Raw genomic sequence first — 72089 nt, 5'->3', positions numbered from 1 at the left:
AACGTTCGATATCCTTTTCACAGCACTTCTTCGTGACTAGCACCACATACCAGGGCCATGCCAGTTACAGCTCAGTGGCAGAATGAGACTACAACGGCTCAATATCCTTTCCACTACACTTCTTCGTGATGTTAGGAGAGGAAGGTACAAAATCTATCATTACCGTATATCTAGTTCTTCCTGTAAAAAATAGGAACGGGCAGTACAAAATTTATCACTGTATTTAGTTCTTCCTGTAAAAAATAGGAAAGAACAAAATTTATCTTTGTATTTAGTTCTTCCTGTAAAAAATAGGAACGGGCAGTACAAAAATTTATCTTTGCATCTAGTTCTTCCTCCCCCCCCAAAAAAAAGAAAAGTACAAAATTTTCCTTTGCATCTAGTTCTTCTTAAAAAAAAAAAAAAGAAAAAAAAAAAGAAGAGGGCACAAAATTTCTCTGTATCTACTTCTTCCTAAAAAAAAAAAAAAAAAAAAAGTATATATAAAGTTTTCCCTTGTACCTATAGTCCATTCACTTTAACTTGGCGGAGCTTTTAGTCATTCTGAAGCCTATTTCCCGTCGATCTATAAGACAACACTAGCTGGCCATCATCCCCATAGCACTTCTTCGTGACTAGCACCATATTCTAGTGATAATCTAGTGTTGCAGTACAGAAAGGACGATGGTGAGACGTCAACTATACGCCTATGCCCTCCTCACCTTAACTTGGCCCAGATTTTCGTCCTTTTGCGGCTTATTTCACGTAGCTCAGTGGCACGAAAAGACAATGCTATGGCTCTACATCCCTTCAATCGCGCTTCTTCGTGACTAGCATCCAAATCTAGTGTTAATCTAGTGTTATACCTCAACAATGAAAGAAGAGACGGTAATTTTTGGCCAAGATTGTTAGTTTAGGTCAAGTATTGTTTGTGAATCCCTCTATAATTCCAGTTTCTCTCTCTCTCTCTCTCTCTCTCTCTCTCTCTCTCTCTCTCTCTCTCTCTCTCTCTCTCTCTCTCTCTCTCTCTAAGTGATACCGAAACTGCTTAAACGAACTAATGACGGCAACTTTTCCTCGTAAGATATGAAGTGAATCTATCGTAAGTCTTAGCTGGGATTTCCTCGTAGGGTAAAACATATTCCACACACAAACAGAGAGGAAGAAGAAGAAGAAGAAGAAGAAGAAGAAGATGATGATGATGATGATGATGATGATGATGATGATGATGATGATGACGATGATGAAGAAGAAGAAGAAGAAGAAGAAGAAGAAGAAGAAGAAGAAGAAGATGATGATGATGATGATGATGATGATGATGATGATGACGATGATTGATGGATGATGATGATGACGATGATGAAGAAGAAGAAGAAGAAGAAGAAGAAGAAGAAGAAGAAGATGATGATGATGATGATGATGATGATGATGATGATGATGATGATGATGATGATGATGATGATGACGATGATGAAGAAGAAGAAGAAGAAGAAGAAGATGATGATGATGATGATGATGATGATGATGATGAAGAAGAAGAAGAAGAAGAAGAAGAAGATGATGATGATGATGATGAAAAAGAAGATGAGGAAGAAGACGAAAAAGAAGAAGGAGAAGAAGAAAAAGAAGAAGAAGATGATGATGATGATGATGATGAAAAAAAGAAGAGGAAGGAGACGAAAGAGAAGAAGAACAAGAAGATGATGATGATGATGATGAAAAGAAAGAAAAACAAAACGAAGAGGTGACATCACACTGAGTTATCCTGTTCTTTTAACGGTTTTAACGGACTCGATGGACAGTTAAGCGAATCAAATTTAAATGGCCGGTACAGTTGCGACTTTAACGATCTCAACGGACACACACACACACACACACACACACACACACACACACACACACACACTAAACGGTACTCCACACAAAATTTTGGATACGAATCTTGACGAATTACAACAGTCTGATACAAAAAGGCGAAGTACAGTCATTTCAAGAACAGTGTTTCGTGGCTTATATACGCAGTGCATGAGCCTCTGCTGCGCCAAGTGAAAGGGAAAGTTGGGAATAATTTTTAACATGGAGTAAATATAAGAGAAAGTTGCAAATTATTAAACCTAATTATCAGAGTAGGTTGCATTGTGTTTAGCTTAATTATGGGAAAGTTGCAAATTACTTGAGAAAGTTGCAAATTAATTATGAGAAAGTTGCAAATTACTTAACTGCGAGAAAGTTGCAAATTACTTAACTGTGAGAAAGTTGCATATTATTCAATCATGAGAAAGTTGCAAATTATTTAACCTGATGTAAATATAAGACAAAGTTGCAAATTATTCAACGTAATTATAAGACAAAGTTCTAAATCATTTCACCTTTAGTAAATATTGGCGAAAGATCCAAATTATTTCACCTGAAGCAAATGTAAGAGAAAGATACAAATTATTTCCCCTGCAACACCCCGAACTCCATTTATTTATTACACCAGTCACTGCATCAAAAAGGAGAGTCTGTAGTGAGGTGGGTGGAAGTAGTGAAGGTGACAGTGTGGTGTGTGTGAGGGGGGTGTAGTGAAAAAGTGAGGTGTGTGTGTGGGGAGGATGTAGTGATAGTGTGAGATGTGTGAGGGGTGGGGTGAAGTGAAAGTGTGTGGTGTGTGTGTATGTGGGGGGGGGGGTGTAGTGAAAGTGTGAGGTGTGTGTGTGGAGGGGATGTAGTGAAAAAGTGAGATGTGTGCGGAGGGATGTGGTAAAAGAGTGAGGTGTGTATGTGGGGGGAGGATAATGAAAATGTGAGGTGTGTGTGGGGGATGTAGTGAAAAAGTGAGGTGTGTGTGTGGGGAGGTGTAGTGAAAGTGTGAGGTGTGTGTGGGGGGTGTAGTGAAAGTGTGAGGTGTGCGTGTGGGGGTGGGTGTAATGAAAGAGTGAGGTGTGTTTTTGTGGGGGGGATGTAATGAAAGTGTAAGGTGTGTAGGGGGGGTGTAGTGAAGGTGAAAGTGTGTGGGGGAGTGTAGTGAAAGTGTGAGGTGTGTATGTGGGAGGAGGATAGTGAAAGTGTGAGGTGTGTGTATGTGGGGGCGTAGTGAAGGTGTAAGTGTGAGGTATGAGGGAGGCGTGTACACAAGGCACCATATAAGGCCTGGCACTGTTCCCACCGACACCTGATACCAGTGCCCGTGCCAGGGTGCCAGAGGGGGGGGGAGGTTAAAGGGGGAGGGGGAAAAGGAGGGGGAAACAGAGGGGGCGGGGAAGGGAGGGGGGTGGAGGAATGGAAGAATTGGGGGAGAGGTTGGGGAGCGACTGAGGGGACCGGAAGAGAGGGAGGGACGAGGGAGGGAGGACGAAGGGGCCGGGAAGAAGGTGAAGGTGCCGAGGGTGGGGAGTAGAGGGGACGAGGGGATGGAGGGAAGGGGTATAGGGGGAGCTGGAAGGAGGGGGGTGAGTGGAGGAGGTTGCCAAAACCGTCCCTGACACACCAAGTTTTAAAAATGGTCTCGTTTGTATATCTTCGTTTTATATTCACTGGCTAACGAGCGCAACCTAGATATATGCTAGAGGAAAATATTACTAAAAATAATCACACACGTAATATCTTGGAATCGTAACAAGGAAGTCTACGGCTGAGTTTTTCATTCACTGGCTATATTAATGCCACCTAAACCGACGGGTGTATTAGAGAGAGAGAGAGAGAGAGAGAGAGAGAGTCTACGGTTGCGTATATTAATTCACTAGTTAATTAAGGCAACCTACATTAATTAAAACACACACACACACACACACACACACACACACACACACACACACACACACACACACACACACACACACACACACACAAAGAACAAAACCACAAAAGTCTACGGTAAAATATCTTCACTGTTCAACTAGTCAAATGTCGGCTGCCTAGATTTATAACTTCAGAAAACACAGTACTCAGGAAGGCGAACCACAAAGACGACACTTCAGTATCTTTTCCTTCTTTGTTTACAGCTGGCTTTGTGGATCCGAACGAAGCTTAAATGAACAACGGGTACTAAAGAGAATTTCACTTCTAATTCGCTGGTTATAATGAAATCTGTCAAAAATATATGCATAAATAATTTCAGAATATATATACCCTAAAAAGCAAATCATGAAATTCGTTTGTATGTCTTCGCTTAACTGATGATTATATGGAGGGGAATCAGACTCAGGCCACAGACAAATAATAATAATAATAATAATAATAATAATAGTAGTAGTAGTAGTAGTAATAATAATAATAATAATAATAATAATAATAATAATAATAATAGTAGTAGTAGCAGCAATAATAGTAATAATAATAATAATAATAATAATAATAGTAGTAGTAGTAGTAGTAATAGTAGTAGTAGCAATAGTAGTAATAGTATAAATAATAATAATAATAGTAATAATAATAATAATAATCAATAATAATAATAATAACAATAATAATAATAATAATAACGCAAATGAATAAAAACTAACATGAAAACTTGACTGCAGGATTATACCTAACAAAAACAGCTACAGTATGTGGAAAAAGCCAAGATATACCAAAAATAAATAAAATAATTGATATTCACGTAAAAAAAAAAAAAACTTGCGAATATCATACCGTTATACCCTAAATATGCTGTTATTATATTATTATTATTATACTGAGAGAGAGAGAGAGAGGGAGGAAAATCTTATATAATCTCTTACCTAAGAAAACCAGCAGTTGTCCCGAGGTATCTCACTCCATACCTGAAAAATAAACAACAGGAGGTTATTATATCTTACCACACACACACACACACACACACAAAACCAAACGCCATGTGTGAAATGATTGTCGTAAATGCAGTAAATGAACAGCAGCTAATTCTTAACCTCTTCAGCCCGATGACGTCCATGTTATTGGCCCTGTAACAGATGAGAGCCGGACCCATGATGGCATAGTATTAATCATCAGAATCAACCCAGATATAACCTTATGAAATTTCCCTACAAAAAGATGATGATGATGATGATGATGATGACAACATTAATAATTGATAATAATAATAATAATAAAAATAATAATAATAATAAAGATGATACCAATACCCCAAGTGCCCAAAGCGAATAATCTTGTCTTCTTTAGGGACGAAAATCATATTAAGACTTCGAGAGCAATGGCACCATGAATGCCAAATCATCATCATCATTTTGTTCTTCTTCTTCAACATTATCATAACAACCTATCCCCATCATCATCAACATCATTTTGTTCTTCTTCTTCAACATTATCATAACAACCTATCCCCATCATCATCAACATCATTTTGTTCTTCTTCAACATTATCATAACAACCTATCACCATCATCATCATCATCATTTTGTTCTTCTTCAACATTATCATAACAACCTATCCCCATCATCATCAACATCATCATCATTTTGTTCTTCTTCATCATTATCATAACAACCTATCTCCATCATCATCAACATCATCATCATTTTGTTCTTCTTCAACATTATCATAACAACCTATCCCCATCAACATCAACATCATTATGTTCTTCTTCATCATTATCATAACAACCTATCGCCATCAACACTAATCCTCTCCTTTTTTCCTTCAGGGGTGAAATTCGCCTTCTCCATCTATGACTTCGAGGGCAATGGCACCATGGATGCCTTCTACATTGGCGACTGCCTCCGCGCCCTCAACCTGAACCCCACCCTGGCCGTCATAGAGAAGGTCGGAGGCAAGGAGAAGAAGAAGGAGAAGATGATCAAGCTCGACGATTTCATGCCTATCTTCGCTCAGGTCAAGAAGGACAAGGACGCCGGTTCATACGAGGACTTCATGGAGGTTCTGAAGCTGTATGACAAGTCTGAGAACGGTACCATGATGTATGCTGAGCTGGAACACATTCTCTTGTCCCTGGGTAAGATAGCACTTGGGCTCTACTCTCTCATTCTCTCTCTCTCTCTCTCTCTCTCTCTCTCTCAGGCAGTCGTTTTACCTTACTTCATGATATCGATAGCCAATAATAATCTCTTTCCTCGGGGTATCTTCGCAGCTTTATTCATACTGGTAAATAAATGAAGACACAACGCCCTCTGCTAGCAATAACCCTCAGAACTAACCTGTGCGTGCCTCTTCTCTAAATCTCGAGGTGTTCCCTAATGTTTATCTCACCCCTAAACTCGTCCCTCATCCTTCTTGTCTCTCTCCCTTAAGCTTTGTGTTTCCTTCCTTATTTTGGTCTCCCCTAAACTGTCAAGTCCCTAATTTTTGTCTCGTCCCTAATCTCCGTCGCTTTTATAATCTCTTTCGCTCCAAATATCAGTGTGTTGTCTAACAGGTCCCTGTTTTCTGCCTCGTACCTAATCTCCGTCTCTCCTAATCTGTCTCGCTCCGCATTTCAGTGTCCTGTCCTTAACCTCTCTGTCTCGCTCCGCATTTCAGTGTCTTGTCCTTAATCTCTCTGTCTCGCTCCGCATTTCAGTGTCTTGTCCATAATCTCTCTGTCTCGCTCCGCATTTCAGTGTCTTGTCCATAATCTCTCTGTCTCGCTCCTTCTGCAGGTGAGCGTCTCGAGAAGACCGAATTGGAACCCGTCCTGAAGGAGTGCTGTGACGAGGAGGATGAGGATGGCTTCATTCCCTACGAGCGTAAGTTTGCCCCTCTTACACCCTCCTACCCCCACCACCCCCTCCCCTACACCACTGCAAGTTGAGGGCTTCTGATTGAGCGTTCATATCCCCCTCTGCAACCCCCAACCCCCACCCCTATGATTGGGCGTTTGTCCCCCTCCCCTGCAACCCCAACCCCCACCCCTATGATTGGGCGTTTGTCCCCCTCCCCTGCAACCCCAACTCCCTCCCCTATGATTGGGCGTTTGTTCCCCCTCCCCTGCAACCCCAACCCCCTCCCCTATGATTGGGCGTTTGTCCCCCCTCCTCTGCAACCCCAACCCCCACCCCTATGATTGGGCGTTTGTTCCCCCTCCCCTGCAACCCCAACACCCTCCCCTATGAGTGGACGTTTGTCCCCCCTCCCCTGCAACCCCAACCCCCTCCCCTATGATTGGGCGTTTGTCCCCCCTCCTCTGCAACCCCAACCCCTCCCCTATGATTGGGCGTTTGTCCCCCCTCCCCTGCAACCCCAACCCCCTCCCCTATGATTGGGCATTTGTCCCCCCTCCTCTGCAACCCCAACCCCTCCCCTATGATTGGGCGTTTGTCCCCCCTCCTCTGCAACCCCAACCCCTCCCCTATGATTGGGCGTTTGTCCCCCCTCCCCTATGATTGGACATTTACACCCCTCCTGCAACCCCCAGCCCCTCCTCTACAAGTTGGATTTCTCTTATTTGACTTTGGTATCCCCCTCTCTTCCCTCTCCCTCTCAAGATGCAACTCCCCCCCACCCCATCTCCCCTGATATGCAAATCCCACCGCCCCCCCCACCCCCAACTGATGCTAATCTTAATAACAAACCTCCTGGAATGGTTACGGTACAGTCGGTGAAAGAAATATCGACACACACCTACACTTCACTCGAAACATACTGGAACTCAATCGAAGCTTCATGACACACCAACTAAACTAATTCTCTGCGTTCACTTAACTGGATGTCCTCACTCAGAGATGGCATTTATGAAGTCTAAGCCGGTTGTAACTCCCTGTATTTATTTGGTAACCCCCCTTACACATTTTCAGTGCCCCCCCCCTTCTCTCTTTCCAAATCACCCCCACTCAAAAAACGGGTGATAAAAAAAATAGTAACAATAAGCATCTTGGCCAGTCTCTCCCTTCCCTCCAAGCTCTCTCTCTTCCTCCTCCATTTCCCCTATCTTATATCCGTATTTTTAGATGACATAGGAAGTTTCATAGCATCTCTTCCCTATTTTGCCCGTTACACCTTGCCATTCTCTTGTATAACTACTATTTATATCGCTTTAATATCGATATAATTTGCATCATACCATACAACGAGACACTGAGGCATAACGCGCAGGGTAAATCGTTATGGAAGAGGTGTTACGAATGATCCGAAGTCAGTTAGAATACCGTCCCTATTGGATCTCTATTTACCAGCTTTGTTAATATGTTCACTCTTGCATCTTGGACCGGCCCTACGTAGAGCACCTTTACCTGTGTCAACATTGTAAGGTTGTGTGATGAACTATGATGATCTGAACCCCATCTTTGAAATCCCAGCACTCCCCTCCCTCCCCACCACCCCCAACCCCTACACTTTACACTCATGGCACAAGGTACACAATAATAATCTCTCTCTCTCTCTCTCTCTCTCTCTCTCTCTCTCTCTCTCTCTCAAACCACACACACACACACACACACACACACACACACACACCAGTTCCCGGTACAACTTCCACCATCACTACCAGTACTGTCACTAAAACGGCCATTTCCACCAGTACAACCACAACCACTACTACAACCACTTCTACTCCTGCCTCAGCTACTGCTATCATTACCACTCAGAACTAAAACCAACACTACAACGACTATCACCAATACCACTACTGTTATTTCACTGACCATTACCACCGCCTCAACCCCAGCCACTTATACAACTACTACCACTACTGCTACTACTCTACTACCACCACAACCCCTGCCGCTTATGCAATTACCACCACCACTGCTACTTCTCTACTACCACCGCAGCCCCTACCATTTATACTACTACTACCGCTCTACTAACACCACAACCCCACTACCGTTTATACTACTACCATTCTTCTACCACCACAACCCCTATCATTTCTAATACCGCAGCTACCACCACTACTACTACTGCTCTGCTACCACCACTGACTGCAACATCTGCCCCTTCACCACCACCACCACCACCGCATTTTTGGTACCCCCTTGGTAATGCCCTGGAATGACTCTTTCTTTTCCAGCCTTCCTTGCGAAACTCTGCAAAGACATGAAGTAATCAAGAGGCCGCCTGCGTAAGTAAAGGTTGCTCGGAGCCCGCAACATGGAACCAGTGTGTATTGAACCCCTCCCGAGCATCTGAACCCTCCCCCCTTTTTAAAACCCCCACCTCCCCCCAACCAAGTGTTCCTAAGGCAAAGGACCAGACCGCCTAAACCCTTGGACTGCCTGGATTCTCTCAGCTGACCTAAAATTGTTTGTTACCATCCTTAATTAAACACCTTCAGTGCGTTCATAGCAGGCAAAGCTGAACACAAACGACTAATATAATTTCTGTACCAAATAAAGCCTACCTGAACAATACTGTCAGATGTTACCCTGAATAAAACACTGTGCCTGGACAACATCGTCTAGCACTGATATGAAAATAATACCTATACAAAATCCTTTGGTGTTACGCTAAAAAAAATGCCTGTAATAATATCGTCTGGCACTGGTCTGAATATAATACCTGAACAAAATCGTTGGCATGAGCCTGCATCAATACCTGAGTGGGTCCCGAGCAGAGAAAGGGTTTTAAAACGTGGTGACAGCCTGAGCAAATCAAATGCTGACTTTGTGATGTAGTACTGCAGCCTGCCATCACAGCCCCTCTACCACCCCCAACCCTCCCTGTGTAGTCATTAGCTCAAACCACCCCACCCACACGCCCTCTGCGGGAAGGGTGGACCATAGTGCACCATTTTACTCCAATCACTGTGCAGAACCAAAGACATTCTCACGCAGAATCAGATTTTTTTTAACAGATCGCCTTTTAATCATTATTTTAGGTCTCCTTCTAGCGTAGATCAACACCAGGTAGCCCTCACATCTTTTTCAGAATGAGATTATTTTTACATATATCACTTACCATTAATTTTGTTTTATTTATTTCTCATCTCTAGCTTAGAATCAGCCTCAGATAAACTCTAGATGCTGGTTCACATTTTACCTATTTTTTTAAAATACAAATCAGTTTATATACACATCATTTTTGTCATGGTATAATTTCCCTCTCCCTAGCATGGACTCAGCCTCTTATATACCCCCGTGGCTGGCCCTACACTCCCTGTAGCTCCTTCCTTTGCACTGGTTAAGAATCAACTCTGCACGAACACACTGCGAGAGAGAATGACATTTATCAGTTATCCGGGATTTTTTTGAGAGGAACGATATTTTTTCAAAGAATTTTTGAGAAACCAGCTTCTCATAGGAATTGATAAGCTATATATTTTCCTCCTATGTAAACTCATTTCTCAGCAGCATGATGTATGATTGCTCTTTCAGTTTTTCGCTGAACTGGTTACTTCTGCTTCACCATATTTTGATGCTACATTATCGCTGCCATGATAAAACTTCCTTATAAATATTCAGCATCTCCTATCTAAAAGTTGTATAAATTAATACATAAGGCGATAGAGCATCCTGAATAGACTAAACTACAACATGTTATTGTTTTTACAGCCTTCCTTAAAAAACTCTTGGCCTTCAAAGTCTAGAGGATACATCTCGTAAGTTGGTGTGAGCCGGGATACTACTAACCACTTTTCTGTGTAACTCGTAATCCGACTCCTAGATGGCGCTGACTTTAACTCGTAACTCGACTCATAGATGGAGCTAACAGCAGCCCCGTCCGTTGCCTCGCTTTTGTCGTTATCAGACTTCACAATCGGCAGCAAAGTCCTGTTACCTCTCCTACTTTACTTCCCCCACAGACTTAGAAAATCAGTCTGGTGAATCTGCTGCGACCAGCAATTAAGACTTTTTGTTCACAGATCGGTGTTGGTTTCTGTAATTTCAACAAACTGATTTTCAAAGTCCATGGGCAGAACAGCAGGAAAGGCGACTCGACTTTTCCTGACGATTGTACCTTTTGAGTTGTATTCTTGTTGGCACACGTGAATCTGTAGCACATCTTCCTTAGCAATTTATTTTGCACTTTTGTACCTAAATGCTGTCTTGTATGTTACTGGTGCTTTTTTTTCTTTAATATCAACACATTTTGCATCAGTAACATACAGGAGGATATTAAGATGTATTTAGCGAAATAGATCGCTTAGTAAGAGGTTTTACGAAACCACCTAAGCCAACGAGAATATGGCCCCATTACGACACCCTCTTAACCTCCTTCCCTACGATGAAGTAATTTTTATATGCTCTTGTTATCTGCAGACTGTTTGATTTACGTTCAGTGAAACTTTTCGAGTTGGGGGGGGGGTTAGCTACAGCCTTCATTTACCTCTTCATCACGACAAATCTTTCCTAACGTGAATAAAATCGTCTGGAGGTAGCAAGAATCAACTCACGTCATCATCGCTGAGCAGGGGTTAAAAGACTCACTTCTCTACGCTCAAACTATCAGAATACTTTATGTGTACTTGTCATTAATGTCGAAATACTTACCATACTGCTTCGTAACGTCTTTCTATGCTTTTGAAATTTTCGTAACTTGTCTTTATATTTCCATCATATTATTTACAAACCGCCTTCACTTCTCTCTTTTATTTCTGTATCGCTTTTGTTTTTTGTTTACTACCGTATCCACCGTGTGTACTGTTTCTGTGTATCCGTCAGCGTTTACTTACGTCCAAAGATCTGACTTTAAGATCTAACATGTGTGTATTTGCGCCTGGAGGCCGTCTGATTTTTTTTTTTTTCTATCGACTTTTACCTTCGTTTCGTTCGGCTATTCTTTCATTACGTTATTTGTCCTTTTATGTTGCTGGATTATTTCTGTTCCTTAATTTTCTTCACAACATTTTTATTTACCAACTTCGTCTGAGAGTTAAGTTGCAGAGCTGATTGTGCGTAGTTAGAATAATAGCTAAACCGTATTCTAGATGTAGGAGATTTACCAGCACTTCTTTGCCGATGAGTATTGCACATGTTAATATTCTCTTGCATGTTAATGATGACAATATCAGTAACAATAAACAAACAAGAGCATATTAACGTGCCATAAGTAAAAATATACTAGTAAGGATGAAGTGCTCTCCTAAACCAACTAGAATACTGTCCTAGTTCGCTGTCGCTTCTAGTAGATTTAGAACGCTGTGACATAGCTTTTAGAGAATATCCATGTCCTCTAGAAAACAGCATTATGATGTTCTAGAGAATTTGATGTATGAATTAAGGCAGTAACCAAAAAGTAAATAATTAGTCTAGAGTTACAGTTTCGAAGTATAGTTGATTTGGAATTACAGTGAGGTCAAAAGAAAACATAACTGGTTAGACATTGAAATGAATGGTTAAATCCACGAGCTAATACTGAGTTGAAAATTAAATCTGAACTCATGATTGGATCTTGAAGCTAGTTATGAGGTGCAGCAACAATAGTCTTCAGTATGGCTAACTTTATGCTTGTCAGTCTGTACAATTGCGGCTAATAATTCCATGACATGTCTGGGTATTAGAAAAAATAAACAAGATTCCAAGTCATTTAATTACATGTGATTACCTTTACACATTCTCCTGATTCTGACAGTGCATAAGATCTGAGTTTCAAAACGGTTCATTAGATTCTGAAACTTTTTTCGAGACGGTCTATAAGGTACTGTTATTGCTTCAAAACAGTATTATGGTTTGACACTGTTTTGAAACGGCACATAAGATTTTGACTGTCTTGAATTGGCGCATAAGATTTTGTTGACACTGTTTTGAGATGGTGTATAATATTTTGACACTGTTTTGAGACAGCATAAAATTTTTACTTTTTTGAGATGGTGCATAAAATTTTGACAGTTTTGAAACGGTGCATTAGTTTCTGGCACTGTTTTGGGATGATGTGTAAAATTCTGACTGATTCAGGAGAGACCCAAAGGAATTGCTGTCCGCCATTGTATTTAATTCCAGTGCCAAATAATACCCTAGAATTAGCACTCAATATACGGTTCTTGCCAGTGCCATAGTTATAAGTCTTTTCTCTTCATTATGGCTGTCAGTGTCTAATATTACGCCTCCTCCACAGCTTTCCTCAAGAAGATCACCGCCCTGCTCTAAACACGTCCACCATCTTCTTCTGACGTCATCAAATGGGGAGTGCGCATGCGTGCAACACCACCGCCATTCGGAGTGTCATTGCAGTGTACAATCATTCTGTGGGCACACCTAAACCACAGACATTTTAATTACCATATACATATATATATAAAGTTTATCCAGTAACAAAGTGGGAAGAAAAAATCGAAATATAAATTCTCCATATTTCAAAATGTGAAGCCACCCGTCACATGCTCATCTTTTGTCCTTCTGTCTGTATGTGTGTGTCCGTGTAAGTTTAGCGTTGAGGGTCCCATGGATCTCTGAAAGCGTCTCCTGATTCATCCAAGTGCGGCCCAGGAGAGGTCAGGGCAGCTGCGGACCCGTGCTGCTGACCTGTAGTAGACCTGAAGCGACCACTGAGCGATCCGCAGATAGTTTACCTGCCCATCACCACCTGGCGGCAGGAAAACTATAACGACATGCCATTTTAACTGATTCAAATTCCCCGCCGCCTGGACCCAACCCACCACCTGTGACATCTAGGGACCGCGCGGGGAAACTTGAGGGCTCGACAGCACGACCGTCCAGCTGCCTCTCCTTGACTTCTCCTGCCCGCCTACAAGTGCCTCTGACCGCGCCCGGCGAGGTGACCAGGGGGAGTGTCACAGTCAGCCAGTCACACAAAGTTAGACCAGTCAGTCAGTCAGTCAGTCAGTCCGCTCTGAACGACAACATGATATTATTTTACCAACAAACAAACAACTGCTGTCTGTAGGCACATCGGTTAAGTTCTCTATCGTCTCAATAAAAGGAAAACATCTTAATGGATCTTTTTTTATCCTTCCTATCGTAACCTTTTTGCATTCTTTGGACACAGCAACCATTTCAGTCCAATAATGTATTTTATAAATCTTGCTAACCCAGACGATTCTATTCTGCTCAAGGGGTTTTTCGACTAGGAGGGGCTTAGATACAGCCATCATCAACTCCATCTATACGAGTGGCCGAAGATTATTATTATTATTGTTGTGTGTGTGTGTGTGTGTGTGTGTGTGTGTGTGTGTGTGTGTGTGTGTGTGTGTGTGTGTGTGTGTGTGTGTGTGTGTGTGTGTGTGTGTGTGTGTGTCCGACTCTAAAGATAGGCTTCACATCCTGCTGTCGAGGCCCAGTAGTATTCGTACGTACAATACACCTCTACATGTCACCATGTCTTGAATCACAAATGAAATCGTCTGGAGGTAGAAAAAAAAAAAAAATCTTGGTAAAAGGCGTCACCTAATTCAAGGATACATCGTTTAAGCCACCACGAGACGGTGTTCTGCAGCAGGGGGTTGAAATCAAGCAGTCATGAGGGGTCGAAATCTAGCAGTCAGGGGGCTGAAATCTAGCAGTCAGGGGGCTGAAATCTAGCAGTCAGGGGGCTGAAATCTAGCAGTCAGGGGGCTGAAATCTAGCAGTCAGGGGGCTGATATCTAGCAGTCAGAGGACTGAAATCGAGCAGTCAGGGGGCTGAAATCTAGCAGTTAGGGGGCTGAAAACTAGCAGTAAGGGGGCTGGAATCCAGCAGTCAGGGGGCTGAAATCCAGCAGTCAGGGGGCTGAAATCCAGCAGTCAGGGGGCTGAAATCCAGCAGTCAGGGGGCTGAAATCCAGCAGTCAGGGGGCTGAAATCCAGCAGTCAGGGGGCTGAAATCCAGCAGTCAGGGGGCTGAAATCCAGCAGTCAGGGGGCTGAAATCCAGCAGTCAGGGGGCTGAAATCCAGCAGTCAGGGGGCTGAAATCCAGCAGTCAGGGGGCTGAAATCCAGCAGTCAGGGGGCTGAAATCCAGCAGTCAGGGGGCTGAAATCTAGCAGTCAGGGGGCTGAAATCTAGCAGTCAGGGGGCTGAAAATTACCTGCTAACCTTCGGACTCCTGGATCTGAAGAAAATGACCTGGATACTATCTATCTATCTATAGCCCGACGCCCTAATCCCGCAAAGGGTGGCCGCAGACAAAACGCCTCCAAGTCTCTCTGTCACCCACCATTTGACTGCCCTCCCCCCAACTCACTCCCCCCTCCCTCATATACCTCTCAACTCCATCCCTCCACCTCATCCTCGGTCTTCCCCTCCCACTCCCTTCCTCCACCTCACCTACTGTACATACACCCTCTTAGTCAGTCTTTCATTCTCCATTCTCTCCACATGTCCAAATCACCTCAGTCTATTTCTCCTAATCTCAACCACATCCACATCCACCCCACAACGTTCTTTCACTTCTTCATTCGTCAACCTGTCCCTCCATGTCACTCCACATGCTCCTTTCAAGTAACTCATTTTCATTGCTCTCACTCTTGACTTGTTCCCCTCTTACAAGGACCATGCCTCACTTCCATACGTCAGGGTAGGGATCACAATACAATCATGGAGTGACTTCTTAACTTCCATACTCACCTCCCTATTTCTCATCATTGCTTTCAGTGAACCAACAACCTTCCTTCCCTGCTGTACCCTTTCACGCACTTCATCCCCCAAAGTTCCATCCTTGCTCATCACACTACCCAAGTATTTGAATACACTCACATTCTCCATATCCTCACCATCCAATCTCTCTGTGCATTCTGTTACTTCATTCCTCTCAAACACCATAACTTTAGTTTACATTAACTTTCAGATTTCTCTTCCTACGCACTCTCTCAAATTCATTCACCAAACCTTGCAACTCCCATTCATCTTCACTCAGCAATACTGTATCATCAGCAAACAGCAACACCGGAATCTTCCAAATCTCACCCTCGTTCATTAGAGCCAGCCCCACATCCACTGCCCTACCTTGCACCTCCTTTACAACCCCATCCATGTATATATTAAACAGCCATGGAGACATCGCACAACCCTGTTTCAGTCCCACACTGAGATCACGGAACTCTCACTCAGCTCACCATCCACTCGCATCGTAGCCCTAGCTCCTTCGTACATACTCTTCACAGCACTCAACAATTTCCCCTCCACTCCATAATATTCTTAATACTTTCCACATTCCTTGTCTATCTACTCTGTCATAAGCTTTCTCCAAGTCCATGAAGGCAGCATACACTTTCTTTCCCTTCTCTAGATACTTCTTCACTAAACATCTTAGAACAAATATATGATCTACACACCCTTTTCCCTTCCTAAATCCCCCTTGTTCTTCTCCAACCAGCTCCTCTGTTATATGCCTAACCCTATCAATGAGTATTCTACCATATATTTTTCCAGTCACACTAAGAAGGCAAATGCCCCAGTGGTTACCACATACATCTCTCTCCCCTTTTGCTTTGTATACAGGAACAATTATACCTGATTTCCAGTCCTCCGGAACCCTTCTCTCTTCCCACGCCAATCTACATAACTTCCATATCCACTCCACTACAATCTCACCCCCATACCTCAGCATTTCACCACACACTCCATCAGTTCCTGGGGCCTTTCCCATCTTGATCTTCTTCATTGCTTCCACTACTTCCGCCCTACTGATCTCTTCCTCCCTCCTCTCATCTCTTCTTCTCCTAGTCATTCCCCAACCAGTTATACTTGCACTGCTCTCACTCTCTATTTTCAACAAATCCTCAAAGTGCTCCTTCCATCTCCTTAATTTCTCTCTCTTCTCCACGAACAATCTATTATTCCTATCTTTCACTCTCCTACTATTACCCCTTTTGCACTGCTTTACTTTCTTTACCTCCTTCCAAAACAATTTCTTACTCTCCCTCCATTTCACACTCAGATTCCTCCCAAACTCTTCATCCACTTTCTTCTTACTCTCCTTCACCAGTCTCTTAACCTCCCTTCTCCTGCTCACATGTATACCTCTCTTTTCTCTCTCATCTTCTCCTCTACCTCTACTCGCTAGCCATTCACTATATGCCTTCTTTTGTTCCACAGCTCGTTTCACCTCATCATTCCACCATTCTGTCCCCTGCAAACCCCTGGATACAACCTGAGCAAAAATAATTACGTCCACGGCAGGAAAAGGGTTAACTACACCAAGGCATTCCCTATGGCTCGGACACTGAATTATACCCGGTTTTCATTAAAATATAAATGGTTTTCATACGGTATTTTTATTTTATCACATTGCTCATATGCAAAACAAATGAGAATATTGGGCCATTAAAAAAAAAAAAAAAATACCTAACCAAAACAGAAAATCAACCTTAGCAAAAAAAAAAAAAAAACTAATATATAAGACGTAACCTTCTCAGCGTCGGGACAACTCTAGTAGCGATTCTCTCCCAGCTGACGCCAAACGATGTTATGCAGATGAGTGAAACCTGGGAATTTGAGAGTTTTATTGGCACCATTAACCCATTCATGATCGGAACAAATGAGAGAGAGAGAGAGAGAGAGAGAGAGAGAGAGAGAGAGACAGACAGACAGACAGAACCCACACAAATGACCCTTACCCAGCTAACGGCCTTGAGAAAATCCTCCCTACCACCAGACGATTTTATTCAGCTCAGTAAAGCCCTCCAGTAGTGATGCTATTAATGAAGGCTGTATCTAACCACCACTTCTAAAAATCTTCCAGGAGATTAATAAACAAGTTAAAAATAACCCGATTATAAGTATGGCGCAGGTGGGTTCAAGGGGTTAAAAATTGCATGCAGAAAAACAAAAAAAATAAAGTAAAAAAAAGTCCAAAACTGGCTATTATTCTTTCACGTGTCATCTACTACTACTACTACTACTAACGGTACTACTACCACTACTACTAATGCTACCACCACTACTAGTACTACTACCGCCTCAGCCTCCTCCTCCTCCTACTATTACTACAATTGCTGCTGCTACTACCACTACCTGCATGAGCACCACCATCACCCGGTACACAAAACTGCTGTATGCCATTAAGCATGGGTACTACCCACAGAATAAATGTAATTTAGCACATACCGCAATATATACAGTACTATCGCAGGATCGATCAGTACTAACATTTCAGACTTCTTGCATAGCACTTCCGCCACTAATACTAGCTATTTAAAGAAGGGACGGTAGCTCGAGGAAGTTGGTATACAATACACAGGTATATACGGTACAGGGTATATACGTAAAATACATGCTTTATACCGTAAATTACTTGCTTTTGTCCTTTCCCCACCCTAAACCCTGACTTCCCCACACTTTCCCTTCATCAGTTCGGGTGGGGATGGGGAATAACTCCCAAACAATATAAAGTTTCAGCCCATAATCTTGTACGATGTGTGTGTGTGTGTGTGTGTGTGTGTGTGTGTGTGTGTGTGTGTGTGTGAGAGAGAGAGAGAGAGAGAGAGAGAGAGAGAGAGAGAGAGAGAACACAGCTCCTGCCTTAGCTCCATTCTTTGTCGCATCTACACTGAAATGAGCTGCGCTAAAATAAACTAAACTTACGTAACCTACTCTTAACGTACAGTATAGTACAGCCTATGTTGGGATAATGTAGGTTTGAGTGAGACCCATAGAAAAGAAGAAAAAGTAATTCAGCTCCAAGACAGCAACCACCTATTTTACTACAGAGGAAGGCAAAACCGTGGTGTAGTTCTAATTAACTAAAACCTTGCAGACAACATTGTTAAATTCAGCAGTGTATCTGACATAGCAGCATTGGCTGTAATTAGGCTATGCAAAAAATATACTTCGAAAGTAATACAAGTATATGCGCCAACTTCTCAAAGCTCAGATGAAGCAATAGAAACATTCTGTGACGACATCTCCCAGATCATGGCCGAGGAAAAGACCACATATACTACACTCATGGGAGACCAGTGCAAAAGTTGGGATATCAAAAAATGGAGAAGAATGTATGGGAAATTTGGAGTGGGAGAAAAACAGGGAGAAAGTGGACCTGGAGAAGCCCAAATGGTGAAACAAAGAATGAAATGACTTCTACATACAGTAGCAGACAAGAATAACACGATCACAAGTGTCACTGTTATCAACAAAGAATGGGAAGTGATCTTAGAATGGTGGGTTGCACAGTCAGATTCAATATCAGAAGTGAAAGAAAGATGATTAAGGATAAAAAGATATGCCCAATAGAAGTAAACAAAAACAAAGCAGCCCTTCAGTTGGAACTATGGAACAGATTTCAGGCTCTTACGTAATGCTGAACGTGACAATGATGAGCTGAATGACAAACAAAAGTGCTAAGAGAATCAGCAGAGGTAGTAGGAAAACCAAATACAACCCAAGCCAAGAAGTATTCATAAAAGACACTCGAGCTTATATATTTAAAAAAAAAATGAAATGAAAGTAAAAACAAAGATGAAACAGAACGAGCGGAATTAAATAAGCTTATCAACAAGAGACAAAGAGAAGAAAAAGAAAGAGGAACATGGATCAGATCAAAGAAACCATCAAAAAATGAAAAAGTCTGAAACAGGTGCGAAGTAAAATGGCACTAGGAAAGCAACAAATTACATCACTGAAAGACAAAAACGGTGACGACATTAAATGCAGAGATAAGACGGTGATGAGAGTTGAAGAATTTTACAAAGAAATGTATGCATCAAAGACAGCAGTGCCAATACCTAACTTTTCAGCTGACACAAGTGAAATATGGTACCTGAGTAACACCAGACGAAGTAAATATTTCGCTTAAAAATATGAAAAGAGGGAAGGCTCCGGGAGAAAATGGAATAGTAGCAGAGTTACTGTTGGATGTAGAAGTACAAAACAGGCTTGCTCACTAATGTACGTTATAAAAAAGAAGAAAATTCCCAAAACATGGCGTAATGCAATAGTCATTTTACTTTACAAAAAATGTGACTCAAAAGATCTTAGTACTGGTAACTATCGACCCATTAGCTTATTATCAGTCATTTACAAACTCTTCACGAAAGTCCTTACGAACAAAACAAATTTGGAGGAAAAAAAACTCGTGAACAGGCAGGATTTCGAAGCGGGTATTCGACTACTGATCATCTACACACAGTGAATTAGCTAATTGAGAAAACTATAGAATGAACCACTGGGCTTAGGTTTTGTTGACTACGAAAAGGCTTTCGACTCAGTGGAGCACATAGCAATTATAAATTCATTGCGAGAACAAGGAGTGAATGAGAACACTGTAAAACTGCTCGAAAACGTATATAAATAGGGAACTGCTACAGTTAAATTACATAAGGACTCGGAAAAACTTTAGACTGAAAAGGGCGTGCGTCAAGCGATACCGGGACAATTTCACCAATATTATTTACAGCATGCCTAGAAAGTATTTTCAGAAAGGTAGACTGGGAAAACAAAGGAGTGAACATAGACAGAAAAAAACTAAACCATTTAAGATATGCAGATGACATTGTCCTAATCTCAGAAACTGCCGAGACATTGCAAGAAATGTTAAATGACCTAAACAGAGAAAGTCTTAATGTAGGGCTAAAGATGAACCGGAGTAAAACTAATGTTTAATCGACAAACACCAGTGTCATCAGAATTAGCGAAAAAAATCTTGAAGAAGTCGAGGAGTACAATTAGCCTCCGTGGGACAAATACTAAAATTAACGAAAGATCATGATAGCGAAATAAAAAGACGCATTGCAATTGGATGGAAAGCTTTCGGTAAACATAGAGACATTATGAAAAGTAGCTTGCCAGTTTGTATGAAGAGTATATAACGAATATATAATTCCAGTTATGACGTACATTTGAGACCTGGAAATTGACAAAATCTATGGAAAATAAATTAATCCGTTCTCAGAGAGCAATGGGAAGGTCAATGTTGGGAATATCTTTGAGACAGGAAAAGATCAACTTGAGTGAGAGAGCAGACCAAAGTCAAAGATATTAAAGAAGTTATGAGAGGACAGAAATGGAGGTGGATAGGCAATGTAACAAGAATAAGGGATAACCCATAGAGCAAGAGGCTGACTGACTGGACACCAAGAGATTGTAAGCGTAGCAGAAAAAGGCCAGACAGGAGGTGGTGAGACGAGATAGAAAAATTTGCAAAGAAAACATGGCAAAGATTGCCTCAGTCAAGGAATTCGTGGAGAAGGTTGGAGGAGGCTTTTGTTCAGCAGTGAACTTGTAATGGCTGATGATGATGATGATGATAGTATATGCAACAGCGGTCGGTGATAGTAGCTTGTCTCCCCCCCCCCCCACCACCACCACCATTTACTAAGTACAGTATATACTAGGCCTGAACAAACGATGTGAGACGAGTCAGACATGACCCCCTATACATAGGCATGGCAGTATCAGAGAACACATCTAAATATCGTACCTGATTATGGACTTGCACTAAAACAGCACGCTCAAAAGGAGTCGTTTGCGACTAAACGCGAGTCAATTTCAAGCGAAATCGTTTTTATCAAGGATTGTCTAATCGGCTACAAATGCAAATATGCGTTTTGTTGTCAACAGGTAATCTAACAACACTTTGCAAGACATGTATATATTTAAATATCAAGTTCATTATTTACATATAATCTAATTAGCATTTTTGCGATAAGTTGATGGATTTGGGCGCTTATGAGTAATTGCTTCCTGAAGGGTAAGTCTATCTACAGCTAGACGCCAGATCTCGTAAAGGGTGGCCGTTTGTCGGAATTAGTTGTTTTACCGGTAGGGGCACTAACCCTCCACCAACCCATACATAAGAAACACGTATGGGTTGGTTACATAGTTATCACCCAGCGTTATAAATAGCTTCCTGGCTTACTGGAAACCATTTGGCCTGTCACTCTATGTAACATAAAGTCACCTGGAAAGGAAAGAAGTGTACTAAAAAGTGATAGGAAAGATGGGAGATACAGGAAGAGAGGAGGGCAAACACAGAAAAAGAATGATAAAAGTGAAGGAAGAAGTAGCAGCACTACATCATGTGAGTGGATGATGGTCGCCACCACCTACCACTGAAGGTTTAGTACTATGTAATAATACTACAAATATTCCTGTGGGTTTCAAGGAAAACGGTCGTAAACATCACAGATCACTGGGAATCAATGACAATCCTTCAAAATGCTATCTATACTTTTTTTTTTTTTTTTTTTTTTTTTTTTGAGGCGAAGATGCACTTGACAGGTAGGTGATGATTGGCTGAATGCAACATGTACGAATAACATCGTTGTATTTCAAGTAATTACCGGTAATGTGAATCGAAACTAATTGACTTACTCAAAAAAAAAAAAAAAAAAAAAAAAAGATACTAGTCACCCCAGCCTACTCTAACAAACCTAACCTGGCCATATTATTTTAACCAAACCTACCCTACCGAAAGCTAATCTAAACAACCTTTCCTATCCATACCAAACTGCAGGATAACGGAAAACATTGTCAAAGGCACACCTCATGGCCGTCCCTCTGTATTACTACAAACATGTGTAAAGAAACGCCAAATGAATCTGTAGAGACAATTCTGTGGAAGGAAGGAATAATAAAGAACTAGCACCAAGCCATAGTATGATTATATGGCACTACGGCACGAGGGAGAGGTGGAAATAATTATATTAAACGCCTGATGTAGAGAACAGTAAGAAAAGTGATATTAGAAACAGAAGCAGTAGGAAAGTCACTTAGGAAATCTGTAAGCTGTGAGGGCCGATTAGTGAGGAAAGGAAGGGGAAAGCTTAAAATTACCGTCAATTTAGCAATTTCCAATCAAATAACGCCATGCTTCCTCATAATTATGAATCCCTGTACCTGTATTGGCAGTTGGCCAAAGTATGCTTGGCTAATATTTTGTATGAAATGGAAACTAAACCAAATGCCAGTACCTGCATATTACTTCTCAAAAGTTAGGGGAAAATACTGGGAAAAGGGAAACCTCTGAATAACAGGATTTGAAATAATGTCCGCTTGGACTTTGTTTACCTGTGGCCGAGTTTCCTGCAAGAGTGATGACCGTTGATTTGGCTAATTATTAAGCTTGTAGCTTTATTTAACTCTCATGTCAGTAAGCAACTTGCCAGGGTCCATGATAGCCAACTGTCTACTAAGTTTCCTTAACATATACCTAGTATAAAAATTTATGTAACTTCTGAAAGCAGACTATTCGAGTTACGGTACCTGTGGTCGACGAGGTGTACAAATGTCACTTCTCCACATTTCGGCTATCCAAAGATTGAACGATTGGGTTATTTTTGCACTCAAGGTAGTTGTGATGCCTGTGTACAACAACCTTTGCACAGATGTCGTTTTGACCACAGAATAATAAAAAATGTCGCTGGACCACCGGTTTCTTCAAACTTTTCCTCGAGGTACTGGGCCAGCGTTACCAAACCCTACTTCACAAATTTAGCTAAACGCTCAAAAATTGCTAGAAACCTCAGTATATACGAAAAATCGCTAGAAAACTCCTGATTTCTAGAAAATTGATGAAACTATTTAAAATTTTCCTACAGCAGCGACTGATTTTATATCGCTTACGTTAAAGTTGTCGCTATTTACAAAAAAAAAAAAAAAATCGTTTAGCGAAACATGCTAACTTGGCACCCCTGACTATCAACTACAATATTCCCGCCAGTTTCAAAATCAGTGAAGCACTCATATTTCCAAAAATAGGTGAATATACAGCAATAGATGTATCTTTAGGTGTGAAAATCAGTCTGTTGATGATTTTACTATGAAATAAACGCGTTGAATACCCTACATGAGTGGATGAACTGTCAAATAAATACATTCATACCTTCAGAATCCTGGCTCCACCTCACAAGTAAAAACTTTTTTTTTTTTCTGCAAATGTTATTCATTTTCTCACTCTCATTTACAATATTCATTCACATCCTCTTCTTGGTCTAGCATGCCTCCCACACCTGGTTCATTCACATACCTTTTCACTACCATATCTATATCCTATCCATTCTTTCTATAAGAACATAACTTCTAAGCAAACTCCTCACCCTTGTAATAAACTTTCCAGTTCCATATCTTCCCTGAATCAACACAACACAGCACACAGAAACATTCCTTAACCCTTTATGTACACAAGAACATACCTAGAATTAAAAAAAAAAAAAAAATGGGGTAGCCTAAGTCTAATTATGGAACAGCCTATGAAGAACTCTAGGGGCTGCAGGTGGCATGGTACTCCCCTACATACTTGGGGTATAGTATCATTAACAAAGGATCCAACAAGCTTGCATGCATCAGCCTTGGTCACCTAATGGCAGCTCTCCATGTTGCTCGATCTTTGGCAGCCTCTCTATTCAGTCCCATATCCCTGAGGTCATATGCTATGATCTTGTCCCAAGTTTTGGGGGGTCTGCTTCTTGAAACCCTACACCTGACGTTCACACTTCTTATTTTCTGTATCCAATTGTCATCCTCCATCCTCTTCACATGCCCCAAAAATCTCAATATACCCTTCACCACAACACCAATACGCTTCAGTCCCATCCCTCCTCTCAACTCCTCAGTGGTAAACCTAGCCCTCATAGGCCTCACATTTAAGGACACACTACATACCCATCTAATCATTGTCAGTCCTGTACATCTGAGCCTACGAATGTCCTCTTCCTTTACTGCGGTTTTCATTACCACTGCTAAATAAAAATCTGCATTCCCGCCATTATCGAGCATTTTTTGGCTAATAAACTTCATCATCGGGCACCTGAGCTGGTTTCTACCAACAATGATGATGGAACGTCTGTGGTTTCTGATGGCTTTGAGGGATTCAAAGATGAAGTTCTACTCAGGGAGTTTATTCCAAGTGGTGGAGGCTATTAACTCACCACCCTCTAGCCTAAGAACCCCTTAACTCAAATCCATCTCAGGTCTCTATGGTACATGTTTCTTCCGTACTGTGACCTTTTCATTACTTTCTATTAACCTAACCATGCCTGTGTGCTGCTGATACCGTAACAGTGCAGTCCATTCTTTTAATACACGAGTTTCTACGACGTGAAATGCCTAGAATGCAACAGGGGGTGGGGGGATTAAATAATCGGTAGTGCCTGGGTTCGTTTTGAAAACGCAAAATCAGGGTAGCAGTGAGCAGAATCTAGTGTTGCACAGCAGAACATAATCTACCCTTGCAGAGCGCATGACACCTGTACACCGTAACAAGTCATGGCCATGGACAGCGAAGATCTACCGATCCGAAATGTAAGCAAAATCCTGGCAGCCTTTGATGAGTTTAAAGATCAAGTGACAATGAACAAAAATCATAAAGTGAGAGCTCAAGTGCTCCTGGATGTCATCGGAAACAGCCTCCATTATTACCAAAGCAGGCATGTCAAGGAAGTGAACTGAAGGCATCAGACTCTGATCACCATCTTCTTTACTCCACCACAAGAAGATCCAGTGCCCTCAACATCAGCTGAGTATGATGACGATGGTGTAACTGTTGTGTCTGCCTTGGACTTTGAGGAGTTCGTGACTGATGTGCAGTGTGTTGGTGGTGGTGGTGTGATGGAGTCGGGAGGTCTGGAGGGTGCTGGGGCAGGGACACCATAACTATCTCGCCCTTCCCTGGAACCCCATCTCTTCAAGTCAACTAAGCCTTTCATGCATAGATTTGATGGTAAAGGGCTATTGTATGGGTTATACTTAGTGTGTACATGTTTAATGTCCCATAATATATAGGCATACTGACAGACTAGAGACTAAAGAAGTGACTTCTGAGGCTGCCACCCCACCAATTAGAACTTTCCCCATAAAGTATGTTATTTGTAAAGCACAAAATTTCCAGACAGCAAAGTCTTCTACTACCCAAATTCTCAAGTATTCAGCGACTGGACTGTATGTATATTTTCAGTGGGTCTAAACTGTCATAAAAGGGAAAACTTGGGCTTGCACTTGGGATGCCTGGCACCAATTAGGATAAATCCCATAAGTTCTGTGCTTTTGTTATCGTGCAATTCCGTTATCATGCACCATGTTTGCTATCAATTATGCTCGATAGCAAAGGGAACACTGTCATGGAATATTAATGTAATGCCATTGTATCACAACAAAGATCTTAACTAAAAGTCAGTATAATGCTTGCATCTTCATTTACATCACTGATACTGTACACTGATGGAAAAAAATTTACATTTAAATATTCTAGAAGTAACCGCAGATCAATCTCACACAATACAGAAAAAATAACACGGCAAAGTAATTTTGAAAAAACAATAATCATCTTCATATGACAAGCAGTTCTTGTTATCACTCATGAATGTGTTGCAAAAATACAGGGTGGGCCTCTTCCACTGGGAGATTTCTTGTGTATTGCACAGACAGTTCAGTCAGCATTACCAGTGTCTACCCTGTATCATTTACTCATTTCTTACTCCAAATACCACACCCACAACAGCAGACTAAGCCATCCCCACAATAAATACTTCATTGCCAGATGAGTTTCTAGTGTGCTGTATTACTGTATTTTTGGACTACCATACAACACATTCCAAACAACTGGTACTAAAACCTAGAACTTGGCAAAAATCAGCTTTAAAGGTACAATGGAATTAGACAATTTTTCTTCAACCCTTCAGTCCAATGATATATCTTTTCTCGTTTTTGTCACCTCATGATTTATTTCAGCTCTGGAGCGACATTTCAAATTGGAGGAATTACCGTACATATGTCCTCAGTAAATGCTTCATTACTACATGTCCGTCCTGAGTTAAATAATTGTGAGGTAGCAAGAATTAGAAAAAAGTGTCACTGGACTGAAGGGGTTAATCATTACAACCTGGTGATGTATAATCTTAGTTTTTTCTTTGTATTGACAAGGTTTGAAAAGTCTCTCCCATGCTGAATACAGCTAAAAAAAAAAAAAAAAAAAAAAAAAAAAAAAAAAAAAAAAACATGATAACATTGGAGCTGAGTCACTACGAAAAAAAAAAAAAAAAAAAAAAAAAAAAAAACATAACAAGGACTTTCTGTACCGGAATTTCCTGTCCACAATGCAGCAGGAACGATGCCCAAAGATCATATTGTAATCTAGTCAGCTTATGGGACTTTCCATCACTTCCAGGCCATATGTTTTGTATTAATCATTAAGGAAGAGGTGATAGAGTCTCCTTGGTAAACAGGAATGTGATGCCAAAGTAACATGGCAGTAGTGTGGAGGGCTCGGGATTATATTCTTGAGATTTAGTACAATTTCTAATGACTTCTTCCTTTAGTGATTTATTTTGTCTCTTACACCTTTTGCTTGTTACTTGCATCTTTCTGATAATAAAAATATTGCACAAATAAAATAAATGTGATTATTAGAATGTCATACACATATAAACTGCTTAAGGAAGAGTTGCCAAGAAGCCTCTAAACTAACAACAATATGGCACAAGTACTGTACCATATTCTCCCTGATTAAGGAGGTCCCCTTGCATCTCTTCCTTACTCCATTACAGTGTTTAATTTCTGTACTGTATATGGCATGTTAACATTCTTGTGTATGTTGTTCATAGTGGCCATCCCCTCTGCAGTTGGGGAACCTGATTATAGACATTAAGCCATCTATGTCAACATCAAAAAGACAAATGACATACCGATACAAGAGAGAGTAATGGTATGGTCAAAAAGCAGTCATGAAGGAACAGGTGCTAGAAAGCCTTCAGAGCTGGCAAAATACTTGCCTTTATGCTGAACCATTTTGCTCCTGGGACTTGTAACTTCTTTTATATATACTGGTACAGTACAAAAACATTAAAACACACATGATCAAAATACAACTCTGCTTTCAAATCCATAAATTTGTGAATATTACTGACAGAAGAAAAATAAAAAATTACAGATTTCATTACAAATTCAATAACATAACTACACATACTACATTGTGTAATGTCCAAGAAACAGGTACCTAATCACTGGGGTGCATTATCATCTTGCAAATAACTAAACAAAAATAAGCCTTACTCAATAACAGGGACATTTGACAAAATGGTTATTGATACAATGAAACGGTTTTGTCTTGACTTTCTTTGTCTTTCTAGCTGCAGTTATATTTAGCCAAGTGATGACGATGACAATGATGATGATGATGATGATGATGATGACAGAAGCAGTTTTCAGTGTTACAAGGTTTCCCACTTGACAGATTACTTAATATTTATGCATGCATCAATGATCAGACTCAAAACTATTTTTCATAATATTGCTCCTCATGGGACAACGTAGGATTGGATGATGGATGATGATGTATCCTTGTTGCATTAAGTGTCTGGAGCATTGTTAACAGAAATTTTTCACATATAAGAACTGTTACTGTGCATCTGTATGACTGACATCACAGGCTTCATCACATCATGCACTTTCCCATCAGCTGAACACAAATAAACCACGGTAACAAACCAAATTATACTGAAACCCAAAATTAGTATACTGTATATTCTATACTTTCTAGATCAGAATTCTTTTTTAAAATAAAATGACTCTAAACCACCAATCTCATATTACGATACTCCTTTTTGGGTGTAGGGGGCTTGAGGTCTGGGCACCTAGCTGAGATCTTTTAAGGACAGGAGCCCAATACACTTCCCTGGCAATATTTTACTTGGTAAAAAACATTCAATCAGCTCCTGAGGGTTCAAATCATTGCACATAATGCAAGGCCCTCACCCCCTAATTCAGGATATTTCATATAGCTCTGTGGCGGAGAAGGCAATACGACAACTTTAAATATTTTTCATTCCACTTCTTCATGACTAGTACACAGTCTAGTGTTAATCCACCCTTACAGTTTGGCATTCTACTGTATACTAAAGACAACAGTTTTAAACCAAGTTTGAGTCAAATGGGTAGAGTATCTAACTGTACAGCTTGAAAAGTTTCTCTATCTATCTATCTATCTATGCCAGACGCCTCAATCCCGTTTGGGGTGGCCACAAACAAATCGCCTCCAAGTCGCCCTGTCCCCCACCATTTCACTCCCCTGCTCCCAACTCACACCCCCCTCTCTCATATACCTCTCCACCCCATCCCTCCATCTCATCCTCGGCCTCCCCCTCCGTCTTTCCCCCTCCACCTCACTCACATACACTCTCTTTGTCAGTCTTTCACCCTCCATCCTCTCCACATGGCCAAACCACCTCAGTGTGTTCCTCATAACGCTTCCTATCACATCCACATCAACACCACAACGCTCCTTTATATCCTCATTCGTCAGCCTGTCTCTCCATGTGACTCCACAGGCTCCTCTTAAATAACTCATTTCCACGGCTCTCACTCTTGACTTGTGTCCTTCCAACAACGTCCAAGCTTCACTTTCGTACGTTAGAGTTGGTATCACAATACTGTCATGTACTAACTTTTTCACTTCCATGCTCACTTCCCTGTTTCTTATCACTGCTTTCAAAGAACCAGCAACCTTTCTTCCCTGCTGTACCCTTTCAAGCACTTCACCCTCCAAACCTCCATCCTTACTCATCACGCTACCCAAGTACTTAAACGTACTCACATTTTCCAATTCCTCACCATCCAACCTCGCTGTACATTCACTGACTTCACCTCTCTCAAAGACCATCACTTTACCCTTCCCTACATTCACCTTTAGATTCCATTTCTTACACACTCTCTCAAACTCATCCACCAAGCCTTGCAACTCCCCTTCGTCTTCACTCAACAACACAGTATCATCTGCAAACAACAGTACAGGGAGTTTCCAAACACTATCCTCTCTCACCAGGGCCACTCCAACATCCACTACCCTACCTTGTACCTCTTTTATTACCCCATCCATGTACAGATTGAACAACCATGGAGACATGACACATCCCTGTTTCAACCCAACTTTCAAAGAGAAAAATTCACTTAGTTCACCATCCACACGCCCTGCAGCCTTCGCACCATCGTACATACTCTTCACAGCATTCAACAACTTCCCATCTACTCCATATATTCTTAACACTTTCCACAATCCTAGTCTATCCACCCTGTCATATGCTTTCTCCAAATGAAAGCCGCATACAACTTCTTTCCCTTCTCTAGAAACTTTTCCACTAAAGATCTAAGAATGAATATCTGATATACACAACCTCTTCCCTTCCTAAAGCCTCCTGTGCTTTAATATCCAAATGGCAAAAATGAAACAAAAACTACATCCTCAGAGTAAAAGAGTTAAAGGACAATATTTTTGTAAACTTACTGAAGAATTAAGAGCAAGAAAGAAAAAAAGAAAAGGGCAACAGATAATGAAGACACCAAAGAAGCTGGCACAGAGGGGCAAGGCACAAACATTACAAGAGCAGCTTCTTCCTGATATGCAGAGCTATACATGAAACAGTCATTTGGCAACAAGTACAGAGAGCTTTATGACTGTAAAACTCAAAACGGAGACCAAGATTTATAGAGTAATCCATAAGTAACACAGTAGAGGTAGTAACTGCAACCCCAGGCTCTTCTGAACATCAACCCAGTTGACTGCATGAAAGCTGCCCTTCTGCAGCCTACCAACCTTCTTTCAAGGGACAGGGAAGGAAATGAGGGACTCGAATAACCAGGCAGCTGCACTACATGGTCATATTACCGCCATTACATGAAGTTGCCCCTCTCCATCACCATGAGGTAACACAGCTGTCTTTTTGTTAACCTCTGCAACACTGATCTACATATTCATCTTAACCCCTTGTCCAGTGATGTGATTTACTGATTTATTCTTGCAACCTCCTGATGACTCTATTCATCTCTGGGCTGATCTCTTGCATTAAATGGTTTTATAAAGGCTATACCTAACATCTCCAGTTTGTAATCTCTCTCCAAAGCTGAAAAAATTGTCTGAGACAGCAAGAATAAATTTTAAACATGCCACTGGACTGCAGGTGTTAAGTTACTACCAAATGATTTTCTGAAACCTGTGAAGGATCTTGACTGTAGTTGTGAGAAGACTAATAAAGGTTGTATATAGTCCCCTCAGGTTATGTAGAAGCATTTGAGAGAGAGAGAGAGAGAGAGAGAGTCACCGTACTGAAGTCAACTCACTACTGTACACACAAGGCTGAAAGTCCATGAGCAGCAGTGAAATAAAGCCATAGCCATCACGAGCTGAGTTCAAACAAGAAACACCCTCAGGAATGTTGACTGAGCATTTGGGTCAATCAATGGTAACCAGTGACTGTTTTTTTTTTTTTTTTTAATTGTCATTATTACATGAAATAACTGTGGCTTTGGCTCACCCTCTCTTTATGGAATTTCATCTATGTGGGTACCTGTTACTGTCAACTGGCCAACTCAAGGTACATCATGTGCATCAAAACAGTCCTGGATATCAATAGTAAGTTCACAACAACATTAGGTTTTACAGGACCTTCTTTCTTCTATAATTTCACCTTCCACTTATTTACACTGTTCTCTATGTAAGTAAGTAAGTAAGTAGTGTGTGTGTGTGTGTGTGTGTGTGTGTGTGTGTGTGTGTGTGTAATTCACCGGGTCGGTCAGGATCACTTAATGGTCGTGATCGTCAGCTTTTACCCTCCCAGAAGTGAGCTGAGAGCTCATATAGTCCGATCTAAGGGCAAGGCTGTGACCTTCACACACGCACACACCCGTCCCCTTGCTCAAGGGGGACAGTAACCACCCACTTCGTCAGTGAAACTTTTCGCAACCTGAGCGAGGCGCGAACTCCCGTCCACCAGTTGGCAAGCGGGAACGTTACCACTGCACCAGCAAGCGGTGTGTGTGTGTGTGAGACCACACACCAATTTATGGTTCTCTTTTATACTCATTATGACCTACTTTTTTTCTTACAGCATAAGTAAAATAAAATTACAGAACAGAAAAATAAAGAGAACATGCCCTCTCAGCCCTGACCAAAAGATGCTGACAACACATCTCAATATCAGGAAGATACAATATTCAGTCAGTCTTGACCTGGTGTTCCTGTGGCACCAAGCTCCTCTGAACTTGAACCTCAAGGACTGCAGGCTTAAGCTACCTTTCTTCAGCAGTCCCTTTTGGGGTAGAGGGAGGGAATCGAGGGACGTTTGTTTAACACGGCAGCAGAACTGCCTGGTTATATTAGCATCGCTGCATGAAGGTGTCCCTCACCAGCATCAGTCTTCATCTGAAGGACTGCCTTTACTAAACAAGACTGGGCTTCTTTTGTATGTGTCAGCTGTGGCAGATAGCCATGAAGCCAATAAATCTGTGACAAAGCTCAACCACAAGGGTGTTTAATACTGTATATGGTGATCAATCAACAATACATATCATGACAAATGATATGATACTAAAAATGTAAAAATGAACTGTCAGTGACCTCATCAGAGACAGGTGAAAGAGAAGTATGAATAAATGAAGTAGCAGGATTATGCTGTTAAGCAGAATAAAAAAAAAAAAAAAAAAGTAATAAAGAAAATCACAAGGAAATTTTAAGTAATGACATTTTGTTGTATGGGTGCAATACAGAAGCACAGTGTGGAAAAAGGACAGAAATAAAAGATCAAGAAGAAATATATGCTGGGGTAGATGAAACAACCTGCTACAAGAGAGGGACCCATACATCCATAAGAAAGTTGTGCCAAACTGAATCAATGAAAACTGTATAAGAGTCATCATAGTTACAAAAAATAAGAGATTCATGGAAAATGGTTTACCAGATGATGCACTGTGTTAACAATTCAGTACTACAGTAACCTGAGATGATAACACCATGCAGACTCCAAGTGGGCTTTGTACTTAAAATGACTGCTGAGATGGACCACAGTAGGTAAAATGTGTATTATTAAGCATCATAAGAAGTGAGTATTCCTGCTCCTGTCTCCTATATATATTCTTTTATAAATGAAGGAAGGGGATGGGTGTTTAACTGTCTGTCTAAATATGATTGCATTTGGATGTCAAAAATCAAATGGCACTTTAAACTACTTCTGGACTGTGGGTGACAGTGCTGATCTTTTTTCTTCCCAGCATTTTTATTTAAAAAACTGTATGACAGTTTTGTATCTATATGATCACAACTTTTTCCACAGATGTAACATTCTGGGAAGTCCCAAAATGAAGAGAAAATGTGGTGAAAAGGGCATAACAACTTTTCTATAATATCAGGAAAAAAGGGGAGCAGTATACACCTATATTAATATACATAGGGTGGTTCATTAACTGTGCCCTCACAACTTGTGTGTTGCAGCGACAGCTTAGGCTGCTGGCATAAGAAATAAGGACATTGTAGTTACTAGAAAGTACTCTCCAACCTAGCAATGAATGGATGTAAAAACGCAAACACCATAATGCATGAAAAGGGTTATGGAAAGTAGGAAATCATTCAGGGCAGACACTAGTAACACTGACTACCATCTCCAAAACACACTATAATTCAGATGATTAATAAAGGACCACCCTGTATGTATGACAAGCAGCTTCCATTCAAAGACACACTATAAAAGTACGAGGATCCAGGAATGATTCTATTTCTGATAAACTCTTCTGTGCACACTGCAGTTGCCATTTCTAGTAGCTGTGTAAAATTTCCTACTGCATTTGACTGGCATTACTGAAATATATGTATGTGGGGTGAAGTTGCCTTGGATCATACTACCAGTGGAAAAATATCTGCATATACTGTAATTTAAAAAGTGCTGGGAATAAATAACAACACCCATCAATGAAACTTGTTCTAGCTGCCCTTCTTTAGAGCTCCAGTTGAGGTAAATGCAATATTTGTGACATACTTGGAGAGAGAGAAAAAAAAAAACGAGGGGGATGTTTTATGTACAGACCATCACTTGGAGATGATAGTCCATGCAAACCCAGAGGCACCACTGAAATAGTATTAAACAAACACTGACACATAAATGAATGAAAATATTTCCTGCATTTCTCAGGCTAATTTCTTGGAAGATAGTAAGAAAAAAAATAGAATGGAAAATTACCGGGTATGTTCCAAAATTATATTCCTGGACATTAACAAATACTGAACTGAAAAAAAACAAAGATGAGAAATTTTTATTAAACTTGATTGTGGTAGGTGGGGGTACTCACCATCCACTCACTCAATGTAATACTGCTCTCAGGTTACTGCCGTTTCCTCTCTTCCTCTTCTATCTTTCTTTCCTTCATTCTTTCCTCCTCCTCCTATCTACAGGTCACTCAACACTGAGGGACATGCCAAATGGTTTCCCGTACACCATGAAACCATTTACTATGCTGGGTAGTAACCATATAACCATATTATGGCACCTGGTGGTTTAGTAGGTAATTAAGGCATTCCAATTGGATTGGGCCTAGGTAGATTTATATCTAAGGGACGGTTGGGGTTTATTGCTCACATAATGCCACTCAGGAACAAGAGAGGCAGGTCACTCTCATCTTAAATGTCAGGACAAACTTGCCTAGCCCCGGGCTCTTACAGTCCTCATGGGACAACACAGGATTCAATGATGGATGAATGATGAATGAATGTCTTTTGGTGGCTTTTCTCATAGGTGCTGGGAGAACTGTCACTTTACTGCCCATAATTACACCTACAGTACTCTGCAACATATGGGAATACAGAGGTCTCCTTTCCACATGACACTGCTGAATCTGAAAAGATAATCTTCATTCACAACAATCTTCTTCTTCACTGGAAGAGCTAGCCTTGACTTTAGTTCACCTCGTTGTCATTTATCTTTCTTTTTCATTTTTTTCTTTTCTGTCTTCCTCAGTCCACTGATCATACATTCATTATCTGTCAAAACACACAATTTCCCTCTTTCTTCCCTTCTCCTATAGATTTTACAATATGCTGGTGTTTCAGTGCACTGTATGACTTGGTGTAGATGTATATGTAACGTGTTTTAATAAATAATTGTAGATCATCTTACAACAAAACAAATAAAATGATAAGAACGAGTCAGTATAGGTGCAATGTACAGTAAACTTCTAACTTGTTATATACAGACCATGACTCATATGCAGGGCAGGAAGTAAATTATAACCACTGCCACAACTTTTACACCAAATTTGGTGTGTGTGTGTCATCATCAATTTTCACCATATTTATCCATATCACTGTGATCCAGAGTAGTTTAAAGACACGGGAAATATAAATCTAATGCTGAAAAATTGCAATAAGGGAAGAGAAAATGAAAAAATTACCCCCGCCAGGACATGGAGGAAGTGCACACACACCGTGTGGCAAACTGATCGATGCTCCCACAGCACAGCCAAGGTTACCAATGTTAACAGCTTCACTCACAACACTGCATATATATATATATATATATATATATATATATATATATATATATACACAGATAGATAGATAGACAGATGGACAGATTTTTGCAGATTTTTAAATTACCTCGTATGGGCCAAAGCAACTCCACCCTACAGTACACTCAGAAACAAATATTCACCTAATATTTCACCTCTACTCACTCTTCTGGTGACTATTATTCCTTAGCTGACAGACTTGCTATTTTTTCTGCCCACAATTGAATTCTCACAGACAAGAAGTGGGAGTAGAGTGATGGACATATGCTAAACATGAGGCTGATACAGTGGAACAATACAGGTAGGCAGGCATTTGTTCCTGACTGTACTATATATTGTCTGCCAAGTTAGCAGAAAATTGCCACTGGTGAAAACATAAACCCAGTTACTTTAGATGGCAAATACTGTTGTGCAAAGTGCTGAGAGAATTTTGTCAGTATCTGTACCATCCCAATATTGAACAAAACAACTAAAAACACTGAAACATTACAAAATGAAAGCTAAAACTTCATGACCATCTAAACAATCACCATGCTTAGGGGGAAAATATGCAGCTAAATAAAATATATTCAACAGGTTTTATACTTTAAAGAAAAAAAATTACTTAACCAAAGCTGATATGAAATATTCATACATGTAAAGAAAATGGAAATTATATACACTATTTTACAGCAGAGAAATGTACATATATATATATAAAGAGAAACTGGTAAGGCATACAAAACACACCACCTAATACCCCACTATGTACAATTAACAATAAAACATTACGTCTTCTTGCACTCGTTATCGGAGAGATGTGAAAAGGTTCAGCGCAGACTTGGATTCCTGTTGGGGGGAAAAAAAAAAAATATATATAAAAATGTCGCTGAAAGTGTAAAATCATATTAGTTTAGAATCAATCATCTTTATTATCGCCCCATCTAAATATAAAGTGAGGTACGGTTCAGAAAACATGGAAAACTATTCACAACCTGTCCAATGAAACAGGTCAGACACTCATTCACACACTATTCAAGCTCCCAAAAATCTTTACTCAACCTCACATACCTTATCATTTGCATATGATTTTTAGGGTAATTTTCTTTGTTTTGTTTATAAAGGCTCCAACATGCTTGCATGCATCAGCCTTGGTCACCTAATGGCAACTCTCCATGCAACTTGATCTCTGGCAGCCTCTCTATTCAGTCCCTTATCTCTGAGGTCACACTGTATGACCTCATCCCGACACTTTTTTTGGTCAGCCGCTTGTATCACTATCTTTGGCAATCATATCCTTCACTCTCTGCATCCAGTTATCATCCTCCATCCTCTCCACCTGCCCAAATCATTTCAATCTACCTCTTCTAATCACATCATCAATATTGGTACATTCAAGTCCCATCCTTCCTCACAACTCTTCATTCACAACCCTAACCCCCTCAGGCCTGTCATTCAAGAACACACTACACACCCACCTGATCATTCTCATCTCTGTATGTTTAAGTCTATGAATATCGTCCTTCTTTACTGCCTAGGTCTCACTGCTGTACAGCAATACACTCGTAAAACATGCTGCATACAACGGCCAGTTAGCATGAAGGGAGAGCCTTCTCAGTGTCAGGAGAGACAACAACTACCTAACCTTCTTCCAACCTCTCCTTACCCTTGCTACCGAGCAAACTCCAGCCCCACTTACAGCACATATTATATGCTCCTCCACACACTCATGACTCTCCAGCAAGATTAATCTTTTCCCACCTCTCTCCTTCTGTACGCTCTTCTCTGCACACTGCACACTCAAAATCAGTATTATTTTGCATCCTACTTCTAATACCACTACATCTCTTAGGCACCCACCTATCACAATCACTGCATGCCACACTCTTGTGGCAAACTGCACATGGCCATATTCTTTCTGCTATGACAGAATCACCACAAGTTCTTGATATCATCACTTGCTTTATCTGCATTATTCTCAAACTCTTGTACCCCAGTCCATTTCCCCACCTCCTAAATCTCTCCTCTGCTACCCTCTCATTCTCTGCAATCAACACCAAATCATCAGCATACAACACCTCCCACAGATGTCCAGTTAAGAAGTCACATGAGACAGCTTCAAGCACCCTGATAAACAATATGGAGCTAAAAACTAACCCCTGATGCATGCTAACATTTATGGAAAACTCATCACTTAAACTTCCGTTCACTCTCACCTTCGTATGAGCAACCTTGTATCGTAAATGACCATAATCACTTTAACCAGCCACTCTTTGATCCAAAGCTTTCTCATTGACTACTTCACTACTTCCGAAGGCACTCTATCTTCAAACTGACAAAAATAAAATGCATTTCTCTGTTCCTCTAAATTTTTCCAGAGTTATCAGGCAATGAACAATGCATCAGTGCCCCTTTTGCCTGGCATAAACCTAAACTTCACAATACATAAATCTACAAGCACACAAAAGCTTCTCAATAAACAGTAGTATGGTGACCACTTAGTAGGCAAAAATTAGCAAACACTTTTTTTCAAGTGATCACTGAATCATTAAAAGTCATAAAATGTTGAAAAGAAGACCAATACAGTATATCGAGGAGTGTTCATCATCATCATCATCATCATCATCACCTTGCCTCTTTTTGCCATCCACAGATACTGAGCTGGGTCAAACACTGTTCACTCGTCATTCATGCCCAGACAAAATATGAGAAGTAAAATGATCTGCATTAACTGTTACGGAGATTTACTTGTCTTTTGTCACGATTCTTTATAAATATGAACCAATGCCATCTAGTTCTAAACTGTTTAACCCGCCCTGTCCCGTCGACGTATGGGTACGTTGCAACATTTTGCATTTGCCAGTCCCGACGACGTACTGGTATGTCGTGCAATTGCAAGGTCCCTAATTTGCACAATTTTCAATTTTTGCGCGTGATTTTTCGTACATACACACGGGACACCTTCCTCTATTCCTCTACAAGATGCCAAGCAGGTACAATGCCTGACACCACATAACCTCCCCCCCCCCCGTCTCAGCAATTCACCTGATACCAGTGACCTGGCCAATAAAGATATTCAGGGCCAGAGTGATTCCCCAATCGAAGACAATGTGGAGGACAAAGTTTACATAGCATTAGAGGAAGAAACAGTCAGAAATGACGATAAGGTAATGTGGCAAAAGAAGGTCAGGAATGGTGATGAGTTAGTGAGTGAAGCAATGCTTATAATGCTTATATTACTGTTTGAAAACCAATATACTCTTGTACTACATATAAATTCATACCAAATAAATAAATAAATACCGTTTATGAGTGGTGTGGAATAGTTATCCTCCCATAGAACTCGTTTTCTTTGCAGCCAGCCTGATAAAAAACCCTGTAAGGAGGTACTCCTACCTGTATCGAGTATTTTAAACCTCAGGTGAGCAATTTCTCTATGAATTTTCGATGTTTCTCACCAAAAGCGGAGGTTTTAGCCAAAAAAAAAAATTTCCAAAAATGCTCGGGACTGGGGGGTATCGGAGGTGCGAAAGTGCTCGGGACGTGACGGATTAAAAAAAGCAGGGTCTCCTATATGGTATGTATAAGGAAGGGGAAGAGGGATTTTTGAGCTATTTGTGAACACTGCAGTGGGTAATAAATGGTTGTGAGGTAGATGTTGATCACCCCCAGTTTGTCTGGTTGGGCAGGTCCATCAACTGCAGGCAAGCAACCAACCCCCGCAGGACCATCCCTGATGTTCCCTTGCAGTGGACAGTGCCTTACAACAGCAAGGCACAGGGATTAATGTGGAGGTTAGGTTCCTGGAGAGCTGCTACATTTGCATCTCCATCCAGTTAACAATGCACCACCATAGGTTCAATGTCACCCTGGTATTTGGTTACATTGTTACCACCCAGCTTTGTAAATGGTTTCCCTGGTTACAGGAAACCATTAGGCTTGTCACTCAATGTAGCCATCTGAAGTGGAAAGATGAGTAATAAAGTGTCAGGATGGAAAATGAAAAGTAGAAAGAGAGGAAGACAGAGAAACAGACTCTGATGAAAGTGAAGAAGGAAGTACAGCAGACAGCACTACAACAAGTGGGTGGATGATAGTCACAACCTCCTGCTACTATGGCTGTGAGGTAGTCATCACTGTCGTCGTCGTCGTCATCATCATCATCATCACCCAGACACCTCCTTTCCCACCTAAGAGGGGGGTGAGGTACAGTCCAGAATGCCAGTATGATAGAATGAGATACTAACCAAAGATTACCCAGTCTAATGGGCTACACTCCTATTCACTCACCATTCAAGCCCCTGGAATCCTGGGTCCATCTGATAGGTACAAACTTATTCCACACATTGCTTCACATCCACCTATCAGATAGTGTCAATCTGAAAACTGTCAAATTTAAAAGGGGATGCCAAAACCTGGTCATACCCTCCTGTATACAAAATTCATCCAGTCAGCCCAATCATTTGTCAATTCCTTATCAGCTTCCAGACCCCTCTCTCTCTCTCTCTCTCTCTCTTATACTCATTTACTATAGTTATCCACCTTCTTGGTTTAACACACCCCTTCCCACATTCAAACTTGGCCAAACTGAAAAAGATACAGCACTTCCACTATCTATCTATAGCAGATGCTTTAATCTCACAAAGGATGGTCACAAGAGAACTGCCTTCATGTCGCCGTCTTCCACCATCAGGCTGCCCTTTCTCCAACTTACACTTCCTCTCATATACCTCTTCAGTCCCATCCCTTCATCTCATCCTCAGTATCACCCTCCCTCTCTCCTGCACCACCTCACTTTCATACATTGTCCTACCCAGTCTTTCAGTCTCTATTCTCTACACGTGGGCAAACCACCACATGATACTTCCAATGTTTTCTCCTTCAAATTGTTTATTCTTGCTGTGACCGGATTTTCTTCACCTTAGGAGGGTTTTCAAACTACAGGGGATAGAAACGGTCTTCATTAACTTTTTTGCTAAGGGGCTCACCTAAATTTCATGGTGGTAGCATTAATAACATTAAATTTATACATGAAAGAATAAAAACAGCAGTACAAGCAATTAAAAGTGGCCAATAAATGAGCCTTTCATTCACTCACTCCAATCAGAGAGGCATTTCCTGCCAGTGTTGTGTGTCCACATACCTTTTGAGAACGAGCTTTGCTGAAGACATTCCAGAATCGAAGGGTCTCATCACCAGCACCAGTAACAATGGCCTCACCGTCAGGAGACATGGCAAGGTACAATACTCGATACGTGTGACCCGTTAGCTTGGCCACCTGTGCTAAGGATGGATATCTCCACACCAGGATTTGGTTCTGGCTATACCCGTGTGTTGATACCTAGCATGGAAAAGGCAACAAAATTGTGAGTTTAGTGGGTAATTATTGCGCTCCAATCGGATTGAGCCGGCGAAGGTTTATATCCAAGGGGTGGTTGGGGTTCACTGCTCATGTAATGCCACTCTGGGATGAGTGAGGCTGGTCACTCTCATCTTAAATGTCAGGACCAACTGCCTATCTCCTACATTTCAAAAGCTGTTCATTGAGAAGATACAAAAGTTATAGTCAAACTTGTGCCCATATTCCTGTCAGTTCAAGTTTCTGCATGTAGCACAATATTCTCATCCCTTATCTATGCAATCTATGATAATATTATAATGCCAAACTTAAAATAAAACAGCTAAGCATGGAATAGTATGAAAAATTAGCCCCTCAGGAAGACGCGTTACAAAGACTCCGAAGCTGATGAGAATAAAAGCCTCAGACCCTCCTCAAGTGTAACGGGCAATACCTGATATGGGACCAAAACATGGCCAAACTATTTTACCTCCAGAACACACAACTTTTCAAACTGTTGGCATCATTCTTCTGCTCTAATTGTGAAATGTTTCAGCCAGGCCTAAGGTAAAAGCATAAAGAATATGTATACTGCACACATGTACAGTACATACAGGATACAGATGAATACAAAATAAATCCAGAAATGATTGGGTACTCTATTACTCAACATTCCAACAGCCAACATTCATATCCTTTACCTATATGACCAATGCCTACCCTGATACAAGTGCTTCACACTGATCTATTGATCTTTATCTAGGAAAAGATACAAAATGAGCTGAGAATTAAATTTAAAGGAGTGCAAAATATGAGGGAAAGGATATACAGTCGGCCCTACACATTCACCTGGAATGCATTATAACATCCCTTAAGAAAGGCTGACATTCGTGAATGCATGATGCCTGAAAATAACAGTACCGGTAATAGTACTTCCAACGATGGGTCCAAAGATGGGTCTGACAGTCCAACATTCTTCAGTTCTAAGTGGCTACTCATCATTCCCTCATTTCATCAGTCATTTTAATCTATATGTATCCCAGCTAGTTAATGAAAAACCAACCACCTAAGACTTGTTTAAAGTACCGTTACTCATTAAAAGTGTGAGTAGGATGCATCGATGGAAATGAGTACACACATAAGCAGGTGAGACTAACTGCATTAAAGTTAAGTAATATAAAGGAGACAGCCTTGGAAAAAAAAAAAAAAAAAACTACTTCTTATTCATATTCAACATCCAATACATTGAAGGAAAACAATTTTTCATTAAATCATTAGTTAAAGTGGAAATATACAAATACTATATACAAATTTTTCACTGATGCCCTACATTCATTAGCAGACAATCAGCTGACACTGTTTATAAGCTACTAATAAACTTGCCATGGTGCAATCGTTCCATGTGTCTCCATATCTAACCCAATTAATGCTACCTGGTATGTTTATTGTTAATTTATAATGTCTTTACGATAAGGCCAAAAAGGTCAGAACTCAGTGACAACTTGCATACAGATGTGGCTTTTTAAGATATTAGGCATCTTCCTTGCTTTCTGTACATGCATTTTTTGTCTTCATCTTTTTATTCCACGACCAATTCATGAACATAACAGGGATGCAAATGTTTATCCTTGGAAGTTCAGGGCCAACTGTGCTAATGCAGTACATACCAGCTCTGATGCATGCTTGGACCATGCAAGATTGCAAACTTGTGAGCCAGTATCAACACACTGCATGGGTTGACCAGTGAGGGTGTTCCAAAATCGAATGCATCGGTCGGCTGTCCCCCCTCCACTGGCCAGCAGCCCGTGGTGGTGTGGTGACCAAGCTATGGCTGGGGAGAGATGCCAAGTTAGCTTATGACGGTAACAATAAGTAAGTGACAAGCCAAATGGTTTCCTGTACACCAGGAGACCATTTGCCATGCTGGATGGTAACCATATAACCAAATTATGGCGTCTGGTGGTTTTGTGGGCAATTAAGGCACTCCAATCGGACTAAGCTGGTACAGTTTTACATCAAAGGAGTGGCTGGGGTTTACTGCTCACATAATGTCATTCGGATGAGTGAGGCTGGCCACTCTCATCTTATGTGTCAGGAACAACTTGCCTAGCCCTGGGCTCCTATGCTCCTCATGGGGCAACACTGGATTAGATGATGGATGAATGGAAAAAAATAAATAATAATAATAATAATGATGGTTACTGAGACAAAAGGTGACTCCAGTGCAATGTAACATCCAGACAGCCCAATCATGCCCAATCCAATGGGCCATGTTTCCATTCACTCACCATTCAAGACCCCGGAATCCTGGCTCTAACAGATACGCCAAAAACATTCACCACATTCGGTAGCTTCACATAAACGTATCCGACTGAGTCAGTCCAGACACTGCCATGTTAAAAAGGGGTGCCAAATCCCTGATCATGCACTTCTCACAACATTCATCCAGCCAGCTCAATCTCTTGTCAGTTCCCTAGCCTCACCTACTTCTAAACCTCTCTTCCTCCCACACTTATCCACCATATCTCTCCACCTTCTCCTTGGCCTACCTCACCTCCTCCCTCCTTCAAATTCGCTCAGATATACCTTTTTCACCATTCCATTGTTATCCATTCTCTTCACATGACCATACCATCAACAGAAGTCAATTGTCTCATGAATAATGGCAATTTATTATATAACCTAGGGACCGTTGTTAGTCATCAGCCTGACCTCTTTTTCTCACATATGGATGCAGTAACATTAAGGTCCATTTCTTACAATTTATTTCAGCAGCAACAGCATTAGTATCCCATCTTCTTTTTCTGCTCAAAGATGGGTATGGTCCAGAAAGCAAGAAAAGAGAAAAACATGCTGAAGAAGGAGCAAATCAAGTGTGCCCAATGAAATAGACCACACACAAAATCACTCACCAAAGTCCTCAGAAGCCAAATTCCACCTCAAGGATATACATCCACCACAAATTGACTTATGACCTACACACATAATTGTTATGGGAGAATTGTCTGTCTTTGCTTTGTGTTTCCACCTCTACCAAGTGAATTTTTTGGGCAAGAACTAACTGGCAACTCCTCTGGTGTTGGCGGGAGGTGGTGAAACACTCAGTACATCAGTGCTCGCCCAGAAGCAAGAGTGGGAGTACTGCATATGTTCCCGTCGCTCCGAGCTTGCACCTCCCTCTTTTTTCGTATGCATTACTGTTTGCCCTGTTATTTTCCTAGAGTCGAGTTGTCATGACTGGAAAGTACAGCTCAAGGGATGACAGGGTCTGTATCATTGCATGGAGGCAGAATAATGTCCCTATCAACACGATTTGTGAACATACTGGATGCGCAAAATTGAACGTCATGAATGATTCTTGCTGCAGCGCGTGGCCTGCCACCTGATGTCGTACCAGAGCACAAGCATGGCGATGAAAGGAAGAGGACGACTTCCAGAGGTACAGGTACGCTTCTGAAGAGGGAAGTAATCAAGAATCTTCGACTGACAGCAGCAGAATTGAAGAGAATGCATCCCCAGCTGTTACAAGACATCTCAATTCGAACTATCCAACACCGCTTGCAGGAGGAGCTGGGTTTGCCAAGCCGCACTGCAGCCAAGAAACTGCTTCTCACTGACCGCATGAAGAAGTAGTGCATTCAGTTTGCCAAGAAGTATGCACACTGGACATCGGATAAGTGGAGAAAAGTTATGTTTTCTGATGAAAGCACATTTCAAGTGTTCCAGGTGCGTTCTGCCAAGGTTCGTCGCCCTGCCTCCCGTAGTCGATATGATCCTGTTTACATGGTGCTGACTGTTAGGCACCCACAATCAGTAATGCTATGAGGGTGTTTCTCAGGTGAAATGGGAAGGGGAGGCCTCTACTTTCTTCCTAAGAACTTCATGATGAATGGTGGCCGGTACATTCAAATTCTGCAAGATCATTTGTTAAATTTTTTGGCTATTCATGGGTTCAACTTTTTCATGCATGATTCAGCTCCATGTCACAACTCAAGAAAGGTGACAAAATGGCTTCAGGATAATCGGACTGAGGTCCTCAACTGCCCTGGCAACAGTCTGGATCTAAATCTGATGGAAAACTGCTGGGCAAAGATGAAGAAAATCATGGCAGAGAAGAAGACACCCAATCTGGACAACCTCAAGACTGAACTGACAAATGTTTGGTGCAAAGAAATGTCCTTAGATTACTTTAGAGATCTAAGTGTTTCCAAGCCACAATGCATCCAAATGGTCCTGAAAAACAGTGGAAACATTACTTCGTATTAACCCTTTAAACGCGGATCGTCGCGTTTGCGACGCTCGGCGAAAAGGACATAACGGCGGATCGTCGCGTTTGCGATTCTAGTAAATTTTGAATAACCACGGGCAAGCAGGCTCCAGCTGGTATTGTCTATCAGCACCGCCACCCTTTAGCTACTTTTAGCACACTTGACCTTTGTGCCACTGACCTCCGTTGTTGCCAAGTATAATTTTTTTTACCCACCAATGCACCGCTGCCCGGCCACCCTCGCCGTGATATATGGCAGCGCACGGACAGCTCAGACATGTCAATCTGCGCCTTCCTCTCGCAAGCACTTTATGCTAATTGGAAACGCTTGTTTCCCCAGTTGTCACACTAGCTTTTTTTCGCGCGGTTTGCCCCTATTTAGCATCAGTTTACCGCAGTCTTTGAAGGTGACACCATGTCTAATTCTAGCTCTTCCGAGTCAGTGCCTTCCAGCCCTCCGAAAAAGGGCTTTGAGACCTCTACCCCGTCCAAACCCTTACTAGGAAGTGCTAAGGGCCTGAGTGAGTCAGCTATAGGCCTAGAATTATTGAAAGCTTCTATGGACTACGGTAGTGATGTTGCAGTGTTATCGAGCCTTGCTGAATCAGACACTTTATCGAGTGCTGAGTCTGAGGTGCAGGAAGAGACAATTCCTGTGCCTAGCACAGCCTGAGTAGATATTGAAAATAAGGGTAAAAATCTTGTAAATAATACTGAGAGTGACAGTGATACTAGTGTTTAGTTTTCTTGTACGTACTGACAGTGACAGTCTGTTGAGTGTAAATTAGTGTATGTAGTTGTAAAAGCACTGACAGTGACAGTGATTTCAGTGTAAATTATTGTACATAGTAATAATATAAGTATTGAGAGTGACAGTCACTCCAGTGTAAGAAGTTGAAAGCATATTTTTCTATTCTATGTTATGACAGTGACAGTTTGGTGTGTAGAAAATATTATTTTTATAACTAATGACAGTGACACTGATGAATAAGGCACTAAACTGACAGCGAGAGTGAAAGTGAGCGATAGAAATGAAGTGCGAGCGGCCGACAGGAGCGAGAATAAAGTGACTGGCGTAAGGCAGAATAAAATCGCGCTGTGGTGGTCTTTCTCATTCCCGCTTCACAATACTGGCAATGACAGTGATTTTTATGGCCGTAATAGTGCCATGCGAGCCTTTGGGAAGTACTATGAAGGAAAATAATGCAGTATACATGTTTTTAGCTGTGAAAAGGGAAATGTGTTTTCAGTGACGGGAAGACCGCCGCCGCGCTGTATGTCAGCCATACGCTCCGTTGATTGTAGCCTTATTTTCAGTGCTTATTGTACAAATACGGATTCCAAACTACCTGTACGTTGTAGTATAAAGTGTACTGTGACAGATTGAGGCTGTGGTAGAGGGGAAACTGGGTTGCTGGAGGTGTGAAAGTGAAGACTTTGTTACCCAACTTTGCAAGTCTCCACAAGTCCTTGGGTAGTCCACGAAGGCTCAATACCTGTCTCAAGAGAAAGCTGAATGTAAGTACTATATGCCATAAAAATTTTAATGTTCTACGGTTAATCTCTGATTTTTGGCAAATATTTTCCCACAGGTACTCAGACCGCGATACAACCCCGCCACACGAGGGGGGGTCGGCTGTCCACGGCCGCGTTTAAGGGGTTAATGAATGGCATTTCATGAACAAACATTGTGATATACTATGATTTCTGTGTTTTTTAATACCTTGTGGGGGGAGGTCCTAAGTCAATCTGCGGTAGCTGTAACCTTCCCGACATAAGCACTTTACAATACCTAAGTAGCATAACAACAAGAATAATACACAACACAAATGAGTAAAATAAATGAATCACAGAAGTGTCTCCATCCTTTGCTTTCATCTTCATTTAAGGGTTAATGCTGAAACCTACTGCCATACAACTTTATGTAGCTTAGTAGAGACCTCATAACGAAAGTGTCAGAACTATCTTCAATAATCTCATTAATATCATATATTCAGCTAACTTAGGGAACAGCTTGTAAGAAAAAAATCACATTGTGTTAGTCGATGGTCCCTGACACTAACACTTGAGACAAATAATAAATTCCAAAATCAATTTCATTTTAGTACATATACCAGGGCTGGAATAACTAATAAATGGATCACTACCTTTGCAATCATGATCTGTTATTGCAGTAAGAATAAGACATATGGAAAGCATCTGCACACTCCTTTCCTTGTCCTAAAAAAAGAATACCTTAGTTAATCATGTTTATGCAGGAATCAATATTCTGACTATATGCCTGGCAAAAAAAATACAGTAAATACAGTAAGTTAAAAAATAAATAAAATACATTCTAGTTACGAAAAGCAGTTAACCATAGGTTTGTACTTGGGTTGTTTTCATTTAAGTCTTGGTCATGAAGCATGCTTAAGTCTATCTACAACCAAACACCATAGGCCCGCAAGGGGTGGCTGTTTGTATTTGAGTTGGTTGTTTTACAGGGAGGGGTATTAACCCTCCACCAACCCACTTGCTGACACATAGGGAACACATATGGGTTGGTTACATGGTTACCGCCCAACGTTGTAAATGGTTTCCTGTCTTACAGGAAACCATTGGGCTTGTCACTCAATGTAATATCACCTGAAATGGAAAGAAGAGTAACAGAAAGTGACAAGAAAGATGGGAGTAATAGGTGGAGGACAGACACAAAAAAAAAAATGTTAATGATGAAGGAAGAAATAAGCAGCACCACACCAAAAGTGTGGATGATGGTCACCACCACCTACTGACATATGTGCCTTGATTAATAATCAAATCAACCTTCTAATCTCACTGTACTTTGCTACCATCTGATCTGAAAGAGGTTAGACTCTGCATCAGGTTAGAACAAATGCACTATGGCAAATCCTTGCCTTGCTGCTTTTACCTAGTTACAAGAGGCAAGTGACCCTAAGGTTGTTATAGTCAGTTTGTTTTCATCTAACAAAACATGGCTACTCCCACATTAATACATGGTGGCATGAAATTTGATGTGCCTCAGTTATGAGGTAGGACAGTTTTCTTGGTTACAAGTCTAAATGGCTACCCAATTTACCTTCACCTATCTGCTTGATGTAGGTAAAAGAGGCTACTGATATTTGTCAGTTTGGAAAACACGTGCTGTTTTGACTCAGGGCTCCAGTACACTAGGCAGCATTCGCCGTGGCACAGAAGACGGCACTTTTTCTTAGCTTACTAGGCATACATACCATACTTAGATCTACTTAATCTTATTGTCGTATCATTTACAAATGCTCCAACATGCTTACATACGTCAGTCTTGGTCAGCTAATGGCAGTTATCCATGCTACTCAATCTCTGGCAGCCTTCCTATTCAGTCCCCTACCTTTGAGGCCACACTCTGACCTCGTCCCAGGTCTTTTTTGGTCTGCCTCTCTCACCCTACCCCTGATGCTCACTTCTCACCCTCCACACCCAATTGTCATTTATGCTATTTATTAATTTCTAGTCCTAACATGGTTTACCTCAGTAATATAAAAGGGGATAAAAATGTGTAATACCACAAAGTCTAAGCCACCTAGAATTGGGTCCCCTACCAGAACAAGGTAACACAGCCTCTCCCACCTTTAACAGCTGCATTATGTTCAGTGTAGGTTTGGACTGCAGTGAGGGAATGCAGGTTCCACACAAATAACTTGTTGTCGTTACCCCCTGATGCCAGGTATTGACTGTCTGGAGACCACTTTAGCCCACATACCTAGAAACACAAGTTATTCTGTTACTGTTTTACCCATAATACAGTAATTCCTCATTTAACTCACTGTCACTTAACATTTTTATCACAATAAACCTGTCAATCAACGAAGAAACACTTTTCACAGAGCACACCAATGTCCAATACTAAAACCAATGTTCAATACTAAATGGTCAGCATGTGCAGTGAACAGTCAGCAATGATGCAACTCACACTAGCGTTATCTCTTAAAACATCACTTAGTTTTTAAAACTGCTTATGGATTATCACATTCAATGCATACAGATACACTTAAAACATACAGTGCATCTGAAACACATCTTGAGCCTTGAAATTATTTTCTTAACCACAAAAGAGGGTAATCATCCTTGCTGGACTCTAACCTTCACTTAAAAATTATCCTGACTCAACACGGTTATTTTCTGGCGCATATATAGAGCGTTATATGAGGAATTATCATACTCAGATGTCTTCAAGATAGAGAAATTCCGTACAACAAAATTACTGTATCAGACATATGAAACCTCCATGATTGCTGGTTTCAGCATTATTGTTTTTCTTGATCACAGTTTATTGAAAAAATGCACAACCTTCAATACTGTGGGTAAAATCACATTGATAAAAGTTAGCTACGAGAAAAACTAGGGAAAATCAAAGGGAGCCACAGAAATACCTGGTACTGCATTTTCCTTGCATCCTTGCAATGGAAGGAAAAAAAAATCAATTCATGGAACACCAATAAAAAACAACTTAAAGGAATTACCATTTTTGTTTTTGGCATGATAAAAATTTCTTACTGCATTACATCCTTCCAAGTAGCTGTTAACCCCTCAATGGCCGCTGCCGTTGAGCGACGCTTTACCATTTGCTAGTGACGTCGAGTTAGTGTGAGCTATTGAAAACTAAAAATAATTATGGGAGGGGAATGAAGGTCACTGGTATGTTTATCTGACCCTACTCTACCATCCCAAGCACCCAGGCAGACGTTTTCGCCCATATGTTTACACATTAATGGCACAGGCGGAGTGAAATACAGTCAAGTTCCTTACGGCGTGGGTAATTGGTTCTGGAACAATCACGCGCCATAGAAAACCGTGCCATGGAAATAATTAAACTTATGGGAAAAAAGGAATTTGGTTCTGGACATCTGCCCAAAGTTCCCCTTCTCACCCCACTTTTCCCCATTTGCCCCCACTTTACACAGGCACACAATCAAGCAATCAGTCAATGCATGCATTACGCATAACAATACGCACAAAAAACGGGAGGGTGATCAGCCTTGTGTCTACTTGGGCATAATAAAGTCATTCGTAAAAACATTACGAACTGGTTAGGGATGAAGCACCTATCTCTGAGCTAAGACGAAGTATAATGCCTCCCATCATCATCATCTTGTATAAAAGAATGGTTATTAATGTGTTAAATGTAAGTTTTGTTGACACTTGAGCATACAAACTTTATCAAATAAACTTCTTCAATCAGTGCTTGACCAGGCAGCCTCCGCCATCTTTAATGTTTTGGTCGGTCAGCTGATCAACAAAACCCACATTTAACAATTTAATAATAATTCTTATATACGTGATGATGATGATGGGAGGCACTGTACTTCATCTTAGCTCAGAGGTAGGTGCTTTGTCACTAACCCGTTCATAGTGGTTTTATGAACAAACCTATAAACTGGTCACGATACCCAAAGAATCTTTAATGTTTCATTACTTAACACAATGAATTTGGTGAAATTTAACCTCCTCATAAGAGCAAAAAAAGTCCACAGTAGCAGCACTTGTAGTATGGAGCTGAAGTGGTCGCCATCTTCTTTGTTTACAAACAGGGGAGCGCACCGACCACCAGGGGAATTTGCCCAGGCGTTTCAAACATTGCTGCACCGCCACACCATGGGTATTTTATCCACGTGGTTTGTTTTTTTTTTGGTTCTGGCACCTTGCCATGTCATAAAAAACTGCGGCATGGAAGTCTGTGCCATAGGCAACCTGACTGTATGTGAATTTAATGATACCTTCTGCGAATCATAGCGAATCACAGGATGGGTGTAAGAAGCTAAAAAATACATTGCCAGTTGCGCTTGACGATTCTCTTTATATCTGTAAGAAAAGAAATCAATTTTAGACCTTTGAAAAAAATGGTGCAGTCAATGATAACCTAATTATGGCATCTGGTGGTTTAGTAGGTAATTAAGGCGCTCCAATCGGATTAAGCCTGTGCAGGTTTATATTCAAGGGGTGGTTGGGGCTTATTGCTCACATAATGCCACTCACTGCCGAGTAAGGCTGGTCACTCTCATCATAAATGTCAGGACCAACTTGCCTAGCCCCGGGCTCCTACGCTCCTCACAGGGTAACAAAGGATTAGATGACAATGATGATGATGATGATGAAAAAATGGTCCCGGGGCCAGTCAGGGGAGCCCGCAAATTTCTGAACCCACGGCCACTGAGGGGTTAGTACACCATTCTGAACAGGATGGGTGAGTGAAAATATACTTGAAGATATGGGCAGCCGGTGCAGTAGTCACTGGGTAGCTACATAAATGCCATGTCTCATGGCAACTGGCTGCCACAGGAAGCAACCCCAAATGTAATAATGTTGTATGCACTCCACACTCACTTATAAAATGCCTCAGTAGATACCAGCTATGAAAGTAAGCTTCTGATTTTACTGTGGTAGTAACTAAGAATAAACTGAAGTACTGACAGACTCATTTATCAGTAAACTTAGCCGAAGAATGAGAAATGTTATGGGAAATGTCACAGAGTACTCACAAGAGCGGATACTGATGATTAGGAATGGTTAATTATGAGAATTCTGTATCCACAGACAAAATACACCAAGAGTGCTGGCTCACACAGTCAGACTATAAGAAATATTAGACAAAATGGTTGTCTGGTTCACAATCAAGAGTAGAAGAATAGGTGTAACCATCGCTGATCCACTTCCTCCAGTCTTTTTAGGGGTTATTATTCAGGTATCAGGCAAAAATGTGAGAGGAAACTCGTGGACCCTGAACCAATTATGTTAATTCCCACTGACTGTTACATGTGGCTATTGCACGCTTTTGTAATTGTGACAGTTTGGTGGCCTGATCAACTGCAGTCAAGGAAGTTTTATTGTATTCAGACAACCAATTTCGGTAAGGCAAATTATCTAGAACACACCCATGAAGGACGGCATATTATCGGAAAAATAAAGTGTCAAGGAATAAACCTATACATACATAAATAATTGGAAATGGATGAAAAACGAAGGTAAGAGGTGTTACGCGATACAGCATGACAGCTGACTGTGTAAGGTGGAGCAGAGTAGCGCTTGTGGCAACTTATCACCAAGCACGTTGTGGGGCGTGGCTAGTGGACTTCCCACTCACTCGTTTTCTTCACCACTAAACACTAACTTTATCATCTACTATGTTCTTTGTCTTCATTTTGTATTTTGCACACTACAAACTGTATATAAATGTACAATTTTTCTAATCTTAGGTATGTATTTTATATTTTACTTGTACTTTTATCACTAAAACACATGCATTTATTTACAACTGTTCACTTTTTGCTTACTATTTCTTGAGTGTGCGATAGTCCCAAAAGCATATCACCCAATTTAACCACAGAATTACCGGTATGACAAAAAATGGCCAAACGTTATGCAATGTTGCCTGCCTTCTCACGTACAAACGTTATGTAACAGCATCCACTTTGTAGGGGTCAAACCCTTCCACTGGGTAAAAAAAACTGTAACAGTCAACTCCATTTCATCCCCTCTGAGGCATAGGAGTCCAAGGACAGGCTACTGATGTCTAGTATATTTAAGAGTAAATAACTAGTCTACTTCCCCTGGTGACACTGCATGATCAAAAAGCCTTCAGTCACCTCCTAAGACAGAAAATATAAAATGCTGGGAATCCTACAGTCTGGGGGTAATCCTCAAAAAGCAAATGATGCTTGAACTGAACAGTAAATACACATGAACAATGTCACACCTCCTGCCTGTGACCTGCAAGCCTTCTGTCAGGAATAATACAGGGGGTCCTCACGTCCCGCTGGAGGATGAGCCTGTCTCTGGAGCCTGAGGAGAGCACATCACCATTCCATGCCAACGCCCCAACTCGTGCAGTGTGGCCGTTGAGTACACACACACGCTTATTGCTGGCCACGTCCCATACTTGCACCAGACCCTTATGAGTACCCACTGCCACCTGGCTTCCCTGTACACAACACATGTAACTTTTATACTGTTAGGTGGGTATGTATACAGTATACCAGTAAATATTACAGTACATTATAATCTAGCTGTTAAGGCTGAACCATGTGTCAGGGCACAACTAGTGGGCTCCTCAATAAACAACTTTCCAAATGTGAGAACAATTCTCAATTTCAACAATTTATGGCACCACTGTATAACACTGCACAACAGTAGTTACTTGCAATGTCTAAGTATATTTACAAATGAGCCAAATAAAACAAGAGCCATTGCAATACAGCAGTGTCATTGTCTGCCCCTTTTGACACTTTTTTTCTGTACAGTCCACTATAAATTACACAAAATTGCATATTTAACCTTCAATGCTACCTATAAAGCTGCTTTGCTTGTTTTCTCCAATGACAGTACCACATGTATGGAAAAAACTGACTTAGGCCTATAAGAAATAACTGTACATTTCTACATGATTCTGACTAAAGATTACTAAATTTACCTCAAATCTGGAAAATGATACAGAATCAAACAATTCTACTAAGATGCAGATTCAAGATTTTATCTTTATAATAAATGGACTACATGTAACTCTCCTGCCAACAGTCAACACCCCAAGAACTACTTGACAAGCCCTCTCACATGAAAAGGCTTTAAATGACTAAAAGTGAGATAGGGTCATGACAAAAATAATAATAATGATCATCACATATAATCTACAAAATTATTCTCCTACCACATTTCAACATTACTAGAACTGCAGAACTCACCCTCTCACACCATAAGACTGAAGTGACTGGTGAGACACAGGTCCCAATGATGATGACAACAATGATAATTAATGTGACAATGATTATGATTATGATGACAATGATGATAAAAGGCCAAACTCACCCTCTCTGACCACGAGACAGATGTAACAGAGTCCCCATCAAGCGAGAGGTCACAGAGGCGGGTGACCTGAGAGGTATAGGCTGACCAGAGGTAGACACAGTGACCCAGACCCACAGACAGCACATTCTGTGAGCTCCAGTCCACAAGGTTGAGGTAAAAGTCATCTTGGAGTTCTGGGGCGTCCAATACCTGCGGCATACAATATTACTGTATATCCTTGCTATAAGTTGCTCTTCTGACGCTTTATTGTGCCAGCTTCTGTGTCTGTCAGTTTGTTTATCTGATTCGCTACCTGCTTGATTATTACTCTGTCCAGTGTCCACTCACCTTCATTTCTTTCTATCTTTATCTGTCTGTTGCTGTCTCTACATGAAACCCTCAGTAATTCCACCATTTAATTACTTACTATGAAAGGGATACTGGAGAGGGAAAAATTCCTGTGGTGGCACCAGTATACACAATCAATTTTACATTTTGGTAATACAAATGCCCCTTAACTCCTTCCCTATCCCCCTGCAAGGAGGACGGTCTATTGCAGGAGAGCAGCTTCAGCCTGCAGTCCACCAAGTTCACATTCACATAAGCAAGGGGTTGCAAACACTATTATTATTGTTACGAAAGGTCTCTCAAAGTTAAATACAGTAAACTCAAAAGCTAACAAGAATAATAATAAGGTGATGTCTATCTATCTATCTACTGTCTGACACCTTAATCCTGTACGAGGTGGCCACAAACAAACTGCCTCCACATCGCCCTGTCCCAAGCCATTTCACTGCCTTTCCCCCACCTCACTTCCCCCTTTCTCATATACCTCTCCACTCCATCCCTCCATCTCATCCTCAACATCCCCCTCCCTCTCCCCCTCTCCACCTAACTCACATAAACTCTCCTCGTCAGTCTCTCACTCTACGTCCTCTCCACAGAGCCAAACCACCTTAATGTATTTCTCCTAACGTTTTCTATCACATCCACATCCACACCGCAACGTTCCTTCACTTCCTCACTCGTCAGTCTCTCTCTCCATGTAACTCTACATGCTCCTCTCAAATAACTCATTAACATTGCTCTCACTCTTGATTTGTGTTTTTCCAACAAGGTCTCAGCTTCACTTCCATATGTTAAAGTTGGTATCACAATATCATCATGCAGCAACTTTTCCATTTCCATGCTCACTTCCCTGCTCCTTATCACTGTTTTCAAAGAACCAGTAATCTTTCTTCTTTGTTGTACCCTTTCATGCACTTCAACCTCCAAACTTCCATCCTTACTCATCACACTACCCAAGTACTTAAATGCACTCACATTTTCCATTTCGTCCTTATCCAACCTCACTGTACATTCAGTGAGCTCATTTCTCTCAACCATAACTTTACTCTTCCCTACATTCATCTTTAAAATCCATTTGTAACACACTCTCCCAAACTCATTCACCAGGCCTTGCAGCTCCCCTTCATCCTCACTTAAAAACACAGTATCATCTGCAAACAACAGTACAGTTCACTACCCACACGCACTGCAGCCTTAGCCCCCTCATACATACTCTTCACAGCATTCAGCAACTTCCCATTTACTCCATATATTCTTCATATTCTCCACATTCCTTGTCTATCCACTCTGATAAGGTGATGTCCTTGGCTGATGTTTACTTTCTTGAACATGATCTTCTTATAAATACTGTTGTGCACTCACTACATAAATACACTATGCAGACACTGCTCTTTCTCCCATTCCAAAAGTATCATATACTTTGTTACTATTTAGTATCCCAACTACTGCTCTTAAGATTATATTCTTAAAATTTCCTTCTCACTTAATGTCTGTGTTTCATACCTGCACATAAAAATGGTTAGAGTACACTCCCTTCCATTACTTCCAAGCCAACAAACCTATCCCACATATTATTATTCAGTTTCTACTCACATATCTTCTCTTAAGCACTGCCTCTCACTTCATCATCAATGCCTTCATATTCATATACAGTACTACTTTCCCAAGATATCTAAACATTTTCACTAACTAAACTCCAACCCCTTTTTCTATCATAGCAACAACACTGACCTTGAACGGTATCTTGGATATCTTCCGAGCTGCTTTTCTTGGTGACCTTAGTAGTTTCTGGCTTTTGGCACTTACTGGAGACAGGGAATAAGGTGATAATGCATCTTCTCTTTGATGGTTTTTCCTTGGTGAAAACTGCATATGCAAGACAAAATAAAACATACTTTAGTTAGGTTGGTCTATCTATCTATCTATTGCCAGACGCCTCAATCCCGTTTGGGGTGGCCACAAACAAATCGCCTCCAAGTCGCCCTGTCCCCCGCCATTTCACTGCCCTGCTCCCAACTCACACCCCCCTCTCTCATATACCTCTCCACCCCATCCCTCCATCTCATCCTCGGCCTCCCCCTCCCTCTTCCCCCCTCCACCTCACTCACATACACTCTCTTCGTCAGTCTTTCACCCTCCATCCTCTCCACATGGCCAAACCACCTCAGTGTGTTCCTCATAACGCTTCCTATCACATCCACATCCACACCACAACGCTCCTTTATATCCTCATTCGTCAGCCTGTCTCTCCACGTGACTCCACAGGCTCCTCTTAAATAACTCATTTCCACTGCTCTCACTCTTGACTTGTGACCTTCCAACAATGTCCAAGCTTCACTTCCGTAAGTTAGAGTTGGTATCACAATACTGTCATGTAGTAACTTTTTCACTTCCATGCTCACTTCCCTGTTTCTTATCACTGCTTTCAAAGAACCAGCAACCTTTCTTCCCTGCTGTACCCTTTCAAGCACTTCACCCTCCAAACCTCCATCCTTACTCATCACACTACCCAAATACTTAAACATACTCACATTTTCCTGCATAATGGTGTAACTGCCATAACTGGTCCTCAATTAAAACCTAAGATGCACCTAGGTGCAACACTACTTTATGTGAAATAACTATGTGAGAAATGCTCATGGTTCATATGACTCATGGATGATCAAAAATATTATACAGATTTATCCTCAAAGCAACTCCACACAGTATCATATAACCATGATACAATACGATACTATCTAACAATCTATCTATCTATGGACGGACGCCATAATCCCATAAGAGGTGGCCGTTTGTCTTTGCCTTATTTGCTTTAAGGGGAGGGGCATTAATCCTCTGCCAACCCACTTGCTGACAAGTAGGAAACACATATAGGTTGGTTATATGGTTACCACCCAGCACTGTAAATGGTTTCCTGGCTTACAGGAAACTACTAGACTTGTCACTCAAGGTAAAGCCACCTGAGAAGGAAAGAAGAGTAATAAAGTAACAGGAAGGATGGGAGAAACAGGAAGAGGGGAGGGCACACACAGAAAATGAATGATAATGGCAAGGAAGAAGTAGGCAGCACCACATCAAGTGAGTGGATGATGGTTGCCACCATTTAGCACAATATGATCAATTTAAGGAAAATGTGCGAATTTTTCAACAACTTAATACCGAAATATCCATCCATCCATCATCCAATCCTATGTTGCCCCATGAGGAACGTGGAAGCCCGGGGCAAGTTGGTTCTGACATATAAAATGGGAGTGACCAGCCTCACTCATCCCTGAGTGGCATTACATGAGCAATAAACCCCAACCATCCCTTGGATATAAACCTACACAGGCTCAATCCGATTGGAGCGCCTTAATTACCCACAAAACCACCAGGCGCAATTATTTCATTATATGGTTACCACCCGGCACAGTAAATGGTTTCCTGGCGGACAGGATACCATCTGGCTTGTCACTCAGTGTAGAGTCACCCACAGGCATAAGGAAGAGGAAAGAATGAAAGAAAAATAGACAAAAAAGGGAGTGTAAAGTCACTCTTAGGCAGAAGGAAGAGGAAAGAATGAAGGAAAGAAGGACAGAAGAAGATGGAAGGATGAGAGGAAAGGGCAGACACCCGAGAGCAGCACTACATCGAGTGAGTGGATGATGGTCACCACCACCTACCACAATATGATCAATTTAAGTGAGGAAATGGTGCAAATTTTTCAACAACTGAATACTCAAATATTCATTATCATCTGGACCTCCTTTCCCACCCTTGGGCAGGGTGAGGAGTAGCAACGTTCAGACAGCCCAAATTTGCCCAATCCAATGGGCCATGTTTTCATTCACTCACCATTCAAGCCCCCGGAATCCTTGCTCTATCTGATACGCCAAAATCATTCACACGTACTGTAGCTTCACATACACGTATCCGACAGAGTCAATACTCAGATAACTTCAAATAAAACAACTTTAAAAGTGGACTAATAATTAAATACATGCCAACATAAACAGTAATGTAAGAGCTAGCCAAGGCAACTTATATGGTACAGAATGGGACTCTAAGGTGACATGAGGTCTTCCTGTACTGTATAAAATCAAGGTAATAGTACAGGAAGTGCTGGGGAGGGATGCCTTTAGCAGTGGCATTTACATAACCAAGTGACTCTACTATTGTACCCAGTTATACTAAAGTCCCTCAACTCCCTCTGTGTGGTGGACTGCAGAAGGGTAATTTTAGTCTGCAGTCCAGTGAGTTCATGTCCAGCTAACCCTGGGGCTATAACAACAAAACAATAAAACAGCATGCAACATAATAAACAATGACATATGATTTATCCAAGGCAACTCACATGATAAAGATTGGGGCTCTGGATGGGAGAGAGAGCACGCCTCTCATCAGGAGCATCCCTGAGGTCGTCTATGTTAGTACCCAGCAACTCATTTCGTAGGAGAGTTGTGTACGCAACCCCATCCTTGCCCTCACCACCCTCACGACCTTTTCGCACCTCACTGCTGCATTTGTTGTTCTCCTGACGGACATACCATAGTGTTACAATTACAAGTGATGTTACAAAACAAAGCAATGGGGGAAAAAAGCACAGAATCAACATCAAAATAATGCTAAAGACACAAGCATGATAAAAATAATAATAATAATAATAATCTTAATCCTATTTGCCACTGATATGCTAGGTGGGAAGGTTCGAGAAAAGGAAAACACCAAAAAGAGAACCATAAATGTATCATACAGTGACACAGGCCATACCTACAGTCACTCGTCACTTAAACTATTGAATTCTGTTTCACTCCAGAAACAAAAACCTTCCACAACATTCCATACGATTATTTATTTTTTTTTTTATTTTTTTTTTACCTGTAAATACAAGGCAATGCTCCTCACCTGAATCAGGGCAAAGTTGACATCCCAATTAGCACCCACTCGTGTGGGGATAAATCTGTCTCCTGTACGGTCTTTGCTTGGTGAATTTATTGATAAATGAGCAGTAGGACGCCGTGGCTGAAAAAATATAAAAAGCATACCATTATTTCCATCATCCTGAACTCTTTCTCTCACTTAAGCTTTTTCAAATAAATAAAAACTCTTAAGATTGCATCCCAAAATACTGCACAGGCAGTTTTCATTCCTGTATAAATTACTGATGTATTCCAAAACATCACAGCTTTCTCCATACACTTGTACTGTAAACTGGGAGAAACTGACAAATTTCCTTTTTCAACTGAAGTGGTGAATTAACAAGCAAATTTTCCACAATATACTGTGGACCTAAAACCAAAACAAGAATGTCGAAGATGGTTCCCTGTAACACGGGCTTACTGTAAAAAAAAAAAAAAAAAAAAAAAAAAAAAAAAAATCTGCTTCCTATCTTCCTGTGTGCATTCAGTATCATGTTACCATGCAGTATTATGCCACCTTTCTTACCAATATGCAGGATGACTCCTGTACTCAACTGTTCACTTAAGAATGACTGGTAATTTATTCATGTGCTAGTGGTACTATACACCACCTATAAAATATAATACAGTATGCCTTTAATCAACTGTAAGTAAACAAAAATCTATTGCACTATATTGTATCTGGCACTTTTTTCTCTTGGTTTATAGATTAGAAAACAAGAATAATTACTGTGTACATATCAGGCTGCTACTGAGCATTAACTCTCATGTTCAATAATGGATAAGCAAGTTTCATCATAATTTTTCCTCTCTCACAAATACTATAACTACGGTACCCTATAGTAATACCTCTGAGTATACCATTGTAATTTACATTGCTAATGTTCTTTTTTGCATGGAAAATAAAAAACGGGGGAGATGCTTGGGGACTGGACGTCATGGGCGAATGGAAAGACAGACTGCAGAAGACAGTTTCAGACCTGACCAGTTTAGCATATAAAAGACTTAGAATGTTAATCAACTCTTGCATTAGAAAACTGAACAGAAAAGAGAAGAGACTGTGAAGCTAGAAAGGTGTTGTGTGCCTGCCATAATGAGGAAAAGATGCAAGCAGAGTTTTAAATATCTGTGACTAATGAAATACCAACTGTGATGGAAGACTTGAACAATGAGAAAGAAGATGAGAGGAGTCAGTAAGAAGACAGGAGCTGTTGAAAAGCAATGTCTCTGACTCCACCTCTGTAGAACTGCTGCATAAGGTGATTCCCCTCACACTGGCGAATAAGGTCAGCAACTGTCCACGATTAAAAGAAAATAGAATTGGTTCAGCACACCAAACTTGTGAGTTGATTTTGCACAAGAACTATTGTGATTTTCCCAATATGGATCATGAGAGAAGGGACAGCTTGGATACTGGGAAATTAAGAACTGACTTGTATATTGCTGAAGTCTAAGGAACAGGTCCTGTGAATGACTGCAGCAAGATGAAATACAGAGGAATTAACTTTATCTGACATTAAAATCAAAGTTCTTTTTGTCCTAAAGAAAAATATACAGCATACTGTACTAATTAAAAGCCTGCTATGCCATAACCTCATCTAGTACTTGCTGTAGGGGCAGGTGTGATGGTGTTGTGAGAAGCTAGTAAGCCTTACATGAGCTGACAGGACTAAATGTAAGATGAGAAGGACATTGTTGGAGGAAGAGATCTAGTAAAAGAACCCTGAGGACCACCACTAGCTATTGTAGTTTTAGAAGAACAGAGGCCATCTGCAACTGCAGCTATAGAACATCCTGTTTGGTATGGTATGGATATTTGAGAGGGAAGGGACAAATACGATAACATAATCAACAAGCCTGCAGTATGGTAATGTATAGTCCATTAGACTTGATCGGACATCATCAAGAAGCCTTGTGCCGTGTGTAAGAAACTGCCAGTGAAGTAGCCCTGGTGGAATCCACACCAACATCAGAATGGGTATCAAAAGAAATGCACCTCAAAATATTACCTAGATTTTGGACATAGGCTAAAGGAAACTGGAAATAAAGAGGGCAGGGAATGGTCATTCTTATTTGACAAAGGCTGAATGAGTAAAAACTTCCTTCCAGAAGGCAAAATGTAAAGACAGAAACAAACTGAGTTTGCCCAGGCAGGGTGATAGCAAAGGAAACAATTCTTCAGAACATGAGAATCGATACCACCCAGATCATATGCCTTACTACAGTTGAAGCCTACAAGGGCAGAGAGTACCGGTACATCTTTTGAAGCGATATTAATGAAAAAGTCAGAAGGGAAGATGGGGACAAACTACCAGAATCATCCCAGAGTATGGTTAGATGCAAAAATCTCAGCAAAGTTCTGCTGTAAGAGAGTAGAAAAAATAATAATAACAACAATTAGCAAAGTTTACCCATATCAAAACAATAAAAAAAAAAGCAAGACTGTATCTCTTCTAACAACTGTCCTGGCAGAGCATGAAAGCAGACAATTTATTACTCTCATGAGATCATGTACTTACAGAATGTGGAGATGTAGGAGAATTGACAGGGCCATTCTGCTGACGCAATAAACGTCGTTCATATTCTCGGTCCATCCCTGGCAAGAGTAAAGAATTACGGTATAGATGATACAACTTACTGTAGCCTATATGGTTAGTTAAATAATCTCGCTTGACAGACAGGATACATAGCACAGGAACAGGATTATCCTTTCATCTAAAATATGGACTGTAAAGTAGCCTACCACCGGTAACTTAAAAGTGATGCATGATAATCCATTACAGTATGGAACACTGCTTATCAAGATGTGCAGATGATACCACCTTTGTACAGATAGACAGACAGGTATAATAGCTTCTTCTGCAATGCAGCTAGCTAATGCTTATAATTTTGCTTGTGTGCAATATGTCTAACTTCTTTTCACTTCTTCATTCAAAAAGCTTTACTGTAACAGGATTTCAGCTTTGATATTACTAGTTTCATGCCAAGGTATAAAGTGCCAGAGAGTTACACTGTAGCCTACAATCAGTAAGACAAATGAGGACATGGAGGAACTGGGGATTTTTTCACAGTATTTCATACAGTACCATGGAGCAGCAACATGTAAGTATGGAAGAACAGCTAATATATAAAGCGTACGAATGAAGGAGCATGACCATTTACAAACTATCACTTTAAATGTGTTGGGCAAAAATTTGTTTCAAATGGCTGAGATGATTTACCAAGCAGGCAACTTGTGGATACTTCAGTCATGCACTCTATGACCTCTCTTTTTTGCTGAGCCTTCGTTTACGGTTTGAGAGGATAACTAAACCAGGGCGATGAAAGATGGAGAGAATGACCCAGCCAGGAAGTGAAGATGGGAGAATGTAAGGCAGTGAATGGGACGGACAAGAACCCAACAATAAAGGTATTCCCAACGTTCCTCTTATATCAACCTGGCAAGTAATACCAACTTCAAGATTTGTGAACTCCAATTAAAGCAACAGGACAAATTAAAAAAAAAAAAAAAAGCATGATGAAGAGCTTTTGAGCTTATTGTGTCCAGCTTCAAGATGTTTGAGTTGACAGCTAAATATTTACGTTCTTTTCTAGTAAATATATACATCCTGACGGTAATCAAATACCCTAAGCAATGTTCCGAACCTTGACAGATATATCTCACCTCATAAATGGAATCCAGGCATACCAGGACAAAACTAAATGGAATAATACCAAAGTAACGGACAACGTAAACAAGAGAAACAATATGGCGTCTGTTTTGATTTCTGGCAGGACTCCTCCGATTTCTTCCCTTTCACAAGTATTATTACTATAAAAGTTATAATATTGCTTTATAGTAATTATACCGTTGATGAGGTGTGATGGTATTTCTCATATATTTCCCTTAGTCATACTAAAATGTAGAATACATTTACACTGTTGCGACATACCTTTCTCATTAACACTTTCGAACGAAAATACTTGACGGTAGCCTGTCTTCCGTACTGAAGTTCTGTATATCTATCTATCTAGTCAGACGCCTAAATCCATGAAGGGATGGCCACATAATCGCTTCCTTATCACCCTGATCGCCATCAAGCTGCTCTCTCTCTAACTTCCACCTCCCCCCTACTCCACCCCATCCCTCATCTCCCCCCTCCCCCGCTCTTCACTTACATACGGTATACTTTAAAATACCGTATACACATCGTTAATATTCTTAGATTTTCTTGCATTTCAGGGACTTTCAGATTCAGGTCACTTATTCTCCAACTTCTCAATATGCCTTTACAAATTTAGTGCTAGTCCTTAACTCTTGGCTAAACTCTTATCTGATCATTTTCTGGGGAGAAGAAAAAAATAATCAGTAAGCCTATCCATCAGCAACACACAATTCTACTTTTGTCTTATCGTTCAATACTTACAGAGGAGTTGCTTCTATAGTTGATTAGTTTTGCATCAAGGCAAAATGAATTTCCAGTGATAAGTTTCATGAGGAGGCATGAGCACTAAGGATTTCATGATTATTTTACTACTGTCACTAGTCTCTCCTGAATGTTGTCTCAGCAGGGGAGGGGCGACCTTGTCCTTGTTTTGATCTTTTGGTCAGTTTTTATGTTCTCATGTTACACTTTTGTTTAAAGCTGCTGTACAATGCAATAAGTCAGTTTTGGAGAGTAATAAACACATGAAATTTCTAGGTTTTAATAAGCTTTAGAAAAGACCCAACACCAAGCTGTAAATTATTAGACCTTTAAAGCTAAGTAGAGGTAAACAAATCTAACTTGCTTCATCTAAACATCACAATTATAATAAAATGTTATCACCACTAATGGAATGTCAAGTAACTGGAACACAGACTTTGAGAATCTTAACGACTAAGGTTCAGTTCCCAATCTTAGCCTCAACCAGACACACATTCTCCCACCTAAGATTCATTAATCATTTTTAAAATGTTTTCCTTGATATATCACTCAATCTTTTTCACAGTTCGTCTCATCCTGCTTCTGGCCAGTATTTACTGTCTTCCTTTCATTCCTTTTCCCTTGTTCCCCCTTTTATGCCAATGTCTTACTACTATCACTTATCCTCTCATTCTCTTTTCCTAGGCTGACCATAAGACTTTGGGCATCTTCTCTTCACTACCTTTTTTGTACCTTAAGCTACAATAGGGATCTGAACAGTAAATGTGATGGTTGCATGTCAAAGTCTGATGGAATGTGGATAATTTCCTTTTCAGAAAAACACACTCCTATCAGGTCATACCTTTCTCCCTCATCTATCTTTCGTAACTAAATACAGCAACCTTTCTCCTCCTCGTCTCCTACTTTTCTCACATCATTAATTCAGTAACCTGAAACAACTTGGGACTATCATTAATCTCTCTCCTCTCAGTTTACCACTTTTTTCACTCATTCAACAACCTAACAGTGAACATGTAAGACTGCTGTATGTTAACATAGTGATACCATTGACCATGCTGTCATGCAAAGGTCTGTTCACTTGATGGCAACTCTCCATGTGTCATGATCTTGTGCCATTTCCCTCTGCAGATCCTTATCCTTGAAGTCTTTATGCAGAACCTCATTCTTGTGCTATGATGACAAAAAATACAGAGCAGAGACCTATTTAACATTCTAGCATATACAGGTGTATACATAATTAATACGTAGTTCTCAACAAAATGTGTGACTGGTTGACATTAAGACCAACATAACCCCAACATAGTTCTCCCCCTTCCAAACAACTCAAAACAGGAAGGTGTAAGAGGGGGCAACAAAACCAAGTAACCCCTGTAGTGTAAGACTGGATGCAGTATCACTCTGGACCTAGATTTCCAGGCTTATCATGGCTTGCAGTGTGCTGTACATATAGTGAGTCTTCATTGCTCATCAGGTGTGTTTTCCAAAATACAGTATCACATTTTTTTTTCCTGTACAAATGGTACTGTAAATGGAGGGAAATTGGTTAACGAGTTTTCTGGATAAACTCAAAAGTAGTATTCAGTAATCATCTCAGCAGACAAAGCCAAAGCCAAAGCCAGTGAATGGTCCATTTCACTCTGTGTGTTGGAACAAAGCCCATTAAAGGGGGAAAATGAGGATGAGTTCATAAGTATGATGATGGGAGTGTGTGGAAGGTGGCAGACTCCCTTGGCATTGTCTGCTGGGGAATGCTGATTACTGCTTCTGTCTGTACACTAATAATGAATTTAACTAATAATCAATTTAACTTGCAATTTTTTGCAGTTTACTATGGCATTCATTGCAAAAAAAAAAAAGACTTGTAAACAGAAGCATATAACAAGAACTTGCCATACGGTAACTGAAAATCAATATGCTGCTGTGCTGAATAAACTGAAGTTGTTATTGGTGTGGTCCCAAGCTCATATGCATATGAACCCAGTGGACCACAGGCTGAAGAATTTGCCAATGTGACCTGATCAAATACTGTCATCTTACATTCTTTCTAATACACAGCAACAGCCATGGTAAACTTAATGGCAGACTTGCTCCTCTTATACTACAGGTTTGCAAGCATAACTGTTTGTGAAAAATCAGGAACAACTTCATTTGTGGACTAGCTATTTTATGATTTATGTGAGATTTGTATTTTATTGATGCACAGATAGCACAAGACACTGAAAAGAACAAAATAATATAATTTTCTTTGTAGCGAGTTGATAATATTAGGACAGGGTTATTCATGACACAGTATGCCATACAAAACCTTTGAATTGTACTAGACTTAAAATGAATCTACTTAGATGGTTAGACAGAAGCCTCTATCATTAAAAAGTATGGTTAACCTATATTGACCATGAAGAAATAACTTGCTCAAACATTAATAAGCATTTTTTTTTTTTTTTAATCATCAGTTACATAATGTCCATTGCCTTTCATATAATGATTCACTGTTTTGTAATAGTATACAGTATTCAAAGAAGACAGTACTGTTTTATATTGCTGAAACATGTGTAATACAGTAATGTTTTTTTTATACTGTATATATATTTGCATTTGCCATCAAACTTTAGGAAATGCAACATTAAGTGCAACAATCAGCAATCTTTAGGGCATCAGAGGTAACAGTTTTACTGTCCTTCATAAACTTATTACTTGCGTGGAATTTATTAGAATCAAATTAAATAACGGCATGTTTCCTCTCAAGGTATCCCCACACCGAGGTTGGCCATGGTACAGCTGATGCTTTCTATGGACTGGGAGCTAAATCAAGTGCCAAACCACTTACTTTCTAACAGTTGCTGGATAATTTTGGAATAAAAGAAATTTTGGATGCATTATAAGATTTTTAAGAATGTGTGATTATAAAGCTGTAAAATTAAGTAATGGATTTAAAAATAAATAAATATGTATATATATTAAGCCCTTATCTTTTAACCATATGATCAGCTCATTACCAACAACCTGGTCTGTAAGAGTAGGAGCAATAAAATGAACATAAGAGTAACTGAATACCTTACCTTCTCAGAGCACAGTTATTGTTCAGTGGCAAACTCAGCAACCAATTAAAGAAGAGGTTAGAACAGACAACGGACATTCTCAACATAAGGTATAAACAAAAAATAAACAAAAACATCTCTTTCTAAATAACACAAATAGTCTGGTGAATATCATAATCTAAATCCAACACTTAATATCCACATCACTTAACTCTGAGATCCACACAGTAAACACTGCAACTGGTAACTGGGGACTGCGTTTCAAAACACTTTGTGACAAAAGAAATACAGTACAGTAAACATCTAGGATAAAAGGAACAGGATATAATTATAAGAATATATAAATTCAACATGTCAACATAAATGTGAGAATCATTATTACTCGCAGATGCCCACAACAAAATTCTGCTGGACACTGCATAAACTTTCACAACCAACTAAATAATTTCATCTTTTTATTTTCAGGAATGTCTTAGAAGTTACTGGCAACAAAAACTGCATCATTAACAACAAGATGCAATACTTTTTTTTTTAGTGTTCAGACAACAACTGCTATTAAAAATTACTTACACTATAATCTTGGAAACAAAGCAGCAGAAAGATCACATGGGAAAAAAAAATGCACACATATTTCTCACAAGGGCTCCTCATGATAGTCATGGGAACATCAAATTTGCGGTGGGTTGTGCATCTGATCACACTTGGCACTATTATCACTGTGGGATTTCTTTCAACATGAGAATAACCACATTGAGCTACTGTGATGCTGAGGTGGGATACTTCATATGGTGTCATCAATATAAATGGGCAGCAAAACAGCTTGGTTATGCAAATATTCCTCAACTATTTCCCTATCCCCTGAAAGGAGGATGGCAGACCTCATGAGGAGGGCTACTTAAGCCTGCAGCTCACAAGGTTCACATTTCGAAATGAGCCTAGGGCCACAACATCAACAACTGAGCTACTCTTAACCTGACCTGCAGAACAACTAATTCACAGTTCTTAAGTAAAGTCTGTTATTTTGATTTGGTCACCATTATACTGTATATGTTGTTGTCATTGCTTTTGTTGTTGTGGTCACTGGCTCATGTGTACTTGAACCCAGTGGGCTGCAGGAATGCTAGAAACTGTAGCCAGAGTGCTGCCAGTGACCTCTCATTGAAGGACTTTCATTGAAGTGAGTGTACCATGTGTGAGGTGAGTGAGTGTGTTATGGTGTGGGGGGCTGGATTATGTATAAGTGGACAATACATGTGATCAGCTGATAATTCCAGTACCACAGTATTTGCTCATCCAGCTAAGAGCTGGAATGTGACAGGTATTTCTATCTAGTGTGGGCTGTTTGATAACAGAGAGTGTAATGATAGCAGCAGCCATCAATGTTCTTATTGTATATGTATATTTTTTATTGTGAACCATATCTGCTTATCCGAGAAAACTTCTGAGAATATTATCATCTTAGAAAATGCAGGCATGGACTAGGAAAGCTTGGGACCTGAGGCTGATTCTGCTTAGAAGCAGTTTCATTTTCACCAAGATAAATACCTATTTTCTGTACATTAAGATTCTGTTGACATAATTATGTCACAGTGTCACAAAACATAGCACATTAAGACTGTATTTTCCATTTACTAAAACATGATAAAGGCAAAATAGTGGCTATTATTACCCTCATATTATGCATTAGAGGCCCCACCACCAGCTTGGGGCCTGAGGCTTTATGAAAATCTGCCCGAGAACAAGGGATAGTAAGTGATTACCTTTTCCTTGAATGCCCTGACTGAGTAGTCTACTTCCAGGCCCTAAATTCTCAATAAAATGAGGCAATTAAGGATTGGTTGATGGATGGATGGATGGTGATTTAAAACCTTCCTAACAACAAAGACAGAAGTCATGCCATCACAGGACTTACTGGTAGCTGTATGGACTGGTATCTTTATCTTGTACTGTACACTCAAAGCCTCATTTCTCTCTACTATCTGGGGCCAGAATAGCTCAGCGGTAGTATTCGCATTTCGCGACCACAGGGTTGGCAGTTTGAGCCCACACCAGGGTAGCATATTTCTGGCGGAAAATGCAGCAGTCTCTCCAAAGATCTCTCCTCGAGTTCTTGCCCTCCAGAGCTATATGGTCCACTGGTCCTGACTCGGGGATTTTGCACTTTTTTTTTCACTCTCTCTCTCTGCTATCATTGCACCAGCATAAAGAATAGTTCAGTGTTAAATTAGTTCAATAACAAGCATGCCAGCAGTTAATCCAGCCACGTTTGATATTCTGTATGTTACCTCACTCAAGACAAGGGGCTCAATTATATTTGTGCTTTCTCCATGTGCTTTAATTCAGTTTGTGGGGACTGTTTGAACCAAAAAGGTTGCTTATAGCCTGCATTAGCCCATTCATTACTAGAACTCCGTGCATTAAAGAGTGTTATAAATGCCTGATGGTGTTTAAATTAATATTAAAAAGATGTTACCAACTAAACATAAAACAACAGTCTGATGAGCTTCTGGGCTGCTCACTTCATCCCTCAGGAGACCACGTGTTGTGTTACTTGCCATACAGTCCAAGTAAATATTAGACAAATTTCAAAAACTTGTACTGTATAATTAAAAAATAATAATAATAATGCATATGGATTTCTCATGCTCAAAGAAATATCCCAGAGTGTTGCACTGAGGGTGGTGGTTGGCCACCCCAGCATATCTACAGCTATGGAGGCAGCTTGTGAGCCCTAACAAGTGAGTTTATCACCAAATCCTACAACTTATTATGCTAAGTACTGTTGAGCAGAACTTAAAAACTAATTTCACTTGCACACAGCTGCAAGTTTAGTGGCTTTTATATAAACCATTACCTACATTCAAACTCATGCACATTTTGTTTCTCTGAGACAAAAAGAATAAAAGTGTAAGGGTACACATGTACAGTAAAAATATATGGTATACCTTACTGCAACAGTCTATCAAAATGCTTGTAGTATACAATACTTGTATAACATCTTCAATGTAACAGTGTTCTGTGAGGTTAATTTCTGTAAAATCATGGATTTAAAACTTCATGTTTGTTATATCTGAATCTGTTTGGAAAATCAGGAATAACTAGAAAACTGATTAATAGTACTGTCTGCTGAAAAGCCTTTCCAATTTACAAATACAATACGTTATTATTGGTTAAACAAATATATAACAGATGTGTTATCAAAACCCATGCTCCATGATTTGCTGTTTCTTTTCATTTACTGACAGCTCTGTTCTAAATGACTGCAAAATGGAGGATATGAAATTAAGTACAGTACACCCTCAACATAACAAACTAATTGGTACCAGACCCTGGATGTCACAGCCGATAGTTCGTTAAAGCTGAACACCATGCCGTTCAGTAATTTCCCAGGCATCGTAGCTTCTACCGAACAAAGAGTGTCATTCGGCCGTACAGTTGTACACAATAACATACAACTAGATCTAAAGGGCTCTTTTCTCAATAAATGTTCTATTTATGGCTCTGTGTGTGTGTGTGTGCGTGTGTGTGTGTGTGTGTGTGTGTGTGTGTGTGTGTGTGTGTGTGTGTGTGTGTGTGTGTGTGTGTAGGGACGCTGCACTGGTCAGTGTTTCCCACATGTCCATCTTTCACCAAACAAAAATTCATTAAATGAACATAACGTTTGGCAACCTCAAGGTGGTCAATAAAACCAAAATTCATTAAAAGAGGTTCTGTATATCGAAGGTTTACTGTATATATATATATATATATATATATATATATATATATATACTTCTGCTTCAACAGTTTGAATGTAAGTTTGGCTTACAAGCCGACTGAGGGAATGTATAAGTCTACGTGAGACATCATGGCCTCACTACGAGATCAGGTTAGTACTGGACTCTAAGGGTGGTATTCTTGTTGCCTTAGAATGCATTCTATCACCTCTTCCTTGGCAATTTATAATGCATACTGCACCTCACTCTTATTTTTATTTTATTCTTAGGAGGCACTCTTTTACATAATGCACCTCTTTATCACTGCTTCATTTTGAATGGCTTTGTTCATGCTTGCACATGTTGACCTACTGTACTTGAGGGTGGTTTTTCCATGCTATACAATCTCTGACAGCATCTCTGCTTAATTCCTTAAACCTGTGTGTTGTCTATGTTTTCCTACAACAGTATCAACATCCGGGTACACAATGATACTTTATGTTTACAGACCATTGACCATTCTAGTACATACAGATCCTTTCACTTTAGGGCAGCTCTTCTCCAAGAATCATGACCCTTTCCCTATTCAAACTTCGATCTATCTCAGATATCTCCACACAGAGCTTCTCATGTCTTCCTCAACCTTCCTCGGGTATTCCACACTCCACACACGTTACACAAAAATATATGACTGTATCAAACACAGAAATAAATTGGTACGGAAGAGGTGGTAGGGAGTCTTCTCAATCAAAGAGAATACCACCCTTCATCACCAAGACAAGGCACGCAAGCACCAATGAGAAGTTTGCTATCAAGACAAACAAAATGCAAGTTTCTCAGGATAATGAGCAACTACTAAACTTGGCTAAAGCTGTTAAAGGAGCAACATTCAGTAATGCCTAAAAAATAATTAACATCGTACTCTCTCCCCTCTCTGTCTCTTTCTTCCTCACTCTCTCACTCTCTTTCTCTCCTGTTCTAGGCACCAGGGGAAATCAGGATCTGTTAGTAGAGCAAGAGCATATCAGCTGGAACAAGAAAGTAAACTGTACAATAATTTCTTCAGGAGAATGTAGTTTTTTCTATTAATCAGAAAGTGTGTAATTAGTACTGGCATATATGGGACCATTATGACCCTTGTAAAAATTAGTTTTCATACAAAAATAAGCTTTATTACCCATCTACTTTGGTTAATATCACTTCTAACACAGTGTCAAATATCTAATTCTCTGACAGTCTCCATCTCTAAATGATATGTTCTACGTAGTGCTAAGTTGTAGGAAGACGAGGCTTGGTTTGGTCAGCAGTGAAGCCAAGCTTGTATCACAGATGGGCAATTGAAGGCACCAAACTTTCTCATTAGAGCTTATCTCAGTAGTACATTACATATTTTTAAACAAAGAAATAGCATAAGTGTAAGCACTTAGTCAATACACTCATTCTTGTCTTTTGTCATAATTCTTAATGGTTATACAGTTATGTCTCAGGTATATTAACTAATTAGGAAGCTTAATACTATCCAGCAGAGTGAGCACAGCACACACATACATAAACGTGAAAGTTCCAGAAATTGGATTAATACATAACTTCTGTCATATGAAATATGAGTATGCAAAACGTAGTAAATATATTCAGACCTGTATCAGAAGAGTAATGTGCATGTGTCACCCCTGTGGCATCTACTGGAAACTAGGCTACTTACATGTCACCTACCTCTGGAGGCTCCTTTTTGGTGGCTATATGGTAACACTGTTGTTAATTATGAGGAACAATGCAATCCTGTATTTGTTATCAATCAGAAATTTCATTATTACACTAATATCTTATATCTTATATAGACAGTTTGTGGAAGAAAATTCATTGTAGGTGAGAAGCAACAGGACCTCTTAATCAGTAACTACTGAACTTTTGGCAGTGGATTCATTACCAATTAAAAAATATGACACAGTAAAAAAAAAAGAAATCCTAATTCTATGCTAACTTCTGGTTGGCACTAATTGAAGTTGATGGTGATGGTTTGCATGTGTTTGTTGGGTGAGTTGACTGTCTTCCTGGTGACAGGAGCATAAAGTGCAGTGAACTGGTTCATGTTGAGATCACTGGACAAAGTCGATGAGGGAACCAGAGAAAGTGATGAAGATGATGGGGAAGATGTTGAAGGCAGGAGGGCCGGCGCCGGGAGAATGGACGTCAGTGGAGAGGCAGCTGATGCGAGGGAGATGAGTGATGAAACTGGGGCCAGGGAAGGTGAGGGAGTGGATGATGATGGCTGAGGTGGGGGCGGGGAGGAGGATGAAGGGGCAACATCAATATCCTCATCTTCATCACGGTCTTCAAGGTCCCGATCGTAGTCTCCGAG

At 40.5% G+C, this 72089-nt stretch overlaps 3 protein-coding genes across 3 annotated transcripts in view; 1 reads left to right on the top strand and 2 right to left on the bottom strand.

Annotated features, from left to right (window-relative positions):
• Positions 1–13706, top strand: part of Mlc1 (Myosin light chain alkali) — a 26414-nt gene extending 12708 nt beyond the window's left edge. Inside the window, exons 3-6 of the mRNA XM_080270173.1 lie at positions 5586–5894; positions 6538–6624; positions 10366–10412; positions 12869–13706. Coding sequence (XP_080126299.1) covers positions 5586–5894; positions 6538–6624; positions 10366–10400 — 431 coding nt within the window. The 3' untranslated portion in view covers positions 10401–10412; positions 12869–13706. The remainder of the gene's footprint in view (positions 1–5585; positions 5895–6537; positions 6625–10365; positions 10413–12868) is intronic.
• Positions 13707–35623: 21917 nt separating this feature from the next.
• fzr (fizzy and cell division cycle 20 related) lies at positions 35624–62335 on the bottom strand. The gene is made up of 11 exons (XM_080270064.1): positions 62256–62335; positions 61111–61187; positions 58578–58694; positions 58027–58206; positions 55425–55559; positions 53367–53555; positions 52261–52485; positions 48138–48270; positions 41929–42092; positions 40067–40264; positions 35624–35772 (listed from the first exon to the last, which is right to left on the bottom strand). The coding sequence occupies exons 2-11, from the start codon at positions 61183–61185 to the stop codon at positions 35731–35733; spliced, it is 1458 nt and encodes a 485-aa protein (XP_080126190.1). The 5' UTR covers positions 61186–61187; positions 62256–62335; the 3' UTR covers positions 35624–35730.
• A 9388-nt stretch (positions 62336–71723) lies between these two features.
• The window catches only part of LOC145396882 (uncharacterized), a 116085-nt gene continuing 115719 nt past the window's right edge, over positions 71724–72089 (bottom strand). Inside the window, exon 7 of the mRNA XM_080270170.1 lies at positions 71724–72089. This exon is cut by the window's right edge and continues 76 nt beyond it. Within this exon, the coding sequence (XP_080126296.1) occupies positions 71724–72089 (366 nt within the window).

This window comes from Coenobita brevimanus, chromosome 39 (assembly GCF_032717465.1).
Source record: "Coenobita brevimanus isolate Jiangsu-jjx chromosome 39, ASM3271746v2, whole genome shotgun sequence".
Taxonomy (NCBI): domain Eukaryota; kingdom Metazoa; phylum Arthropoda; class Malacostraca; order Decapoda; family Coenobitidae; genus Coenobita; species Coenobita brevimanus.
Note: the sequence above shows the minus strand (reverse complement) of the source record. Positions and strands in the feature narration are given on the sequence as shown.

Coding starts and splice junctions, on each gene's coding strand:
- fzr (XM_080270064.1), bottom strand. CDS start 61,185: ATGGACCGAGAATATGAACGACGTTTATTGCGTCAGCAGAATGGCCCT. Junction 55,560..58,026: donor AGAGCCCCAATCTTTATCAT/GTGAGTTGCCTT, acceptor TTGCATATGCAG/TTTTCACCAAGGAAAAACCA. Junction 52,486..53,366: donor CTGTCTCGTGGTCAGAGAGG/GTGAGTTTGGCC, acceptor TGTTGTGTACAG/GGAAGCCAGGTGGCAGTGGG.